The sequence below is a fragment of the Drosophila kikkawai genome, chromosome 3R (genome assembly GCF_030179895.1).
Source record: "Drosophila kikkawai strain 14028-0561.14 chromosome 3R, DkikHiC1v2, whole genome shotgun sequence".
NCBI classification, from domain to species: Eukaryota; Metazoa; Arthropoda; class Insecta; order Diptera; family Drosophilidae; genus Drosophila; species Drosophila kikkawai.
Window position 1 is genome coordinate 7,321 of NC_091731.1, and position 68,396 is coordinate 75,716.

Below are 68,396 nucleotides of genomic sequence, written 5' to 3' on the forward strand. Positions count from 1 at the left end.
AATACCATATAATAACACAACATTTGAATAATTTTTGATAAATTCAAATACAATTCGGAAAGCTGTTCTGAATAGGTTTTTCGAAGCTTAACAAAATTGCAATCAGAGGTGGCCGGTTCCAGTGGAGGCGCCCGGTTCCCGCGGTGGCGATCCAATCCAGGGGATGACTCCTTGGTTACTCCTCCCTCGGAGTACTTGACCGATCGCCGGTCAAAAGCCGAATGGCTTCCCCACTGCTGTGGCCCGTCTTATATAGGGCCGAGGCGAGGCTTGGTGAGACCAAGAGAATATATTTGAGAAATACCAAGTATCGATATTTTCATAGCCAACTAATTTCTGTAATTTGTAATGCATGAAATCCAATTCGGAAAGCTGTTCTGAATAGGTTTTTCTAAGCTTAACAAAATTGCAATCAGAGGTGGCCGGCTCCGGTGGAGCGCCCGGTTCCCGCGGTGGCGTCCGGCTCCGGCGGAGGTGCCCGGCTCTGGTGGAAGCGCTCTGCTCACGCGGTGGCGCCCGGCTCCGGTGGAGGCGCCCGGTTCCCGCGGCGGCATCCGGCTTCGTCGGAGGTTCGCGGCTCCGGTGGAAGCGCTCGTCTCACGCGGTGGCGCCCGGCTCCGGCGGAGGCGCCCGGCTCCGGTGGAGGCGCCCGGCTCCGGTGGAGGCGCCCGGCTGCCGCGGTGGTGCCCGAGGCATGGACGCATTGATCCAGCGATCCAGTCCAGGGGATGACTCCTTGGTTACTCCTCCCTCGGAGTACTTGACCGATCGCCGGTCAAAAGCCGAATGGCTTCCCCACTGCTGTGGCCCGTCTTATATAGGGCCGAGGCGAGGCTTGGTGAGACCAAGAGAATATATTTGAGAAATACCAAGTATCGATATTTTCATAGCCAACTAATTTCTGTAATTTGTAATGCATGAAATCCAATTCGGAAAGCTGTTCTGAATAGGTTTTTCTAAGCTTAACAAAATTGCTATCAGAGGTGGCTAGCTCCGGTGGAGGCGCCCGGTGCCCGGCTCCGGCGGAGCTGCCGGGCCCCGGCTGAGGTGCCCGGCTCCGGCGGAGGTGCCCGGCTCCGGCGGAGGTGCCCGGCTCCGGCGGAGGTGCCCGGCTCCGGCGGAGGTGCCCGGCTCTGGTGGAAGCGCCCGGTTCCCGCGGCGGCATCCGCCTTCGTCGGAGGGTCGCGGCTCCGGTGGAAGCGCTCGTCTCACGCGGTGGCGCCCGGCTCCGGTGGAGGCGCTCGGCTCCGGTGGAGGCGCTCGGCTCCGGTGGAGGCGCTCGGCTCCGGTGGAGGCGCCCGGCTGCCGCGGTGGTGCCCGAGGCATGGACGCATTGATCCGGCGATCCAATCCAGGGGAAGACTCCTTGGTTACTCCTCCCTCGAAGTACTTGACCGATCGCCGGTCAAAAGCCGAATGGCTTCCCCACTGCTGTGGCCCGTCTTATATAGGGCCGAGGCGAGGCTTAGTGTGACCAAGAGAATATATTTGAGAAATACCAAGTATCGATATTTTCATAGCCAACTAATTTCTGGAATTTTTTGCCGATATATATTTCTGACGATCTAGTACTTATATATTTATCAAAAAATGGCGGAAAAAAATCGGCGGAAAATCTCATAGCTCGGCCAAAAATGCATGAAATCCCATTCGGAAAGCTGTTCTGAATAGGTTTTTCTAAGCTAAACAAAATTGCAATCAGAGGTGGCCGGTTCCGGTGGAGGCGCCCGGTTCCCGCGGTGGCGATCCAATCCAGAGGATGACTCCTTGGTTACTCCTCCCTCGGAGTACTTGACCGATCGCCGGTCAAAAGCCGAATGGCTTCCCCACTGCTGTGGCCCGTCTTATATAGGGCCGAGGCGAGGCTTGGTGAGACCAAGAGAATATATTTGAGAAATACCAAGTATCGATATTTTCATAGCCAACTAATTTCTGTAATTTGTAATGCATGAAATCCAATTCGGAAAGCTGTTCTGAATAGGTTTTTCTAAGCTTAACAAAATTGCACCGGCTGCCGCGGTGGTGCCCTAGGCATGGACGCATTGATCCGGCGATCCAATCCAGGGGAAGACTCCTTGGTTACTCCTCCCTCGAAGTACTTGACCGATCGCCGGTCAAAAGCCGAATGGCTTCCCCACTGCTGTGGCCCGTCTTATATAGGGCCGAGGCGAGGCTTAGTGTGACCAAGAGAATATATTTGAGAAATACCAAGTATCGATATTTTCATAGCCAACTAATTTCTGGAATTTTTTGCCGATATATATTTCTGACGATCTGGTTCTTTTCGTCGCTCGGATTTTTACCTATATTTATACAAAAATGGCGGAAAAAAATCGGCGGAAAATCTCATAGCTCAGCCAAAAATGTATGAAATCCAATTCGCGGTGGCGCCCGGCTCCGGCGGAGGTGCCCGGCTCTGGTGGAAGCGCCCGGCTCACGCGGCGGCATCCGGCTTCGTCGGAGGTTCGCGGCTCCGGTGGAAGCGCTCGTCTCACGCGGTGGCACCCAGTTCCCGCGGTGGCGCCCGGCTCCGGTGGAGGCGCCCGGCTCCGGTGGAGGCGCTCGGCTCCGGGGGAGGCGCCCGGCTCCGGTGGAGGCGCTCGGCTCCGGTGGAGGCGCCCGGCTCCGGTGGAGGCGCTCGGCTCCGGTGGAGGCGCTCGGCTCCGGTGGAGGCGTTCGGCACCGGTGGAGGGGCTCGACTCCGGTGGAGGCGCTCGGCTCCGGTGGAGGCGCTCGGCTCCGGTGGAGGCGCTCGGCTCCGGTGGAGGCGCCCGGCTGCCGCGGTGGAGGCGCCCGGCTCCGGTGGAGGCGCTCGGCTCCGGTGGAGGCGCTCGGCTCCGGTGGAGGCGCTCGGCTCCGGTGGAGGCGCTCGGCTCCGGTGGAGGCGCTCGGCTCCGGTGGAGGCGCTCGGCTGCCGCGGTGGAGCCCGAGGCATGGACGCATTGATCCGGCGATCCAATCCAGGGGATGACTCCTTGGTTACTCCTCCCTCGGAGTACTTGACCGATCGCCGGTCAAAAGCCGAATGGCTTCCCCACTGCTGTGGCCCGTCTTATATAGGGCCGAGGCGAGGCTTAGTGTGACCAAGAGAATATATTTGAGAAATACCAAGTATCGATATTTTCATAGCCAACTAATTTCTGGAATTTTTTGCCGATATATATTTCTGACGATCTGGTTCTTTTCGTCGCTCGGATTTTTACCTATATTTATACAAAAATGGCGGAAAAAAATCGGCGGAAAATCTCATAGCTCAGCCAAAAATGTATGAAATCCAATTTGCGGTGGCGCCCGGCTCCGGTGGAGGCGCTCGGCTCCGGTGGAGGCGCCCGGCTGCCGCGGTGGTGCCCGAGGCATGGACGCATTGATCCAGCGATCCAGTCCAGGGGATGACTCCTTGGTTACTCCTCCCTCGGAGTACTTGACCGATCGCCGGTCAAAAGCCGAATGGCTTCCCCACTGCTGTGGCCCGTCTTATATAGGGCCGAGGCGAGGCTTGGTGAGACCAAGAGAATATATTTGAGAAATACCAAGTGTTCAGTTTTGCTGCGTGTCCCACTGTGCGGGAGAGTGGCGATCAGCCGATCGCTCACTCGTCGTTATCTATTGCGAATACACACCCATCTGTACATACATATATATATCTAGTCTAAAGTAAATCAGTGAATAATAATAATTATAACGTTGGAAATTATCCCGACCTGTGTTTACTCTTGCCTGGGAACCCCTCCTACAATGACCTCTTGTTAGTTGCAGACATACAAGGGGACACAACTATACATGGTGGCCCATGAGGGGACCCTTGCAATTGTGAAAATTTAAAGTCGATTATACTGGGTGTAAATAGATTCCGTTAGATCGCGCGGCCGCGTTAAGTTTGCAAGTCGGCTCGGCGAACTGCCTGAAAAGAAGACGGCGATACATAAGCGCATCAACGGCAGGTCAAGGAACGGAGGCGCTCTCTTCTTTTGGTTTCTTTGAGTGGCTTCGGGGTGAAATCTTGTGTGCAAAACGGAGTAAGTGACAAATTGTGTGCGAGACAAGAATTTACCAATATCTTCTTTACATGTTTATTTGGGGTGGTGAGTTGCGCTAAGTTTTGGTTTTACACTCGTCAGCATGGAAACTGTTTCGGATCCTCCAACTTTCGAGCAATTAGTTAACTTACAGGCAAATCGGGCCCAATCCCTTAAATCGACGCTGCTGAATTTTAAAAAGGATTCACAATCGAGGAAAACGAGAATTTATTTAAAGAAGCGGTTGCAACAAGTGGAAGAGCTAAGGAGCGCGTTCCAGGAGACTGATGCCGTGATCGTGAATCTAGAAGGGTTTGCGGAATCGAGCTATGCCGTGAAAAATTTCCAGTCGGAGTTCGAGGAGCGTTATATGGACGCCTATTGTGCCATCGCAGAGGATTTGGATAGACTTGAAGCCGAGACTCCTAAGCTGCAGCCACTGCCAAGTGGAGCCGCTGATCCGGAGGTGCGACTGAACATGCCACAGATGTCAGTTCCCAAGTTTTCCGGTGCGTGTGTGGACTGGCCAGGCTACTATGACGCTTTCACGAGCCTCATACATAACAACAATAATTTGAGTAACGTACAGCGGTTACATTTTCTGAAGGAATCGTTGCCGGTAGGGCGCGATAATGACATCCGTCAAATGCAGCTCACGGAGACGAACTACGCCGTGGCATGGGGAATGATGATTAAAAGGTACAACAATCCTCGTCTAGTGTTTTCCCACCACATGAACGCGATATACGCGTTGCCCAGGCTGCAAAAGGATAATACGGATTCCATACGGTCGATGCTGAGCACGGTCAATGTTTGCCTGGCTGCATTCCGCCGCGTCCAAGCCTTGGACGGGGAACGGCAGCACTGGTTGGCGCATTACATAGCAGCGAAGTTGCCCAAGGAGACCCACAACGCTTGGGAGCACCACCAAGGGAGCGGTGCCACCGTTCCCACTTATAAGGATTTAGAATCGTTTTTGAATGATCGGCTGGTCATAATGGATGCGATCGAGAACCGAAGCTCGTCGTACGACTCCAATAATGGCCCAGGATCTGCCGACCCAGGCAAGAGAGTGCGAGTGCATAATGCACAGGAGCACTCAAGGCGCCCGAATAGCTCCTGTTATCACTGTAGCGGTGACCATATCCTGCGTCGTTGTGCCGCCTTTCTGGCCTTGGACTGCTATAAGAGGAAGGACATAGTCACCAGGGCGAAATTATGTATTAATTGTCTGAGTAAAGCACATGCGCTTTCCCGCTGTACCAGCAATAAGAGCTGCCAAATTTGTGGCCAGCGCCATCATACGCTGTTGCATTTCCCAGCATTGGCTCAGGACCGATCGTCAAGCCATACACCGCTGCATCCAGTTCGGTCTGCCGCGACGCATCCTGATGCAGCTGGGGAGACCGTACCTCAGCAGGGCCTACAGTCAACGTCGGGCCAGAATCCGGACGCATCTTACAGATGCTATTCAGCAACTTCGGCGAATGGGTCCTCCCGAAATGTGCTCCTCGCCACTGCTCGTATTGCCGTACAAAACCCGGTCAACGGGCTACGAGCGGTCATAAATGCTCTCATCGATCAAGGATCTGAGGCAACCATAGTTTCGGAGCACGTCGTACAGTCCCTGCATCTGAGACGGTGCAATACCCGAGCATCGATTTTTGGGGTGGGCCCAGGGGGCGGTCGTCGTTGCAAGTATACAGTTAATTTCGAAGTTAATAGTATTATTAATCCAAATTTTTCTCTAGAGGTTGATTCAGCATATGTTCTCAATTCAGTTACTTCCTGTCTGCCTAGCCTTAGCTTCACGCCGCAGCGTTGGAATCATATTCGAGGGCTCCCTCTGGCGGATCCGAGCTACGCCCGGTCGAAGAGAGTCGATCTCATCTTAGGAGCGGACATGTTGGCGCAAATCATGCTGCCAGACACCAGGATTGGATTGCCCGGCGAGCCTATAGCGCAGAATACACGCTTCGGATGGATTCTATCGGGACGTGCCGAAGGAGTAAGAGAAGCAACACAATTGCGCTGTCATCGAGTGCTGCTGGACACGGAGGCATTGCTGAAGCGTTTCTGTGAAGTCGAGTCAGTTCCTGATCGCCCTATAGCGACAGAGGGGGACCTCTGGTGCGAGTCGTTTTTTCAGGAGACCCACGTGCGTCGACCGGATGGCCGCTATGTGGTCAGGTTGCCTTTTAAAACCTATCTCGATCCGACCATGGTCTTGGGAAAGTCTCATCAGATGGCGCTTAATCGGTTTCTCCAGATGGAAAGGCGTCTGTCCAACAATCCAGACCGTTGGAGCAAATATGTGGATGAGATTGAGGAATACTTCGCGCTCGAGCAAATAGCGCCGGCAATGGGCAGTGAAAGCAGCACAGTAAGGAGTACGGCCGCGAACAGGCATGTAGCCTCTTGTGTACTTCCGCATCACGCTGTCTTTAAGAAGGAAATTCAGTCAACCAAACAGCGAATCGTCTTCGATGCCTCCTCAAGGACTAGCAATGGAAGATCTTTAAATGACATTTTGTGGACTGGGCCTACTCTTCAAAACGACATGTCTGCAGTCATTCTCAACTGGCGGAAATATCGTTTTGTTTTCACGGCGGATATACAGAAAATGTATCGGTGTATCGATGTTCACCCGGAAGACGCCCAATATCAGCGGATTTTATGGCGGGCGGCGGAGGGGTCCATCAACGTTTATGCGTTGGCAACGCTAACCTTCGGAACGGCTTCGGCACCCTTCATGGCGATCAGAGTCATTCAACAATTAGCGAAGGATGAGCGGTGTTCGTTTCCTAAGGCGGAAGAAGTATTAAGGGACGAGATCTACGTGGACGACATTCTTTCCGGTGGGCATACGATAGAAGATGCGGAGGATAAACGGGCCCAGGTATCGGGTGCTATAAAATCCGCTTGCATGGAGTTGCGGAAATGGTCCAGCAACGAAGAGAGCATTTTGCAATCGATTCCGCCAGAGCATCAATGCAGTCGGACACCTCTGAACTGGGACGCTGCGGATCCGATCAAGGCGTTAGGAATGTATTGGCTCCCCAATAAGGACTGCTTCAAATTTCAGGTCAATTTTGAGATACCACCTACTTTCACTAAGAGGACGATCCTGTCGAGCATAGCGAGGCTGTTCGACCCGCTAGGTCTCATCGCGCCAGTCATCATCTCGGGAAAGTTAATATTGAAGGAGGTAACCATGGCTAAGAAAACGCAGGACAACGGCGCTAGGACGGCTCTGGATTGGGACGACGAGGTTCCTAAGGCTCTTGCGGAAAGGTGGCAAGCATTTCGGGACGGCTTGCTGGGGATAGACTGCCTGAGCATACAGCGGTGGATTCATTATTCCCCAGGATCCATAGTATCAGCTCAGCTGCACGCGTTTTGTGACGGATCTTCCACGTCCTATGCAGCTACTACTTATCTAAGGCTCGAGCACGGGAATGGAGCGTGCTACGTCTCGCTGTTGGCCGCAAAATCAAAGGTTACCCCTACTAAACCCCTAACCATACCAAGAACGGAGCTGAGTGGTGCAGTGCTAGCCGTCAAGTTGGTGAAATGGCTTACATCGGCTAGGTGGCTAAATGACCTTCCCATCCAGACCTTTTATTGGACGGATGCCACGATTCTTCTTCATTGGCTGCACGGGGACGTCAATAGATGGAAGACGTTCGTTGCCAACAGGGTCGCCTTCATTCTGGACCACTCGTCGCCATCGCAATGGAGACATGTAGGTACTAGCGAGAATCCAGCGGACTGTGCGACAAGAGGGCTTCCTCCGAGCGAGCTAAAGGATTTTGATTTGTGGTGGCGAGGCCCGGAGTGGCTTACACGCAAGCAAGATGACTGGCCTTCGACGGAGATCGGGCAGGTCGACATACACGATGCCGCGCTGGAGGCAAAGGCGGACAAGGTACGCGTTCACCTGGCAGTTCCGCAACCATCGTTGGTTGAGAGGTTTTCCAGTTTCAGCCAGGCCATAAGAGTCACAGCATTTATAATTCGGTTCAAAAGCAATGCTATTAGCAAAGGAGAGAGGTATACCGGTCCCCTAAGCATTAAGGAGCTCGACTATGCTTTGCTCGCCATCGTGCGCATTGTTCAAAGGGAGTCCTTCTCGTCTGAGCTGGCCGCATTGATGAATTCTAAACGGCTGCCCTCCAAAAGCAAGCTTCAGAGTTTGTCACCGATCGTGGTGGAGGGAATCTTACGAGTGAGGGGGCGATTGCGCCATTCGGGGCTATCATACGAACGTCGGCATCCAATAATCCTCCCAAGTTCTCATATTTTTACAGAGCTAGTAATACGGTACTCGCATACTTTGACTCTGCACGGAGGTGCGCAGCTGACCTTGGCCCACGCTCGCCAGCGGTTCTGGATACTGACAGGGAGGCAAGCAGTTCGAAGGGTGCTGCGGAAGTGCGTGAGGTGCTTTCGCACCCGGCCAACCACCTCGGCTCAGCTCATGGGAGACCTGCCGCTACACAGGGTCAACCCCCCTAATCGACCGTTCCTGGCGACGGGAGTTGACTACACAGGCGCTATAGAGCTGAAGGCAGCGCGCTTGAGAGGAGCCAGCTTCTACAAGGGATACATAGCCGTTTTCATTTGTCTGGCGACGAAGGCTGTACACTTGGAGGCAGTGACGGGTCTCACCACGGAGCATTTCTTGCTGGCTTTAGACCGGTTCACCGGGCGGCGAGGGATGGTTCAGCATTTATACAGTGACAACGGAACCAACTTTATCGGCGCGGATAATCTAATGAAGGCATTATTCGGAAGGCTGCAGGAGGATTACGAGAAGCTCATAGCCCCAAAGCTCGCTGCGCAGCGTGCCACTTGGCATTTCAATCCACCTCAATCGCCCAACTTTGGCGGGCTGTGGGAGGCCAATGTGAAGTCGGTGAAGCACCACCTTAAGAGGGTCATCGCCGATCGACGGCTCACCTATGAGGAGTTATCTACGGTGCTCATAAGCATAGAAGCATGCCTCAACTCGCGGCCGCTGTGCCCTCTCACAGCCGATGCTGACGATCTAGAGGTGCTTACGCCGGCTCATTTTCTAATTGGAGACTCCATGTTGGCGCCTCCGGAGTATAGGCCGCAGTCCAAGTCCTTCGCAGAGCAGTTTCTTATCCAGCAGTCAATGATTCGCCATTTCTGGAAGGCTTGGAGTCGAGACTGGCTGGCTCATCTGCAGGAGAGACCGAAGTGGTGTCATGAGGCTGAAGGTCTGCAGTTGAACGACCTTGTCATCATCAAGGATGACCGATTCCCGCCTTCACAGTGGCTGTTAGGACGGGTCGTCGAGTTACACCCAGGGGCGGATGCGTTAGTCCGGGTGGTAACCCTTAAAACCAAGCAAGGCCAATTAAAGCGGTCAGTGTCGAAGCTGTGTCCACTGCCAATCCGTTCTTAAGCGCTCTCACGTACACCTCAATCATAATAAATTATTTCTTGCGCACACCGTTTGTCTCTTGTCTCCATTCTAGATTCTGCCCCGCCTACTACCCCCAGGATGGACTGGACACGCGGAGATGTCTCATGCTAGGTCTAGCATTGGCGGGCGGCATGTTCAGTTTTGCTGCGTGTCCCACTGTGCGGGAGAGTGGCGATCAGCCGATCGCTCACTCGTCGTTATCTATTGCGAATACACACCCATCTGTACATACATATATATATCTAGTCTAAAGTAAATCAGTGAATAATAATAATTATAACGTTGGAAATTATCCCGACCTGTGTTTACTCTTGCCTGGGAACCCCTCCTACAATGACCTCTTGTTAGTTGCAGACATACAAGGGGACACAGCTATACACCAAGTATCGATATTTTCATAGCCAACTAATTTCTGTAATTTGTAATGCATGAAATCCAATTCGGAAAGCTGTTCTGAATAGGTTTTTCTAAGCTTAACAAAATTGCTATCAGAGGTGGCTAGCTCCGGTGGAGGCGGAAGCGCCCGGTTCCCGCGGCGGCATCCGCCTTCGTCGGAGGTTCGCGGCTCCGGTGGAAGCGCTCGTCTCACGCGGTGGCGCCCGGCTCCGGTGGAGGCGCTCGGCTCCGGTGGAGGCGCCCGGCTGCCGCGGTGGTGCCCGAGGCATGGACGCATTGATCCGGCGATCCAATCCAGGGGAAGACTCCTTGGTTACTCCTCCCTCGAAGTACTTGACCGATCGCCGGTCAAAAGCCGAATGGCTTCCCCACTGCTGTGGCCCGTCTTATATAGGGCCGAGGCGAGGCTTAGTGTGACCAAGAGAATATATTTGAGAAATACCAAGTATCGATATTTTCATAGCCAACTAATTTCTGGAATTTTTTGCCGATATATATTTCTGACGATCTGGTTCTTTTCGTCGCTCGGATTTTTACCTATATTTATACAAAAATGGCGGAAAAAAATCGGCGGAAAATCTCATAGCTCAGCCAAAAATGTATGAAATCCAATTCGCGGTGGCGCCCGGCTCCGGTGGAGGCGCTCGGCTCCGGTGGAGGCGCCCGGCTGCCGCGGTGGTGCCCGAGGCATGGACGCATTGATCCGGCGATCCAATCCAGGGGATAACTCCTTGGTTACTCCTCCCTCGGAGTACTTGACCGATCGCCGGTCAAAAGCCGAATGGCTTCCCCACTGCTGTGGCCCGTCTTATATAGGGCCGAGGCGAGGCTTAGTGTGACCAAGAGAATATATTTGAGAAATACCAAGTATCGATATTTTCATAGCCAACTAATTCCTGGAATTTTTTTGCCGATATATATTTCTGACGATCTGGTACTTTTGGTCGCTCGGATTTTTACCTATTTTTATAAAAAAAATGGCGGAACAACAATCGGCGGAAAATCTCATAGCTCAGCCAAAAATGCATGAAATCCAATTCGGAAAGCTGTTCTGAATAGGTTTTTCTAAGCTTAAGGGGGGGGGGGGGGGGGGGGGGTAAGGTTAATTCGGTGCAAAAAAGGCCTCTTTTCAAAAAATTATTATGGCGAAACGGCTAAAGTTAGCTTAATGAATTAAATACCATATAATAACACAACATTTGAATAATTTTTGATAAATTTTGTATTGATAAATATTTAAAGGTAGAGGAGGTATAGGGAATCTCCCGAGTCGCCTCCAAAAAAAGTTGTTTTGCGGTGTACATCCTAACAGTCCACAGGATCATCCGATCTAATAAAATTATACCTCATTCCTTAAAGGATAAGTGTCCCGAGGTATTCAGGAAGCGTTTTTTTTTTTTAGTTTTTTTGTGACTTTTTAGGAAATTTGAAAGTCAAAAACCCGATTTTTGACTAAAAAAAAACGTTACTTCTTAATTTAACAACATATTTTGACGAAGTCACAAAACAGATGTACATAATGTAAATATATATAATATAATTAATATTAATCCTAGAAGTTAGCATATTTTATAAGTTAGAATTAAGCACACACACCACACACACACAAACCCACACACACACACACACACCTACAACTGTATATTTAGTGGCACGAAGCCAAACGTATTTTGCCCATGGAGGGCCAACTTATAACTAAGCAAAGGCAGAAAACAAGTAGATGTACACGTTTTTAGGGAAGCGACTGTAGGGACCGCGACGCGCTAAGAACATTTCCCCTCTCCGCTGCCGACGCGACAGCGGCAGAGGCAGCGACGTTTCCCCTCCGACGATCATGCGTGTTTACGTTTTGGTCGTGTTTATTTACATGCCGATCAAAACATAAACAATAACAATTACAAAGCCGACGGCCGAAAGCTGCGCTGCCCGGACATTTTTGGCAGAGACGAGGCGACAAGGGCTTTGCAAGCTGCGACCGCGATCACTTCTCTGGCATCTTCGAACGCGATCGTTACGCATCTCTCCCGCCGCGGGCGGCAAGTCCTCAAAGGACACGTGGGAAAGTTCCCCAAACGACTAAGTCCCAAAAAGGACACGCGAGTGCCCTTGCATATCCTGGCTGCAGGACACGTGTCCCAGTCCACCGACAACAGCGGGTGAGCCGGCCGAATGCCATGTCAGGGTAGATTTCTGGAGTGTGGCGTAGGGCCAGGTTAGGGACGGCAGTCGTAGGTTAGGAAAATGTAGACAATAATTAATTAATGTAATAAAGCACACAAAATAAATTCAGAAATTCCATCGTCTTTCTCCCTCGCACCCGCATAAAACTCCGCGTTGTTAAAAATAATTCCTTATCGTGACGCGCGCCAAGGTGTTCCCCTCCCGCTCACTCACTCGCTGAGCGGGTGGCTGGGTTCTCCCGCACCAACTTCGCGTGGCCGCTGGGCAAGCTCCGGGCCAGAGCAGCGGGACGGGAGCGGGATTTGTCGCCGCTGGGTTCTCCCAGGCACAGATCTGGCGTGGGCATCGGGGCTGCTGGGTTTTCCCGAGCTACGAGCTCCTCGCCGCCGGCACGTGCTCAAAGATTCCCCTCTTCCCTCTCCTTTCCCTTTCGATCTGCATTTTGCCCGCCATCGCCGCTGGGTCATCCCGGGCGGCGGAGATCTTGCCGATCGGAAGAGGCGCCGCTGCTGGGCAACCGAGCGGGCGCAGGAAACGGAGGAGCACCTGGCCATCGCCAGGGTGACCATTTTAGATTCCCATTTTTCCCGAAGTAAGATTCGCCTTTAAAAACGAGCCCCTTTTGCCTAGAAAATTCATTAAAATTCGGCGTCCATGTTCTGGCCGTCTCTAAAAATATAAATATTTCTGGAGAGGAATCCTGGGCCGCTGAGGTTTACCCCGGCCTAAGACACATCCTTACAGATGGCGCCCGAGCAGGGACCGGTCAGGACAGCTAGGATAATTTTTCTCAGTGGATTAAAGCCCCACTGGCCGAAAACCAGAATTTTTTAGTGGAAAAATATATAAATAAAAATTTTTCGCGAAGGCAAAAACAGGGAAATTTAGTTTTCTAAACGACGAGGATAGAAAATTTAATGTCAGAAAATATATTTTATAAACATATTTTTCGACCAGCGCGCATTCGTCTTTGCGAGTGTAAGAAATTTTCGTCCCACGTGTCGCGACGGCAAAAATCGGCAAAAGTACAGGAGAAAAGGGAATAGAAAAAACGCATGGTAAATTTCCATTGGTGCACACGGCGCATCGTCGCCAAAACAAGCGGTATAGTTAAGCCAGAAATCGTAGTCAACGTCACTGCCAGCGTCAACGCCGGCAGAGGGACGCTTCGAGCAAGCACACACACACGTGGCCCACACACATCTCCAGTTCTGCTCTGCCCGCGGCAGCAGCGTCGGCTAGTTTAAGCATCAATATATACAGGGGACCCTCGCTAGGGGGGACACTTCGCAAGATCATCTCATTAAATACACATCGCCCGCAGACATCGGAAGATCAGCTCTTAGAATATACGTCGTCGCAGACCTTACACCTCGAAAGACCCTATCATCGAAACTCGTCGTCGTATCCTTGCACACCGGGAAGATTTTCACTATCCTTTAACCAAGTTAAGGACGCCCACGAATCCTCACAGAATCCTGCGAGATCCCGCTGCTTCATTCCCCGCTTCATAAAAAAATAATTAATGCAAATAAATAAACGGAAACAATAAAAATATAATAAATCGAAATAAAATAAATAAAACCAAAAATAATCAAATTAAAATAAATCCAAATAAAATTATCAAATAAATAAAGACCAATCAAACAAAATAAAATAAATGCAAATATAGGGCATAAATCAACAATAAAATTTGAATAAAATAAAAATCACCGCCGAAAATACTAAAATCGAATAAAAATTAATCGAATAAATAATAACCGATCGCTAAACGAATAGAAATATAATAAATCGAAATCGAATAACCAAAAAAATCGATAAAGTAAAATAATAAAATACAAATAATAAGGATAAATAAATACTAACGAATAAACAATAAGAATCGAAGAAAATAATAAACGAACGGAATACAATTCTCGGGACAAAAGCCCAGTGATCCTGCGAGATCCGAATCAAGGGTGCACACAGTGCGGATCCTGCGAGACCCATTCCAAGCAAACTCGTGTCCAGCAATATAGAAGAATCCAGTCGCTGCCACGGTATCCTGCCGTTTTCCACTCACTCGAGCCCCGTGGTTACTTTTAATCCTTGTTCTCTACGTCTCCTGCGAACCATGGGCGTCACGTGGATAAGCTACCGCAAAAAGATGGAATTAGAAGCCATCCTCGGCGAGTTCGGACTCGATCGAAGCAGCGGTAGACGAGCAACGTGCGCGGCTCATAGCATTCTCGCGGCAGCCAGAGCTCTGGCGGCAAATATCTACCTTGGAAGTGAACGAACGCCCACCATTCTCCTCGTGATGTCGGACGCACTGGACGACATACTCCTAGGAATGGGTTTCCTCTGCGGGATCGGAGCAACCCTGCTCTGCGGCGGGCAGACCCTCCGACTGCGACCGAACGACCAGCGAAGACCAACAACAGAGCCACGCTCTGACCAGCGAAGACCAACGACAGAGCCACGCTCTGACCAGCGAAGACCAACAACAGAGCCACGCTCTGACCAGCGAAGCCCAACGACAGAGCCACGCTCTGACCAGCGAAGACCAACGACAGAGCCACGCTCTGACCAGCGAAGACCAACAACAGAGCCACGCTCTGACCAGCGAAGACCAACGACAGAGCCACGCTCTGACCAGCGAAGACCAACAACAGAGCCACGCTCTGACCAGCGAAGACCAACGAAAGAGCCACGCTCTGACCAGCGAAGGGAGCCACGCTCCAACCCACGGGACCAGCTCGCAGAGCCACGCTCTGACCAGCGAAGGGAGCCACGCTCCAACCACGAAGAGCCACCAACGGCACATCAGTCAGAGCCACGCTCTGATCAGCAAAGCACACCGACGGAGTCACACTCCCACCACGAAGAGCCATCCCCGGCACATCACTCAGAGCCACGCTCTGAGCAACGAAGCACATCGACGGAGTCACACTCCAACCCCGACGAAGAGCCACCAAAGGCCCACCATGCAGAGCCACGCTCTGATCAGCGAAGGACGACAACGGAGTCACACCCACGCCGAGAAGTCACAGACGACAGCCCAAGGAGAGCCACGGTCTACCCATCGAAGGCAGCCAAGGGAGCCATGCTCCGATCCCGAAGAAATTCGTACGTTATGTGCTGTCCCTACGAGCTGAACCACTCGTTCACTCACAAAACTCCTACTAGCTCCGGTGTCTATAGTCGCGCTGAACTTCTGTCCCTCGATCTGCACCTGCGCGATGATCCGGCTAGCCTGCACCTGCAATATCTCTCCTAATTCCGGGGATTCCTGAAGGCAGTCTCCGTCCGCTCCCCGAGTGGGCGAAGACTCCTCTCGCTTCCCGGCTGTGTGCGTCTGCAACACTCGACTGTGCGTATTCCCCGGCGCCCACAATCCCAACAGAAAAGGATTCTGGGATTGCGGCACGTTGCCTGCTGATAGCCCTCTTGAGCACAATTCCTACAAGCAAACCTGAAATTTGTGATCGTCGACAGATTCCCTACTCGAGGACCGTGCTGTGGGACCGCAGCTGGGATGGGTGGTCGCCCGGCTGTTCGCTAGAAATTTGGTTGACCTGCTGGTGGCTCATATTCGCTCCTCCTTGGCGCGGGTTGTGGTTCAGCTACCATCCTGGCATGGCTTCCAGTGCTCCGGTCCCGGGTGACCTCGTAGTTTACCGCCAGATTGGTGAGTTGCTCCAACGTAGTAAAATCGTGCCTCCTGGCGTACATCTGGTACTCCGGTTGGAGGTTCTCGTAGATGCGCTCCAACTCTTGTTGCTCGGTGCATCAACAGTCTGATGTTGACGAGATATTGCTTGAACGTCTCCCCTCGGCGCTGATCCCTAGTGCGGATCTCGTCCTCGAGTCGTTGGAAATACCTCGGCGGCAAGAAGAAATCCAAAAACGCCTTTTTGAACTTCGTCCATGATTCTCCTAGCAGCTGGTTCGTCCGGAACCAGTGCTCGGCCGTGTCCGTCAAAAGACCAGGGATGGCCTGCGGCATCTTCTCCACGTCGACTTCGTAGGCAGTTGCTCGCTCCTCGAGATGCTGGATGATGGGATCCGTGGTGCCATCGAAAGTTATCCCCCAGTTCTTGAGTTTCTCCGACAGTGTGGCTGCTGACATCTCCGCCTTCTTCGGAAGAATCTCTCGCCTGGCCGGGAGGGTCTCCACGTCGGCGGTAGCTCTGCCCTCCAGTACTGGTACTTGCAGTTGCGCGGGCCCCGGTGGGTGTGGGTGTGGACTCGGTGAACGCTGTTTCCTATCCGATAGAGTGGCGTTGATTTCCGCCTCACATTCCTGTAGTCGTTCGGTGACTTCCAGCACATGATCATCTCGATTGTTGAAGGCAGCCAGCCGGCTCCGCATTTCCTCCACGGTTCCGGTTGCTTCCAAGGAAAACTCCTTCAAAATCGCCTCCAATTCCCGCTTCCGCAGATACGAAATCCAGCGTGCGCCCATAATGCTGTGAAATAATTAGTCAAATGGCAAGCAACGAGAAAAATTTCGATGGGTCGAGAGAAATATTTCAAGCGAGGGTCAGCGACGTTTGAGTTGATTAAACTTCAGTGAAATATTGGATTTTATTTGCCACACAAAAAAAATCACTAAATGCCCACGTGCAACTAGGTTAAACTCGAATTCGATGTAAAACGGCGATTTAATTCTGCTGCTCTCCTCGACGGGGATTAAATTTATTCGACGACGATGCAAGCTTGTAAAATTTCCACGACGATGAGTTAAATTATTCGACGGCGATGTAAATTTAATTCGACGGTGATTCAAAGTTTTTGTTCCACGATGCTTTAAATTTTAATCGACGGTGATCGAGATTTGGTAAAATTTGTACGACGATGGCTTTTATTTCCGTTGAAAAAACTGCGACTCTACGTGTTGACTCGACGACGGTTGAAAAAGAAGAGACCCACCGATGCGTTTCTGCTGGCTGTACTCGATCGCTGCTGGTGTGAGGGAGACGACGATGAGAGTGAAGGGTGAAAACAAAATGGCTGCGCTGTGGGGAATTTGTATTAGCTTTTCCCTGCCTCGTGCTTTGAAATTCTCGCGACCTGACTTGGCTACCTAGAGGGCTTTTCGCTCTCTCTCTCTCTTTCCCTTTCTCTGCTCGTTTCATTTTCTTGGCTCACGTGTTTCTTCACGTGTGGGTTTTTTCTTAGTCACGTGATCTGATAACCTCTCGTTTTAGGTTATGATCTTTTCGCGGCTGAGACATAAAATTTTCGCTGCGTGTGCCACGAGTTCATTAGAGTGGGTATACTTTTTTGGTTAAGTTCTCCCGATTTTCACCATGTGCCTTGAGAAATTTCAAAGTTTTGTTTTTTTTTTTTAACTTTGAGGTTATATACAATGCTCTGTATATATTCTGATCAAGATATATATATTTCCTGTCGTTTCCTGCCCTAGAAATTTCGGTGTCCCTCGACATCCGACTCTCCATACGTTCCGACTTAAAAAAATTCTCTAAGTGGCGGAACCGAAAAATTTTCGAACTTTACGTATCCGAATGGGTCTTTAGGCCATATTTTCGACGTCTAAAATTTGTAAACCCCATGTCCCTGCTCGGGCGCCATTCTGTAAGGAAGTTCGACGGCTGGGGTAGGTCTCAGTCACGTCCAAAGTCCTCTTTATCAGAAAAATTTATAAAGATATGGGACAAAGTGTTTTGACGGACGGCAAACTGACATGAGATGGTTGTTGTCAGTTACCGGGATACGAAGCCAGAGAAATGGCTTGTCCGGTCTTTGCAATAGAGCGAAATAATCGGTGGAGCGCGTTTTGGGTCGGGCCCATAGCAATCGCTATAAGGAGACCGAGAGAGGGGTCGATTATGGGGACCACCGCTTCCTAGGGCAGAGTTTATGGCCTAAAATCTAGGCATTTTTGAGAAAGTATTCTACGTGAGTCATGGCCGGCGTGATTTTGGGTCGTTCCCCGCGAGCTGGACTCGATTTGAGCCGAAAATTATATTTACGAGAGCTTTTCTTGAATTTATTTAATTTCCCTCATTTTAAATTTCTCTGCGTTTATTTTCCCAGTGTGGGCAGCGTACGGGCTCTCGGAAGTGGCAGTCAGTGGTTAGACTCGCCGCGAGAAAGCAAAATATATTTAATTTAATTCGCTGTAATACATTTGCCGCGAAGATAAGGTCCACCCTTTTCGCCGGACTTCGACTTTGTAATAAAATATTTCCTTATTAAATTTCCAACTGATTTTTACCATGAGAAGAAACGGCGAGGAGCGAAATATTTTAATTTATAGATTTCAATGAAGTTTTAGCGAAGTTTGGGTCCACCCTTTTTTTTCTGCATGTCTCGTTTGACAACCAGTTGGCGTAGGTCAGGGCAAATAACTGGGCGACAGCGAGGGGAGTTTAGTTTTCAATCGAAATGTAAATATCTACGAGTTTATTTAAGGGGGGGGGGGTAAGGTATTTAATTTTTTTTTCGTACATTTTTTTTTATTTTTTATTTTTAAAGTTTAACATGTTATGAATATTGTGTCCAAGTTTTACATCGATCAGAGTGAAATTGGCGAAGTTATGCGGAGTTGAACGAAGGTCGGTTGGTGTTCAATGCATGGGAATCTCAAAGTTTAAAGCGCTCTCCTGAAAAATTCAATTTTTCAAATCGGTGTACACGATTACAGAAAAACTACTGGACCGATCGATTTGAAATTTGGCACACACATTCTTTAACTAATTCCTCAGGTATTCACGTCGGCCTTTTTTAATTTTTAATTTTTATATATTTTTAAATTAAGAAATAACGTTTTTTTTTTAGTCAAAAATCGGGTTTTTGACTTCCAAATTTCCTAAAAAATCACAAAAAAACTAAAAAAAAAACGCTTCGTGAATACCTCGGGACACTTATCCTTTAACGAATGAGGTATAATTTTTTTAGATCGGATGATCCTGTGGACTGTTAGGATGTACACCGCAAAACAATTTTTTTTGGAGGCGACTCTGGAGATTCCCTATAACTTCTCTACCTCTAAATATTTTTCAATACAAAATTTATCAAAAATTATTCAAATGTTGTGTTATTATATGGTATTTAATTCATTTAGCTAACTAAAGACGTTCCGCCACAATAATTTTTTGAAAAGTGGCCTTTTTTGCACCGAATTAACCTTAATTAAATTTTTCCAATCTTCATTTTATTTAACAAGTTTTATTTAATAGATTTTTAGTTTCTCGTTTGTATTTAAATAAATTTTAATTTTCATTATTTATTTGCCAAGTTTTCTTTGCAGGGATTTGAGGTTAAGTTTTGGGGTTTCATAGTTTCTAGCCTACTCTAGTGAATCCGCATCTTGGCCGTCGAGAAATTTCTATGTGCACGTGAGTCTCGCTGGCCAGAATGCGGTTCACCCTAACCACTCACCCGTCTCGGTTATCCGCACACACACTCTCGCCCGTGGCTGATGTTCCGCCACGTCCTCGTCTCCGTCCGCTTCCAAATTTGCCGCAACTCCACTTGCTGACGTCACTAGCACTGGTCACCGCTACTTCGAGCACCACCTTCTGGCTGGTCTCGGGTTATAAAATTGTCACTGTCAATATATTTTCACACGTTTCCGCACGTAAACTCCGCCGCGTCAGAGATCCCGTTTTTACCGCTCTTGAACTTGAACTTGAAAAAAACACCGTCGACCGCTCGCACGTCTGCTCGTTTTCCTCACGTCCGCAAAAGTGTCAGAATTCCATGCGGTTTTGCCAAATTTCGGCCGCGCTGGTAATTTTCCATTGCTCTTGCATTGCGGTGCATCGGCTTCCCTCTCGCTCTCTCTCGTTGGCGCGTGCCAATTTTCGGGGGTTGTTTTGCGCTCGATCATATGCTCGCTCTCCCTTGCTCCTGTACGGCGCTAACTCCGTGGCCCATTGTTCGTGGTGAGTAACTCTCTCTGCTCTCCGAGTGTAGGTGTTTTTTTTTTTTTTTTTTTTTTTATTAAAAAAAGAATATAGAGTTAAGTGTAATATACAAAAAAGGGAAAGAGTGGAAGAGTCCGCACCCGTGGGACTGCCGCAAAGCTATACGTCACGGGGGCGGCTGGCGGTCCTAATGCCGCTCATCGGCCTTCAGTGCGACGGGTCTGCTCCCGGCGCCTCAGCTCTCGCATCACGGATGCTGCCATTTCAGCAACCGCATCCCATTTGGAGGGGGTCTCCATCATGCAGCAGACTAAGTTGTCGGGTGACAGGCGGCAGTTCATTGACGCTTCCAGCGCGGCTCGTTTCGCCGAGAAAAGGGGGCATACGAAGAATGCATGCTCCGCGTCCTCAGTAAAAGCGCTGCCACAGTAGTCGCAGTACGGGTCGACCTCATGCTTAAACCTGTGCAGGTAAGCCTTGAAGCAGCCATGTCCTGTGATGATCTGCGTGGTGTAGTAGTCCAGCTGACCATGTCGTCTCTGCAACCAGGGAACCAGATCGGGGATGAGCCTGTAGGTCCATCGTCCTGTGCTCGCGTTGTTCCATCTATCCTGCCATCGAGCCATGGTGCTGCTTCTCTGGATTCTGCTACCTGAATTCCCAGTCCTGCGCTCCTCTGCCAGTAGGTCTATTGGGATTGCTCCCGATACCACCAATGCAGCTTCTTCTGACACCGTGCAGAAGCAGCTCGAGATGCGCAAAGCACAGCGTCTGTAGACAGACTTACACTGCCGGCTGTAGCTGGCAGTCCTCATGGCTTCCGCCCAAATCGGAGCGGCGTACAAGATGGTCGAGGTCACCACTGTAGCTATTAATCGTCTGCTATGCTGCTTTGGGCCACGGGTGTTGGCCATCATCCTAGAGATAGCGGCCGTGGCCTTGGATGCCTTGGCCGCTGCGTACTCCAGGTGGCTCTTAAAATTCAGCCTATGGTCGATCATGACTCCGAGGTACTTTATCGCCAGACTGGACTCGACGTATGTCGAGCCGACCCGGAAGGTGACCTTTTCTACGGTCTTTCTACTGCTTATGAGCACTGCTTCCGTTTTGTGTTCGGCGAGCGAGAGACCGTTGTCTTTCAGCCAAGACATCATCATGTCGATTGCAAGGATGCACTTAGCAGAGACATCCGACAGGTGCTTCTCCACCGTGACCAGCGCTATATCGTCAGCGAACCCTACTACGGCGCAGCCATCTGGTAGTGGAAGTCTCAGGATCCCGTCATACATGACGTTCCACAGGATGGGCCCAAGAACAGATCCCTGTGGTACACCACCTGTCACGTGGTGCATCTGGTTGCCGTCGTCGGATGTGTACAGAAGGACGCGATCTTTGAAGTAGTCCGCTATCAGGAGGGTGAGGTTCCCTGATATGCCGCCGTGTTGGAGTGCCTGCAGGACTAAGCTCCAATTTGCTGAGTTGAAAGCGTTTTTGACATCTAGGGTGCAGACCAGGCAGTATTGCTTGGTGCCTCCCTGCCATCTTTCGCCTTCAATCGCGTTTGCTGCCATTAGCGTTACCTCTCGTATCGCGTCGATCGTGCTCCGCTTCTTCCTGAAACCGTGCTGCTGATTCGATAGGGCTCCACGCTCTTCGATCTCTCTCTCCAACTTGTTGCAGATTATGCGCTCAAATATCTTCCCCAGTGTGTTGAGCATGCACAGGGGGCGATATGAGGACGGGTCGTCATTCGTTTTGCCTGGTTTAGGGATGAGCACTAGTCTCTGCTGCTTCCATACTCTTGGAAAAGTGCGCTCCGCAATGCACCTGTTGTATACCTGTGCAAATAGGCTTGGGAATGACTTCATTATGGCATGAAGTGCAGCGTTGGGAATGCCATCGGGTCCCGGGGCTTTGGCTGCTTTGCTGCTGGCCACCGCGCACAGTATTTCCTCCTCGCTGGTGAAGATCGCTTCACTCGCAGCTATGTTTGGCAGCACGAGGGGCGGCTGCGACGGGAACAGCGTGGAGATTATAGCTCCAAGTTGTTCCTGGGAGGTTGGAGTCGGCGGTCTGTAGAGCTTGCCCATGACCAGCTTGTAGGCCGAGCCGAAGGGTTCCTGGTCTGCTGCATCGCACAGCTCTTGGAAGCACCTGCTCTTACTCGTCTTAATAGCGATTTTGAGGGCTTTTTTCTTCTCCTTGTAGCGTGTCTCGAACAGCGCTTGCGTGGGACGCCCTCTACTTCGTTGACATCTTCGCCTTGCAGAGAGGCACTCGCTCCTGGCGACGGATATCTCATGATTCCACCAGGGGACTGGTCTCCTTCCATTTCCTCTAGTGGAGCTCACCATGGCGGCATCACAAGCAGCCTTGATTCTCGCAGCTAATATGTCGGCGCAGGTGTTGGCGTCGCCAGTGATGACGTTGCCATCCATACTGCTTAGGAGTGTATCTGCGTTAAGGGTGTGTACCTTGTACGCAGATTGCCGGAGAGACGGGCCCTGCTGGCTGTGCGTCGTCTGGGTGATAATGGCTGCGTGGTCGCTGTATATGAGCAGATCCGTGACCTTCCAGTGGCTGGTCCGGCAGAGCTCCGGGCTGGCGAAAGTCAGGTCAATGATTGACTCTCTGCCTGCCTTGCTATAGGTGCATCTAGCTCCATCGTTCAGGAGACAAACGTCTAGTGTGGCCAGGGCGTCCAGAAGGATGGTTCCCCGCTGGGTCGTTTTCGAGCTCCCCCAGGCGGTGGACCACGCATTGAAGTCCCCAGCGATTAGTACTGGGGATCTTCCGCGGGCGTCTCGGGCGATCTCCTGCAAGATGTCTCTAAAGGCATCTATATGCAAGCTCGGGGCTAGGTAGCAGCTGTAGATGGTGGTTGCTTGGACCTTAGCCCTTGCATAGCCAGGTCTCGACGCCCTCTGCGACAGGTGTCCGGGGGACTGCCCGCAGCTCCATATGGCTGCACCACCATCCGCACTCTGTTGCCATACTCCCTCTGCCTTTGACTTGTACGGTTCACTCAGTACAGCAATGTCAATTTCCTCCTCGAAAACCGTCTGTGACAGCAGATCTTGGGCAGCTCTGCAGTGGTTTAGGTTAAGCTGTAAAAACTTAACCATTCTGCGTGTTGTGGGTGGCCTTCAGGTACTCAGGGCAGATCCTGCTCAAAGTAGCGTGCGCAGCTTCACCCGCGGGTTTGCCTCCTCTGGTGCATAGGATACACCTGGGCTTGGCTTGGCACGTGTAGTGCTTGTGGCCTTCTTCCCCGCATCTGAAGCAGGAGTTTTGTGTGGCCTTGGCTACTGAGTCTGAGGCCCTGCATCTCGTCGAGGTATGCCCATAGCCCATGCATTTGAAGCACCTCCTTAGCTCGGTCTTCTGTCTGATGCGACAGACGACCCATCCGATTCGGATTTTGCCCTTATCGAGCAGTCGCCGTGCATGATCAGGCCTGAGATTGACGGTTGCTGTTTGCGTGCCGCCAAACGCCTTCCGCATCCTAGGTGCAGCGTTGCTTGCGATGTCTGAATCCTCTCCGGCAAACAGAGCCATAGTGACTTCTTCGCCGCTGGTCATCTCGTCCAGGTCGCGAATCTCCACTTGCACAGTTTCCTGCATGACCGCCACCTCTGCTTTATCGGATATGGCCGTCCTGAGTGCTGCCTGCAGCTGCTGTGTGGACGGGTCCTGAGGCTTCTGCATTCTCAATAGGAGTCCGCCATTTGCAGTTCTTCGCAAGCCTTGAACATTATCTTTGAGTCCCTGGAGGGAGGGCTCAGTTTTGACCAGCTTCAACATATCTGCGTACGAGCCTTCGCTACACTTTATTAAAATAGCGTCGGCGCGCTGCTTCTTGGGCATGACAGCGTTTGGTGCTCGAGTCCCTTTGGGTTCGCTGCTCTCCTGTCTCGGTTGGGGGTTCCTGGGTTTAGGCTTGGCCCTGACCTGTTGCCATGCCGAATTTCCTGGCCCGGTGGTACAGGCCGCTTTAAGGATCGTGGCTGTCAGCGTGGGAGTGGTCTGCTGGCTTACGCTCGAGGTAGAGCCCTTGGTGTGGCCATCGGCCAGCGCTGCACTGATGTCGACCTGCAACTTTTTCATCGCCATCATGGAGTCGATTGTCCCCTGGGTGACGTGGCGGACCACCTTTTTGTTGTTTGTCTTGGTATCCGTGAACTTGGCGATCATCTCGTCTAGCATCTTACCCAGCTTTTCGGCTAGTGCTGGTGCGCTAGTGTCCACTCTCTGCTTCTTGTGCGTTCCTGACTGGTTCCCATCGGGGCTCACAGCATCAAAGCTTCTCTTCGGAGTAGCCGTTTCCTCCTCAGTCTCGCCGAAAACAAACACGGGTCCCTGCACATTTGGCGGTGCCGACGCCGGTTGCTTCTCTGGCATGCTCGCGGGAGGCGAGTGTTGCATCCTCTGCTTGTTGCGCTGGAAGTTTCGCAGCAGTTCCTCCTCTGCTCTAGCTACTGCTAATGCCTGGGTCTCGTCGTCCCGGCCTGCAGGCGGTTTCATTTGGCTCATCGCACCTGCTCCTTAGTGGGGTCCCTCGGTGCACAGGGATTTCCCCCAGTGGATGCCTGATGGGAGTTATACCGCTCCTTCTCGGTCCCCAGAGCCCCTTTTGACTGGCGCCGCCTCAGCGGAGGGGTTGGATAGCGGCTAATTCCTTGGCCTTCTGCTCGTTGCCCCACTGGAGCCAGCTGCGGAATATTAACTGGGGCCGTATGGGTGGGCCTTCCAGCTGTACGCACAAATTTAGGATTAAATTAAAGGCCAAAACTTGGTTTAGCCTCTAGTTAAAATTTTTAAATTTGCGCGGGCTGCACTCGTTTTCCAACACTACCTCAAGTGCGAAAGCTCCCTACGCGTGCGTTGCGCAACACTGTGATCAGCTGATCTTGTTGTGCTGCTGAAAACGCGAGGGAAAATGGAAAAAAAGAGTGGCTTGTGGAAACTGTTCCAATTCGTGAGAGTGAGGTGCTCACTGGACGAGAGAGCGGTCCCCCCCCTTGCCCTGGGGGTCTATGGCGATCGCGAGTACCAGGATTCCCAAGATTCGGATATCCTCCCTGGGCCGGTTCTGGTACGTACCCTTGTCCCGAGGTGTCTCACACTGCACTAATACTGCTTTTCAGCTGCTTCCGAGGTGTTTATACTGGCTCCTAGACGGTTCACTTTCGGAGCTCGTCCAACCACTGTGAGTAGAAAACACTTGTCTCCGAGTGTATGTGTTTTTTTTTTTTTTTTTTTTTTATTTAAAGATATAAGTATCATACATAAGTAGTAGAGTAAGAAAGAGAAATGTCCGCTCCCGCGGGACTGCCGCAAAGCTATACTTCGCGGGGCGGCAGGCGGTCAGGTGCCGCTCATCGTTCGCCGTCCATGCGTCGGATCTTCTCCCGGCGCCTCAGCTCTCTCAATACGGTTGCTGCCATGTTCGTAACCGCCTCCCAATTGGACGGCGTCTCCAGCATACACCCGATTATGTTTTCCGGTGTATGACGACAGCTGGTTGCTGCTTCCAGGGCAGCTCTATCCGCGCTGAATAGTGACCATGAGAAGAATGCATGCTCTGCGTCCTCGACGACTCCGCTGCCGCAGTAATCGCAGAAGGGATCAGCCTCGTGTTTGAATCTGTGGAGGTATGCCTTGAAGCATCCATGGCCTGTAATCAGTTGCGTCGTGTAGAAATCCATCTGCCCGTGTCTTCTATATAGCCATGGTTCCAGTTCGGGGATGAGTCGGTACGTCCACCGTCCAGTGCTCGCACTATCCCACCTCGTTTGCCATAGGGAGATGGTTCTGTTCCGCTGAGTTCCACTACCCGAGTTGCCAGTCCTGCGCTCTGCTGCCAGTAGGTCGATTGGGACTGTTCCAGCCACAACCAGTGCGGCCTCTTCCGATACTGTGCAGAAGCAGCTGGAGATGCGAAGTGCGCAGCGTCTATATACCATCTTGCATTGTCGACTGTAGCTCGCGGTCGACATAGCTTCCGCCCATATCGGCGCGGCATATAGGATGGTAGACGTCACCACGGTTGCTATTAGCCTTCGACTGTGCTGCTTTGGGCCTCGTGTGTTGGCCATCATCCTTGAGATGGCGCCAGTGGCCTTGGAAGCCTTGGCCGCTACGTACTCCAGGTGGCTCTTGTAGTTTAGCCTGTGGTCGATCTGGACGCCTAGGTACTTGACCGCTGGGCAGGACTCGATGGTAGTCGACCCGACACGGAAGTTCACTTTCTCTACGGCCTTCCTGCTGCTGATGAGCACTGCTTCCGTCTTGTGTTCGGCAAGCGAGAGTCCGTTGTCCGCTAGCCAGGACATCAGCATGTCGATGGCAAGGCTGCATTTTGTGGAAACATCAGCCAGGTGCTTCTCCACAGTGACCAATGCGATGTCATCTGCGAAGCCCACTACAGCGCAGCCTTCGGGCAGATTCAGCCTCAGTACACCGTCGTACATGACATTCCATAGGATTGGCCCGAGGACTGAGCCTTGGGGTACGCCTCCTGTTACTTGGTGCTCCTGGTTTCCGGCGTCCGATTTGTATTGCAGAACGCGGTCTTTGAAGTAATCGGCTATCAGCTGTACGAGGTATCCGGATATGCCGCCCCGTTGGAGTGCTTTGAGGACTCGGCTCCAGTTTGCAGAATTGAAGGCGTTTTTGACGTCCAGGGTGCACACAAGGCAGTATTTCTTGGTGCCTCCTTGCCATCTTTCGCCTTCAATCGCATTTTCTGCCAGCTGCGTTACCTCGCGGATTGCATCGATAGTGCTGCGTTTCTTACGAAACCCGTGCTGGTGGCTGGATAGGGCTCCGCGCTCTTCGATTTCCGCTTCTAGCCTGCTGCATATAATCCGCTCGAATATTTTTCCGAGGGAGTTCAGCATGCAGAGGGGCCGGTATGAAGATGGATCGTCGTCCAATTTTCCCGGCTTCGGAACGAGTACAAGCCTTTGCTGCTTCCAGCCTGTAGGAAAAGTCCGTTCGGCGATGCAGTTGTTGTACACCTCCGCGAACAACTTTGGGTGGGACTTCGCTATCGCAAGCAGGGCCGCGTTTGGGATGCCGTCTGGTCCAGGGGCCTTGGAGGCTTTGCAGCTGGTTAGCGCGCTTTGGACCTCCTCTTCATCAATAGGGATTGGTTCCCCCACGGTCACGTTGGGAAGCACTAGGGGCGGCTGGGCTGGGAACAGCGTGGTAACTATTGCTCCCAGTTGCTCATGGGAGGTTGGTGTCGGCTGTCTGACCTTGGCGTCCTCTGTTTCGCTGGCATCTCCGCCTTGCTGAGAGGCACTCGCTTCGGGCTGTGGCTATCTCCTGGTTCCACCATGGGACTGGTCGCCTGCCACATCCCCTGCTGGAGCTCTCCATTGCCGCATCGCAGGCAGCCTTGATCCTGGCAGATAACCCATCCGCGCGGCTATTTGCATCCCCAATGATGGCGTTGCAATCCATGCTGGCTAGAAGCACTTCTACGTTTAGGGTGTGTACCCTATACGCAGTTTGCCGGTCAGGAAGTCGCTGCTGGCTGTGCATCGTATTGAAGGATATCGCGGCATGGTCGCTGTATATTAGCAGGTCCGTGACTTCCCATTGGCTGTTCCGGGTGAGTTCCGGGCTGGCAAAGGTCAGGTCGATGACTGACTCTCTGCCTGCCTTGCTGTAGGTGCACCTGTTACCGTCGTTGAGGAGGCAGACATTCAGGGTGGCCAGGGCATCCAGGAGGATGGTTCCCCTCTGCGTTGTCCTCGAGCTCCCCCAGGCGGTGGACCATGCATTAAAGTCCCCAGCGATTAATACCGGCGACCTTCCACGGGCGTCCTGGGCGATCTCCTGCACCACATCTCGGAAGGCGTCTATGTGCATGCTCGGAGCAAGGTAACAGCTGTACACGGTCACCTCATGGATCTTGGCCCTGGTGTAGCCAGGTCTCGACGCTCTCTGCGTCATATGGCCCGCAGGCTGCCCGCAGCTCCAGATGGCTGCCCCGCCGTCGGTGCTCTGCTGCCACACACCGTCAGGTTTTGCCCTATACGGTTCGCTTAGTATAGCGATGTCTGTTTTCAGCTCCGTAGCCGTTTGGGACAGGAGGTCCTGGGCTGCTCTGCAGTGGTTGAGGTTAAGTTGGAGAAACTTAACCATTCTGCATGTGTTTGGCGGCCTTCTGGTACTCTGGGCAGGACCTGCTCAGAGTCGCGTGCTCCGCGTCCCTCGCGGTCTTACCCGCTCGGGTGCATAAAATGCACATAGGCTTGCCATGGCATGTTTTGTGCTTATGGCCAGTGCCTCCGCATTTGAAGCAGGAGTCCTGCGTGGTCTTGGCTGTTGCTTCCGGGGCTCGGCATCTCACAGCATTATGTCCGAAGCCCATGCACTTAAAGCAGCGCTTCGGTTCTGTCTTCTGCCTAATGCGGCAGACGACCCATCCGATCCGGATTTTGCCCTTCTCCAGCAGCCTCCGCGCATGCTCAGGTCTAAGGTTGACCGTAGCGATCTGAGTCCCGCCGAATGCTTTCCGCATCCTGGGTGCAGCGTAGCCTGAAATGTCGCATTCTTCGCCAGCGAACAGGGCCATGGTGACCTCCTCTCCGCTGGTCATGTCGTCCAGATCGCGAATCTCCACCTGGACTGTTTCATGCATGACAGTCACTTCCGCTTTGCCGGAGATGGCTGTCTTTATGGCAGCTTGTAGCTGTTGCGTAGCTGGATCGAGGGGCTTTTGCATCCTAAGCAGGAGCCCGCCATTAGCTGTCCTTCGCACACTTTGCACGCTATTCTTGAGTCCCTGTAGGGAGGGCTCGGTTTTTACAATCTTCAGCATGTCCGCGTAGGATCCTTCGTTGCATTTGATTAGAATAGCGTCAGAGCGCTGTTTCCTTGGCTTCGGAGTGCGTGGTGCGCGATCTTCCTCCCGCACGCTGGTCTCAGCTCTGGTCTGAGGGTTCTTTGGCTTGGGCTTGGCCTTAACAAGTTGCCAAGCTGGATTTCCTGGCCTGCCTGCGGGTGCATCCGCATGCTTCGTGCCACTCAGCGTCGGGGTTGTCTGCTGGCTAGCGCAAAGGGTGGTGCGCTCGGGGTGGGCGTCGGGGATAACTTCTGCAATTTCGAGCTGTAGCTTTTTCATAGCCAGCATCGAGTCTATTGTGCTCTGCGTGACGTGACGGACAACCTTTTTGTTGTTGCTTTTGGTGTCCGTGAACTTCGCGATCATGTCATCCAGCATCGTTCCAAGCTTCTCAACCAGGGCTTGTGCGCTAGCTTCGACCTTCTGCTTTTTGGCTCCGTCGGATTTTCCGCCTGGGCTCACAGCATCGCGGCTTCTTTTTGGGGTGGCCGACTCCTCTTCCTTATCGCCAAATACGAACACCGGGCCATGCACATCTGGTGGTGCTGACATCGGGTGCGTCTCGGTCGTGGTCGCTGGAGGCGAGTGTTGTACCTTCTGCTTTACACGCTGAAAGTTACGCAGCAGCTCCTCCTCTGCTCTCGCTACCGCCAGTGCCTGGGTCTCGTCATCCCGGCCTGCTGGCAGCTTCTCCTTGCTCATCGCACCTGCTCTTGGTGGGGTCCCTCGGTGCGCGGGAATTTCCCCCTGCGGATGCCTGATGGGAGTTATACCGCTCCTTCTCGGTCCCCAGAGCCCCTTTTTAATTGGCGCCGCCGCAGCGGAGGGGTTGGAAAATGGCGAGTTCCTTGGCCTTGTGCTCTTAGCCCCACTAGAGCCAACTGCGGAATGTGTGTGACGCGTGTACGCGCACAATATATCTTGGCGATTAGCGACATAAGAAAAGGAATCAGCGATATAATGGAAATATTTGAATTGAATGCGCGCGCGCGCCACTGATCGCGAGCGGAGGGTCACACTAGATCGAACGACTGGCCACACTATTCGGGCAAATCCCGCACAGGACTCTGGCCACACTGAAGCCTCGCCAGGGCCTATATAAAGCGGACCACGGCCCTGGAGTAGGCACTTAGCAGCCGACTGCGATTGGGTCGAGTTGACCTCCCCAGTAGTTAGCAGCGAAGTCACTTTTTGGGAACTCTGGTTCCTATTTATAAATTGTAGTTAGGATCTCTGCTGACTTGCGAGTCCAATCTGACGACTTTCGAGTCCAAAACACTGCCGACTTGCGAGTCCACTTCTCTCGGCTGACTTTCGAGTCCGAATCTGCCGACTTTCGAGTCCGAAACACTGCCGACTTTCGAGTCCACTTCTCTCGGCTGACTTTCGAGTCCGAATCGGCAGACTTTCGAGTCCAAACGTCTCTGCTGACTTTCGAGTCCGAATCTGCAGACTTTCGAGTCCAAACGTCTTCGAGCTGACTTTCGAGTCCGAACTTCTCCGAGCTGACTTTCGAGTCCAACAAACGGCGCTGAGCTGACTGTCGAGTCCGACAACTACTGGGTTCGGTTGACTTTCGAGTCCGAACGCATTCTCTCGTGGTTGACTTTCGAGTCCGAACGCATTCGCTATTGGGTGGCTTTAAAGGCCCATACCCTGGCGGGACTATCGGCATTCCCCTATCGGACAGGCGTACTCGGGACGAGGACGAATCGGAACTACGGCGTACCCCAGAATCGAGATCCGGCATGAAATTATTGAATTATTATTGTACCTTTGAAGTAAATAAACATTAAGATACATTTACGGCATAATCCTCTAGCGTTCTACTCTGGGACGGGGTCGGAATCTCTTACAGCAACCACGCCTGAACCAAATAAATGTATCTGCACAGACCCTGGACGTCCCGCTGACTACCCGTGGACGACAGGACGTTACAGATTGGCGCCCGAACAGGTTGAAGTGGTTGCAAGAGATCGACACCAAGAGTAATGGCTAGCAGGCAGATTTAAGAGAGAGGCGGCAAGACCGTGAGCCAGAGCAACGACCACACGGAAACGGTCAAGGATTGTAATAGCTGGACGGACGCAAAGCTAAGAGATACAATCATGGAGTGGAAGAGAAACGTGGAGATCCTGGATCAAGTGAGGAGCTGGGAAATACGGTACGATGGGAGGACCAACCCGCTGGAGTTTATCCGGAAGCTGGAAGGTTGGGCGACTGGATACGGCATCGGGCACGACCAGTTGGTGCAAACTATGCCCTTCATCCTGGAAGACGCGGCGAGCGATTGGTGGAACTGCACACCAAACAAGCTGGACAGTTGGGAGAAGGTCTCGGGTGAGCTGGTTGAGTACTTCTTACCGCGGAGGTATCAGGAGCAACTCAAGGAGCAGATCCAGCGTCGGAGACAAGGAGAGACCGAACCAACGAGAGAGTTTGCGATGGAGCTTATGGGGATGATGAGGTTCGCGGATTATACGGCGGAGGAGAAGTTGAACCGCATATACCTGAATTGCCGAAGCCAGATAAAACTATACACGAGGAGGTCGGGGTTCAAAACACTGCCCGAGTTTCTCAAACTGGCCGAGGTAGTCGAGATTATCGAAGCGGAAAGTCTCGAACAACCACAGCACAGACTCGACCAGGAGATCTGCAGAGAGTCCGACTGGGGGCCTGTTAAAAGGGACCCCAAAACCATCGGATGCTGTGAGACGGCATGGAACCGATCAGGGCACACAAGCCAGGCGGTTTCGGACCAAAGGAATGCACCAGGAAGTGGAGAAGCCAAGGTGTACCTTCGGGCAGCCGTTAGGAAAGAGGGCACCGAGGAGCTGGAGGAATCCGACATGGTGATCCAACAAGACCGGGAAGAATCGAGGCAAGAGGAAGGTGGAAGCACCACGGCGCTAGCAGGCGAGATAACGGAGCAAATAGAAGAGCAGCAGCACAAACGGGAAGAGCAGGAGGACCAAATAAAGGCGGAAATAGAGGACACGGAGCAAGCGGAGGAGCCGGTACAGGGGCCGATTAACTGGAAGGAGAAAACGACGCCAGGATGGGCATCGTGGAACAGAGACGGCACGGCTAGAGAAGCAACGGTGATAGCCAGGAGCGCACGGAGATCAACGGGTATGGTGGCATCACGGGAGGAAGAACGAAGCAAGAAACATCGGCACCAAGACAGAACGATGGGCATGACCCCGAACTGGAGAAGCGTCTTCGACCGGGGAAAGGACGTTACGGTGCGGTATCACACCTTCTCCCAAACGGGGGGGGAGTGTGACGCGTGTACGCGCACAATATATCTTGGTAGAATATAATAGGAACAATTAGCGACATAAGAAAAGGAATCAGCGATATAATGGAAATATTTGAATTGAATGCGCGCGCGCGCCACTGATCGCGAGCGGAGGGTCACACTAGATCGAACGACTGGCCACACTATTCGGGCAAATCCCGCACAGGACTCTGGCCACACTGAAGCCTCGCCAGGGCCTATATAAAGCGGACCACGGCCCTGGAGTAGGCACTTAGCAGCCGACTGCGATTGGGTCGAGTTGACCTCCCCAGTAGTTAGCAGCGAAGTCACTTTTTGGGAACTCTGGTTCCTATTTATAAATTGTAGTTAGGATCTCTGCTGACTTGCGAGTCCAATCTGACGACTTTCGAGTCCAAAACACTGCCGACTTGCGAGTCCACTTCTCTCGGCTGACTTTCGAGTCCGAATCTGCCGACTTTCGAGTCCGAAACACTGCCGACTTTCGAGTCCACTTCTCTCGGCTGACTTTCGAGTCCGAATCGGCAGACTTTCGAGTCCAAACGTCTCTGCTGACTTTCGAGTCCGAATCTGCAGACTTTCGAGTCCAAACGTCTTCGAGCTGACTTTCGAGTCCGAACTTCTCCGAGCTGACTTTCGAGTCCAACAAACGGCGCTGAGCTGACTGTCGAGTCCGACAACTACTGGGTTCGGTTGACTTTCGAGTCCGAACGCATTCTCTCGTGGTTGACTTTCGAGTCCGAACGCATTCGCTATTGGGTGGCTTTAAAGGCCCATACCCTGGCGGGACTATCGGCATTCCCCTATCGGACAGGCGTACTCGGGACGAGGACGAATCGGAACTACGGCGTACCCCAGAATCGAGATCCGGCATGAAATTATTGAATTATTATTGTACCTTTGAAGTAAATAAACATTAAGATACATTTACGGCATAATCCTCTAGCGTTCTACTCTGGGACGGGGTCGGAATCTCTTACAGCAACCACGCCTGAACCAAATAAATGTATCTGCACAGACCCTGGACGTCCCGCTGACTACCCGTGGACGACAGGACGTTACATGTGGATGACAATTCCTAAGCCCAATTCAGACACAAATCCAAGCTTGATTTACACCTTGGATCCAAATCAAATCAGGTCTTAAATTTAGATTTGAACCCGAATTCAAATCCAAACCCAAACCCAAACCCAAATTCAGACCTAAACTCAAATTCAAACTTAAAATTCAAAATTCAAACTCGAAATTCAAAATTTAAGATTTATAGTTCAAAACTCAAGATTAGAAATTTAAAGCCCAAAATACAAAATTCAAAATTTAAAATTTAGAGTCCAAAATTTAAAATTTAAAATTTGAAATTTAAAATTTAAAATCCAAAATTCAAAATTTAAAATTTAAAATTCAAAATTCAAAATTTAAAATTCGAAATTAAAAATTTAGAATTCAAAATTTAAAATTCAAAATTCAAAACCCAAAATTCAAAATTCACAATTTAAAATTCAAAATTAAAAATTCCAAACCCAAGACTCAAAATCCAAAATTTAAAATTCAATATTCAAAATTTAAAATCCAAAATTTAGAATTTAGAATTTAAAATTTAAAATTTAAAAATTCAAAATCTAAAGTTCAAAACTCAAAGTTCAAAATTCAAAATTTAAAGTCCAAATTCAAATTCAAGTTCAAATTCAGATCCAAATTCAAATCCAAATCTAAATTTAAGTTCTGGCTATGGCGGGAATTTGTCTGCTCGCGTTTTCCAATACTGCGCGGGTGCGAAAGCTCGCTGCGCATGCGCTGCACAACACTATGATCAGCTGATCGTGTGTTGCGCCTAGAAGGAAAAACGCGAGGGAAAAAGTGGAGTGTGGAAACTATTCCAAGCTGTGAGAGCGTTCGTGGGAAATAGAGCCGCTCGCTGGACAGGAGAGAGTCCCCCCCTTGCCCACGGGTTCCAATGGCGGTTCCAGGTGCCTAGGTTCGAGGAGCCCGGATAGCCAGCCGGGGTCGATTCTGGTACGTACCTTTCCCCAGTTGTCTCACAAGTAGTAATGTCACCTTTTTAGGGTCTTTCGAGCTGTCTACAATATTTTTCTTTTGGAGCTCGGAAAAACACGTCTAATCACTGTGAGTAAACAAAACTGAGTAGTGTAGGTGTATGTGTGTGTGTGCGCGCAATCTAGTGATGTGAGAACGGGGGACCAAAGATAACTACAAACTCTTGTCTACGCTTAAATTCTGTACAACTTATAAGGATGCTATGGCCAGGATAATAACTCAGTCGGCCCAGGAGTCCTCTACAGAAAATATTTATAATTTTACGGAGACAGGCAGGAGAAAGGACGGGCCCGAAGGCCGGTATGTTTATTAGGGTGCGAAAAGGGGCAGGCGATGGTCAGGAAAACTCCCGAAATCCGGGCAACCGGCTCCGCAAGCCGTAGTCCGATTGCCAGATCCGGGACGAGGGCGCATCTTCCGAAGTCGGACCGATCCCGCAAAGCCGGGGTACCGGTGTTCCCTGATCTCCGAATGAGTGGCCCCGAAGTGAGAGCTGCCGGCCACGCATGCCATGTGCCGGCCGCCCTGGGTTCCCGAGAAGGGATGTCGAAACGGCGAGTTGATCCCGCAGGCCGAGTACCGCCCCGCCGCCTCTGGGTGAGATGGGGCCGCCCGGACATCGGAGGAGACCGGTCCCGCAAGCCGAGATCCAGTTTCTCCGATATGTCCGAACAAACGGGGTCCGAATGAGGTGGGGAATCGTCCGGAATCGGAGGAGACCGGTCCCGCAAGCCGAGATCCAGTTTCCCCGATCTGTCCGAACAAACGGATCCGGGTGAGGGCCACCAGCCACGCAAAAACCATGTGCCGGTCGCCCTGGGTGTCGGGGAAAAGGGCTCCAAAACGGGGAGACGGTCCCGCAGGCCGAGTACCGCTTCGCCGCTTTGGGAGAGAAAATGTGGACACCTAACCAGGAAGAAGACCGATCCCGCATGCCGGGGTACCGGCCCCTCCTCTAAGAAAGGAGAAGCGAATGGTTGCCGACCACGCTGGCCATGTGCCGGTGGCCCTTGCTCTCCAGAAATAAGGGGCGCCAAGAGGGTAAATAATATTCCGCCGTTGGGTTCGTTTCTATGTCCAGAGATTTACAGTCTTCTAACTTCCTAACTGTTCCCTATCAATTCCTAGCCTAAACGCACTCGAAGTTCCCCCACCCCGCAGGGGTTGGCCCTTGGCCAGCTCACCAATAGTTTACTCCAACTCCATTTTTGGGCACGTGGCCGGCGGCGTGGTTTTATTCCAATGTAGCTCCGTGGCACGTCTGGTCTGTAGCTGGTATTCCGAGAGAAGAGGCCGGGCTCGGCTTGCCGAGGTCCTTTTATAGGCCGTCGGCGATCGGTGGCGTCGTTTTACTCCCGACTTCGGGAAGCTTCGGGTGAGCTTCGGCTGGTGTCATGGTCGCCGATCTGCTGCTCGGGCCCTGTCGTGTGTGCCGACGCCATGCTTCGGCTGATCGGGCCTTGCCTTCGGGTGTTTTGCCGAAGACGGTTCGGCTGGCCGTCCTTCGGCTCGATCGGCTGCCGGCTTCGGCTGCTCGTGTGTATGTTCGGCCGCTCTCGGCCGCTCGTTGTTTTCTTCGGCTGTTCGTGGTTCTTCGGCCGCTCGTCGTCTCTTCGTTGTTATTCTCTTAAATCTCGAGCGCGTTTTTCTCTTAAACCTAGTCCCTACTACTAAATCCCTAACTAGTGTGCCCTTCGTGGGTCTTGGTTTTCTGGCCGCTTATGCCCTAATGCTTAATACTAAATATAGATGTTCTTACGTACTAGGAAAAATGATATACTAAATGTATATGGTCTTACGTACTAAGAAAATGAGCTTAAATATTACAAAAATGGAAATGATCTTAAATACTACAAAACATGGTTGTGAGGCCTCCTCACACTCCATCCCTACCTCGGGGATGGGGAAGGATGGTGACGCGGTCTCCGCCGCGTGAAATTTGGACGCGGTAATTCAAGTCGCCCACTTCAATCAAGAACCGCAGGTATTTGGTGACCGGCTGCTGGAGGCGCGCCTGTACCTGCGCGATGAGCTCGGCGGGGAGCCATCCGTCCTGCGTTGTCCAGCCTGCTGGAGCGCGCACCCAGTTCTCCGGTTCGGGTTCGGAGTCAGTCGATGCCTCCTCGTCCGAGCTTGGCTCTTCCCCGGGCCAAGGGGCGCGGCGTCGACGGTCTGCATTGCGTAGGATGCCGGGGCGGTCATCGGTGGGCGCGTCCGGGCCGCGATCTGCAGGGGCGCGGCGAAAACGCCAGCGGTACTCGTCCGTGGCGGGCAGTGGCCGTACCCGCTGGATCGGCCGGGGGGTGGCCACGGTGTAGCCAGCGGTGACACTATCAGCGTCCCTCGGCGGAGGTACGCGCGTTGGGGCCGCTTGCAGCAATCTCTCGGCGGCGGCTCGGGCTGTGGCTCGTTGGCTGGCGGCAGCGGATGTCGTGGGCCCCTCGGGCGAGGCCAACAGCTCTGCCAAGAGTGGTCCGAGGGTGGCGCGGGCGTCAGGTGGCCCCGAGCGAGGGGGTGTCCTCTGGCCGGTGGCGATGTCAGGTGCGTTAGCGGCGGTACCGGCGTTGGTGTCGGCGTCAGGTGCATGGCTAGCGATGGCGGCCATACAGTTGTTCTGGCCGGTAGTGACACTGATGCTGTGGTGTCCATGGCTGCTGCCCCCAGGCCTGGCAAGGGTGGTGTCCAGGGTGACGGCAGGCGGTCCGCCGGCAGCGATTCCGGTGACTCTCGCGTCCCCAAGGGGCGTCTCGTTGGTGGTCCCGGTGGCTGCTGCCGCGGCCGGCGATGCGCCCATGAGGCGGGCAATGGTCCCGTTGGGATTGTCCCGTGGGTTGTCCGTGGTCTCCCCGGCGTCCTGCGCTGGGTCCGGCTCCTCGTCTTCGCCGGAGCTTAGCTCTATGATCTCCTCCTCGGAGATGTCTTCGTAGACCGCTCCCAGGGTTCCGGGAACGGCTACGGGCGGATGTCGGGCGACCATCGGCTCGACAGTCGCCGAGGCGGCCGGAGGCTCGTGGCTGGCCAAGGCGGCCGGGGGCTCGTGGCTGGCCAAGGCGGCTGGGGGCTCGTGGTTGGCCAAGGCGGCCGGGGGCTCGTGGTTGGCCAAGGCGGCCATCAACTCCTCGTGGGGAGCGGCGGTCAGGGGCTCAGGGTGAGCCAGAGCGGTGGTATCGGGCTGATCCTCGGCGAGGATAGGGGCCCGGTGGAGACCACCAGCGGCGTTGACTCCAGCAGGACGATAGCGGGCGGCGTCGTACTGATCGTCGTGGCTGGCTGGATCGGCAGATCCACTGCGGTTAGCGGCGGTGTCCCGTCATCGTCGACGGTGATTGGCTGCCGGATTGAGGCCAACGGTGGTGGTGACCCAGCACTGGTCGGCTTTGCAGCCGGGCGGGATCGCTGACCAGTGGCTGCCGGCGGCGGTGGTGCGCTCTGGGCGTCCATCGCTGTGTGAGGTCGCCGTTGGATGGGCGTCAGTGGTGGTGGCGACTCGGGGTGGTCGCGGTCCGACGGAGCCGTTGGCGCAGGCTGGGCTGGAAGCGATCGTTGCTTCGGATGATGGCGGTTTCGTTGCTCCTTGCGTGGCATCTCGGAAACTTCTGTGCGCTTGAAAGCTCCCACGCTACCATTTGTAGCTTAACGGACGGCGGGAGCGGTATCGAATAATCGATATCTCGTGCGACGTGGTTATCGCCCGGCGGTTAGCCCTTTCTGGCGATCTGACAACTCTCTTCGTGTGTAGATGAACTCTGGATGGCTGTGGAGAGTAGAGAAGATGTATTAGTTTCCTTCCCCTGGATCCGGTGATTCCGCCCAGTGGCTTCCTAGGCTATTCTCCTGTCTCAGGTGGTGTCCCGGGCGTAGATGGTCCGAAGGAAAGCGGCCAGGGTACGATTCCCCCTGCGGGGGTGGGGACGTTGGACGAGCGCACCCGTCAGCAAGTGGCCCCCACGATACCCTGGTCCTCATTGGCCGTGGCGCCGTCGTCGTGGGCATCATCCTGCCTGGTGCGTCCATCCGTCTGTGCTGGGTCGTTGCTCTGGCCGTTTTCGTCGTCGTCGTTGTCGCTGTCTTGGTGATATGGTTTCAGGTTCTGAATGCAGGCGGTGCGTCGGCGGCGGCTCCCCGGAATCTGTAGCAGTGATATATTCGGAGAGGGGAACTTGATGACCCGGTATGGCCCCTCGTATTTGGAGGCCAACTTGGCGGCAAAGCCTTCGGCGGCGTTTGACAAAACATGGCGGCGCACGAGGACTAGGGATCCGAGTGGTGGTCTCCACTCGCGTCGGCGCAGGTTATAGTGCCTTCCTTTCTCTGCTGTGGCTCGTTCTGCGTTTTCCCGGGCGACCTGGAAGATGCTGTGGAGCTGCGTACTCCTCTCCGTAGGCGAAAGTTGAGCCGTCCTGGTGTGACTTCGTCGTAAAGGGTGTTCGGCAGGCGTGGTTCCCGGCCCTGTACGAGAAAGGCGGGGCTGAATCCCGTAGTATCCGATACGCTGCTGTTAATTGCCAAGAGATCTCTGGCAGAAGATGGTCCCAGGCACTCTGCGGCGAGTCTCCGAGGTATTGTGCGATCATAGTCTTCACGGTCCGATTTGCCCTCTCCGTGGGAATTTGCCGCGGCGTGTAAGGCGCGGTATGTTGCAATTCCATTCCCAGGGAATTGCAAAAAGCTTGAAAGGCCCGGCTGGTGAATTGCGTTCCATTATCGCAAATGAGAGTCCTTGGGATCCCAAACCGGCTGAGTATCCGCTCCCGAAATGCTCGCTCGAGGTACGGCACCGTTGCGCGGCGTAAGGGGACGAGTTCCACCCATTTACTGAACATATCAAAGAAAACGAGGAGCACCGTGTTCCCTTGCTTGGATCGTGGCAGGGGTCCCACGAAGTCGGCGCACAGCACGTGAAATGGCTCGTTGACTTGCCGTGTAAACATCTTTCCGGCCGGCTTTCCTGGCTTACTTTAAACTTCTGGCAGCTCGGGCATCATCGCACATACTGGGCCACCTCTCGGAACAGGTCTGGCCAGTAATATTTCTGGGCCACCCGCGTACTGGTCTTGCGGATGCCCAGGTGTCCAGCCGTTGGATGGTCGTGGCACTCCTCCAACACCCTTCGTCGGTATGGGGCTCCCACGCAGAGTTTCCACGGCGTATAGTCTTCTTCCTCGGGGCGTAGGTACAGCTGACCGTTCTCCTCCCGGAAATCTGGAAACTTCGCTGGCTCCTGTTGAATTCGTCGTAGCATCTTATGGATCCATTTGCATTCGTTGCCCTGCACCTGCGCCTGTTGAACAGTGGCCAGCGGCTGGCGTGACAATGCGTCGGCGACCAGATTCTGGTTCCCGCGTCGGTAGCTGATATCATACTGGAACTGTTGTAGCTCCAGCGCCCACCGCGCGATCCTGCCCGTGGGGTTGTCGATGGAATTTAACCACTTGAGTGAATGGTGGTCAGTTAGTACCTCGAAGCGGTATCCCTCGATGTAGCAACGCATTTTTCGGATGCGCCACACGATGGCGAGACATTCTTTCTCCGTCACGGAGTAGTTCCGTTCTGCGTTGTTTAGTCGCCGTCTGGCGTATGCGACGACTCGTTCCTGTTCGTCTATGGTTTGGGTTAGCACCGCCCCAATACCATACTCGCTCGCGTCGGTTTGCAGTACGAACTTCGCCTCGAAGTCCGGGCAGGCTAAGATTGGAGCCTCAGTTAGGAGCTTCTTCAGTTCGTTGAAGGCTTGTTCTTGCTTCTCAGCCCACTGCCACTTCCGATCTTTCTTGAGTAGAGCTGTCATCGGTTCGACTACGTCCGCGAAGTTGGGCACGAAACGACGGTACCATGAAGCTATCCCAAGGCATCGGCGAAGTTCCTTGAGATTCGTTGGCGGCGGCAGCTCCCGTATGGCGGCGACCTTCTCTGGATCGGTCTGTATTCCGGCCTCGCTGATAACGTGGCCCAAATACGTTAGGCTGCGCTGGAAAAACTGGCACTTGTCCCGGTTCAGCCGTAGATTTGCCGCTCTGAGTCGGCGGAACACCTCGCGTAGATTCCGGACGTGCTCCTCGAGTGTAGCTCCGATCACGATGATATCGTCAAGATACGCGAAGGCGTGTGGCTCCATATCCGGGCCAATGACGGTATCCAGGGCTCGGCCGGGGCCGAGTGCAGACCAAAAGGCATCACTTTCCAGTGTAACAAACCGCGACCTGGAACGGTGAATGCGGTACACTCACGGCTGGCTGGGGCTACTGGGATCTGCCAGTACCCGTTCTTCAGGTCCAACGTGGATATATATCGAGCGTTCCGAAGCCGCTCCAATATATGATGGATCCTCGGCAAAGGGTAGGCGTCCGGTATGGAGTTCTCATTCAGCTGCCTGTAGTCCACACACATCCTAACGTCTCCATTCTTCTTAGCGGCGATGACTATCGGAGCACTGTGAGGGCTCCTGGAGGGCTCGATGCGCCCGTCGCGTAGTAGCTCGTCAATCTGGCGGTCGATGACGGCTCTCATCGCAGGGTTCCTGAGATGGTACCGTTGTTTAATGGGGCGGTCGTTGCGCATTACGATACTATGCTCGGCGATGTGAGAGACGCCGGCGAGGGTATCGAATCGCGCCAGCTCTCGTTCTAGGAACTTTTCCACCCAGGGTTCTGGGTAGTTCCCGTCCTGGCCGCTGGGGCGTTGTTCCTCCTCGGTGCTGCATCTGGCGTTGGCCATTCCGCAAGATGGTGTGCTCTCGCTCGTGGATGATTCTGGTGCCCGGAACCGAACTCTCTTGCCCGTTTGGCGAAAGGGGTTCCGGCTGACAGCCGATGCGTCGGGGTGTGGCAGGATTCCTGCCCAGCTTGGAGCTGTGCCCGCGTCTGCGTGGGCGTGGCGTTGGGTGCCCTCTGGGCGAGCGTGTGTGGGTGCAGCCATGCGATGTCTCTGGGCGTGGTGTTCTTGTGGAGGGTCTTGCTGCTGTGTATCTGGCGGTAGCCCGGGTGGCGATGTGAGCTGTGGCTCCGAATACGCCCTGGCGGTGGCTCCTGCCGTTTCCTCTGCGTCTGTGGGTCGTGTGCTCGGGGGTGCGTGTGCTCTGGCGACGGTGTCTGTGGGGTGTGTATCCATGTTGTTGCTCCGTGGTAATGTGCTGCGCTGGCCTCCGTGGCTCTGGGTTGAATGGGTGGCTGGAGCTTGAGGGTTTGGCCGCCGCACTGTAGTGTAGCCCCGCTGTAGCATAGAAAGTCCATGCCGAGTAGGAGGCCATCCAGCACATCTGCCATGATGAGAACAGAGATGCGGACGCGGGTCTCTCCCAGCTGGATCGTGGTTCGTAGAGCATGCGTGAGCTCCCTATCGGTTCCGTCTGCTAATTTTACTTGTGTCCGTACCGCGCGGTGGTTCCTCCCTTCGTCCAGCTCTTGTGCCAGGCGCCTGCTTATGAAGCTATGGGAGGCTCCCGTATCCAACGTCGCGGTGAAGGGTCGTCCCTCCATGGTGACTTGGGCGCGAATACGGCTGTGGTCTTGGATGATGGCGTTGTTTACTGGCTCGGGGAGGTCGGTGGGTTCCTCGAGTGACTCCCGGATACTCGAGGCCCTTGCCCGTTTCCCGGCGCTTGGTTTCGACAGCAGTCGATGGTCCTGACACCTGGTCGGCCGCAGTCCCAGCAGAAGATAATCCTAGGGCTCCGGCATTCCGTGGCGTAGTGACCGGCCTGGCCGCAGTTTCGACAGGTGGTTCTCACATCGATTGGTTCCCCTGGTGTTTGGCCTTCCTGGTCCTGGCTTCCCGTTCGGGTTCGGGTAGCAGCGTCGTTGAAGGCATTTCGAGGACGTGGCATCGGCGGCGTGGTGCGTGCGTAGGTCGCGTTCTCTCGGGCTTGCTGGGCCTGGGTACTGAATAGACCCTCTGCGTCCTGTCGATTCGGTGGGTATCTCCGAGTGGTTCGCTCTCCTCGACTCCTGGCGACTTCAAAGTTCACCACCAGGTGGGTGAGCTCGGTTAAGGTCCTGAAGTCCTGGCGGCGCGTAAACATCTGGTATTCTGGCAGCATGTTCTCATATATCCGCTCAAGCTCTTGCTCGGGTGAGAACCCTGCGCGGCGCATCTTCAGACGAAGATCGACGAGGTATTGCTTAAACGGCTCGTTCGGCTTCTGGTAGTGGGCTCGGATTTCGTCGTCAAGGCGTTGATAGTACCTAGGCGGTAGAAAGAAATCCAAGAACTCTCGGCGCACTTGTGCCCAGGTTCCTACCTGCAGGCCACTGGTGCGAAACCAGCTCTCCGCTCTGCCGGATAGAAGCACGACGATGGCGTTGGATAAATACTTCCTATCGATCCGGTACGTGTCTGCCCGTTCCTCGATTAGTTCCACGAAGCTGAGCGGGTCCGAGGTGCCATCGAAGGACAGCCCCCACTTGGTCATCTTGTCCACCAGCATGGAGCTGGGGTTCACGTCGAACTGGGAGGTACCACCGCGTGGAGATCCCTCGGATTTCCCGCGTGATACTGGTGCAGGCGACGTGCTGCGTGGCACTGCTAACGTATGATTCGTGGCCTGAACGGGTGGGGCGAAGGTTCCGGCAAATGCGTCCTGAGCCTGCGGCAATGGTGACTTCGGCTTTATGTCTCCCGTTGGGGAGTTTCCGTAGCGTAGCTCCATCTCGTCGAGTCGAACCTGAACTGCGTCGGGGAGCTCGGGTTGCCTCGCGAAAGCAATGAGTCGCGCCCGCTGCTCTTCAACCGTACCGGCGCGTTCTAAGCCAAACTCGAGTAGGATGGCGTCGAGTTCGTGCTTCTTTCGGTAGGATATCCAGGTGACACCCATTCTACCGGCGGTTGAATCTCCGCGGCGTATGCTACCGGTCGCGAAATCTGTCGTAGCGTAAACGACGATAATCGAACTGGGTTCCGATTCTGGACACGTGGCTGAGGCGGCTCGCCAATTGTTCGCGGCACGGCTGGTGCTAGGATTGTTGTTCGACGCGTGTCCTGGCAGCGATCGCGAAGGAAGACCGGGAAGCCCGTTCGCGTATCGGGATCGACGGCGCGGAAAGGGAAGCGTATCCCTGAAGCGCGGAGATGCCCGGCCGAGGTCCTTTAGTGGCTTGGTTTAGCTTCGTAGCGATGGTTGAGGGTCCTGAACCCTGATCCTGGAGCGTATCCCTGTTGTAGTACCCTGCTGATGCTGCTCGAGGACCCTTGAGGTATCCTTGAAGTCGAGTGGGGGTCCTGGCGAATGTCCTTGAAGGATCCCTGGAGTATCCTTTTGGTATGTCCTTGCAGGCTGCTGGCGTTGTCCTTCGTAGCGTTGATTTAATTTTCTTGATGTTAGCTCTCGTAGCGTTGGTGATCGACTGATCTCGATGGCGTGGCAGCGAAGACTTATATCGTTGAAGGCTGGCTTCGGGCTTCATGCGGGTAAGAGAAACCCTTCGTGCGTCGGGATAGGAAGGCTAGTTTTCTGCTCTCGTGGACGCCGGCTGCGGCGTCGACGACGTGTTGTACTCCGCCTCGGCGGCTCTCTCTCTGGACATGTGTTTGGCTTTTCTCTCGTGTGTACTCGTTTGTCGTCGTGGAATCGTGGTCTCGGCTTTGCGTCGTGTGCTTTGCGTCGTGTGCTTTGGTCGGTTCCTACCGTGTGGTTCGTATTCATGTTCGTCTGGCTTCGTAGAAATTTTCTTCCACGTGGCTTTGCGTCTGACTGTACTTTTACGGCGGCGGCTTTGTCTGCTGTTGCAATACGGTATTTTTTTTTCCCTAAATTCTCGCTCATTTTTTTTCTATGCTTCTCTTCTACTCTTCCCGCTTCGGTCTATGCGGCCTAACAACAGAAATGTTTTTTCCTAAGTTTTCAAACCTAACCTCGACTTTTCGACCTGAATTTTTTTCTGGTGGTGCTTTAAGCCACGTTAGATGGAATTATCCTTGAATTATCCTGCCTAGTCCCTGTTCGGGCGCCATTCTATAAGGATGCTATGGCCAGGATAATAACTCAGTCGGCCCAGGAGTCCTCTACAGAAAATATTTATAATTTTACGGAGACAGGCAGGAGAAAGGACGGGCCCGAAGGCCGGTATGTTTATTAGGGTGCGAAAAGGGGCAGGCGATGGTCAGGAAAACTCCCGAAATCCGGGCAACCGGCTCCGCAAGCCGTAGTCCGATTGCCAGATCCGGGACGAGGGCGCATCTTCCGAAGTCGGACCGATCCCGCAAAGCCGGGGTACCGGTGTTCCCTGATCTCCGAATGAGTGGCCCCGAAGTGAGAGCTGCCGGCCACGCATGCCATGTGCCGGCCGCCCTGGGTTCCCGAGAAGGGATGTCGAAACGGCGAGTCGATCCCGCAGGCCGAGTACCGCCCCGCCGCCTCTGGGTGAGATGGGGCCGCCCGGACATCGGAGGAGACCGGTCCCGCAAGCCGAGATCCAGTTTCTCCGATATGTCCGAATAAACGGGGTCCGAATGAGGTGGGGAATCGTCCGGAATCGGAGGAGACCGGTCCCGCAAGCCGAGATCCAGTTTCCCCGATCTGTCCGAACAAACGGATCCGGGTGAGGGCCACCAGCCACGCAAAAACCATGTGCCGGTCGCCCTGGGTGTCGGGGAAAAGGGCTCCAAAACGGGGAGACGGTCCCGCAGGCCGAGTACCGCTTCGCCGCTTTGGGAGAGAAAATGTGGACACCTAACCAGGAAGAAGACCGATCCCGCATGCCGGGGTACCGGCCCCTCCTCTAAGAAAGGAGAAGCGAAGGGTTGCCGACCACGCTGGCCATGTGCCGGTGGCCCTTGCTCTCCAGAAATAAGGGGCGCCAAGAGGGTAAATAATATTCCGCCGTTGGGTTCGTTTCTATGTCCAGAGTTTATTTACAGTCTTCTAACTTCCTAACTGTTCCCTATCAATTCCTAGCCTAAACGCACTCGAAGTTCCACCACCCCGCAGGGGCTGGCCCTTGGCCAGCTCACCAATAGTTTACTCCAACTCCATTTTTGGGCACGTGGCCGGCGGCGTGGTTTTATTCCAATGTAGCTCCGTGGCACGTCTGGTCTGTAGCTGGTATTCCGAGAGAAGAGGCCGGGCTCGGCTTGCCGAGGTCCTTTTATAGGCCGTCGGCGATCGGTGGCGTCGTTTTACTCCCGACTTCGGGAAGCTTCGGGTGAGCTTCGGCTGGTGTCATGGTCGCCGATCTGCTGCTCGGGCCCTGTCGTGTGTGCCGACGCCATGCTTCGGCTGATCGGGCCTTGCCTTCGGGTGTTTTGCCGAAGACGGTTCGGCTGGCCGTCCTTCGGCTCGATCGGCTGCCGGCTTCGGCTGCTCGTGTGTATGTTCGGCCGCTCTCGGCCGCTCGTTGTTTTCTTCGGCTGTTCGTGGTTCTTCGGCCGCTCGTCGTCTCTTCGTTGTTATTCTCTTAAATCTCGAGCGCGTTTTTCTCTTAAACCTAGTCCCTACTACTAAATCCCTAACTAGTGTGCCCTTCGTGGGTCTTGGTTTTCTGGCCGCTTATGTCCTAATGCTTAATACTAAATATAGATGTTCTTACGTACTAGGAAAAATGATATACTAAATGTATATGGTCTTACGTACTAAGAAAATGAGCTTAAATATTACAAAAATGGAAATGATCTTAAATACTACAAAACATGGTTGTGAGGCCTCCTCACAAACTAGAAGATGATTATGTCGCGAAACTTGGCTGCTTAAATATACAGAAAATGATTATATATACGAAGGTTAAATTACAACGTGAGAACTGATTATTTACAAAGCTTATGTTTACAAAGAAGTGAGAAGTGATTAATTATTATACAAAAATTATTATTATATTATATGATTATTATTTACAAAACTTATTTTACAAAGTGAGAATAATTTGTGGCCGTTTGCCGGTTTGTTTTGGGTTTTTGTTGTTAACGGCTGCGGCTCTCCATGAGCGTTGACGGTAGTTGTTATGCCGTCGGCTATAGCTCTCCATGAGCGTCGGCGGCAGTTGTTATTGCCGTCGGCTATAGCTCTACATGAGCGTTGGCGGCAGTTGTTATTGCCGTCGGCTATAGCTCTCCATGAGCGTTGGCGGCAGTTGTTATTGACGTGGGCTATAGCTCTCCATGAGCGTTGGCGGCAGTTGTGATTTCCGCTGGCTGCTGTTGTTGTTGCTGCCGGCTGCGCTTGTTTTTATTGTTGCTGCTGTTGTTTATGCCCGCCGTTGTTGTTGGCTTTGGGAGCTGCTGGTGCGCGCTGCCGCTGTCGTCGTTGATGACGTAGCTGCGGGAGCGAGCCGTTAACGCGGCTTCGCTATGGTTGTTGTTTTTGGGAGCTGCTGGTGCCGATAGCTGGTGCCGATAGCTGGCGCTGGCTGTCGCTGTTGTTGGCTGCGAGAGCGAGCTGTTGTTGTGGCCGCTGCTCTGGCCGGTGTTGAGGCCGCTGGCCGCTGTTTGATGGTGTCGCTGTTGATGACGTGGCCGTTGTTCTGGCCGGTGTTGTGGCCGTTGTTGTCGCCGTCGTTGCTGATGACGTAGCTGCGGTTGTTGTTGCTGCTGTTCTGGCCGGTGTTGTGGCCGGTGTTGTGGCCGTTCTTACTGGCGCGGGTGGCCGGTGTTAGGCCTGTTGTTGTTGCCGCCGCCAGTATTGGTGGGGAGTCAGACGACTCCTCACAATAGTTAATGGCCGGCGGCCATGCTTACCCTTGACTCGAGGTCCTTGAAGGTCCTGAAGGATAATTATTTCCGACGCGGACACGCGGTTTGTCACTTCTACTTTTCGATTTTTGCGGAGCGGCACGACTTGAAAGCTCGAGAATTTTACCAGAATTAATTGACCTAATTTCTGCAGTGTGGCCGTGACCCACTTCTGCCGGCAGCGCTGCCACGATCGATCTTGGCGTTGCCAGAATCTGTTACTATCACTGACCGCGTTGCCATTTGCGCGCGTAAGCTTAAAGCTTTGTGCTCGTTTTTGGACTTCCCTTCGCGGGGTTTATTCTGGCTTTATGCCGTTGGCTTCATGCCGGGTGATGTGTGCGTGTGTTTTTTTTTTTTTGCCGGGTGTGCGTGTGCGAGTGTGTTTTTTTTTTTTATTAAAAAGAGAATATAGAGCTAAGTATAATATACAAAAAAGGGGAAGTGTGGAAGAGTCCGCACCCGTTGGACTGCCGCAATGCTATACTTCAGAGAATAGGGGGCATACGAAGAAGGCATGCTCCGCGTCCTCAGTAAAAGCGCTGCCACAGTAGTCGCAGTACGGGTCAACCTCATGCTTAAACCTGTGCAAGTAAGCCTTGAAGCAATCATGTCCTGTGATGATCTGCGTGATGTAGTAGTCCAGCTGACCATGTCGTCTCTGCAACCAGGGAACCAGATCGGGGATGAGCCTGTAGGTCCATCGTCCTGTGCTCGCGTTGTTTCATCTATCCTGCCATCGAGCCATGGTGCTGCTTCTCTGGATTCTGCTACTCGAGTTCCCAGTCCTGCGCTCCTCTGCCAGTAGGTCTATTGGGATTGCTCCCGATACCACCGATGCAGCTTCTTCTGACACCGTACAGAAGCAGCTCGAGATGCGCAAAGCACAGCGTCTGTAGACAGACTTACTCTGCCGGCTGTAGCTGACAGTCCTCATGGCTTCCGCCCAGATCGGCGCGGCGTACAAGATGGTCGAGGTCACCACTGTAGCTATTAATCGTCTGCTATGCTGCTTTGGGCCACGGGTGTTGGCCATCATCCTAGAGATAGCGGCAGTGGCCTTGGATGCCTCCAGGTGGCTCTTAAAATTCAGCCTATGGTCGATCATGACTCCGAGGTACTTGATCGCCGGACTGGACTCGACGTATGTCGAGCCGACCCGGAAGGTGGCCTTCTCTACGGTCTTTCTGCTGCTTATGAGCACTGCTTCCGTTTTATGTTTGGCGAGCGAGAGACCGTTGTCTTTCAGCCAAGACATCAGCATATCGATTGCGAGGCTGCATTTAGCAGAGACATCGGACAGGTGCTTCTCCACCGTGACCAGCGCTATATCGTCAGCGAACCCTACTACGGCGCAGCCATCAGGTAGTGGAAGTCTCAGGATCCTGTCATACATGACGTTCCACAGAATTGGCCCAAGAACAGATCCCTGGGGTACACCTCCTGACACGTGGTGTACCTGGTTGCCGTCTTCGGATGTGTACAGAAGGACGCGATCTTTGAAGTAGTCCGCTATCAGGAGGGTGAGGTTCCCTGATATGCCGCCGCGTTGGAGTGCCTGCAGGACTAAGCTCCAATTTGCTGAGTTAAAAGCGTTTTTAACATCTAGCGTCCAGACCAGGCTTGGTGCCTCCCTGCCATCTTTCGCCTTCAATCGCATTTGCTGCCATTAGCGTTACCTCTCGTATCGCGTCGATCGTGCTCCGCTTCTTCCTGAATCCGTGCTGCTGATTCGATACTGCTCCACGCTCTTCGATCTCTCTCTCCAACTTGTTGCAGATTATGCGCTCAAAAATCTTCCCCAGTGTGTTGAGCATGCACAGGGGGCGAAATGAGGACGGGTCGTCGTTCATCTTGCCTGGTTTAGGGATGAGCACTAGTCTCTGCTGCTTCCATACTCTTAAAAAGGTGCGCTCCGCAATGCACCTTTTGTATATCTGTGCAAATAGGCTTGGGTAAGCCTTCATTATGGCATGAAGTGCAGCGTTGGGAATGCCATCGGGTCCTGGGGCTTTGGCTGCCTTGCTGCTGGCCACCGCGCACAGTATTTCCTCCTCGCTGGTAAAGATCGCTTCACTCGCAGCTATGTTTGGCAGCACGAGGGGCGGCTGCAGCGGGAACAGCGTGGAGATTATAGCTCCAAGTTGTTCCTGGGAGGTTGGAGTCGGCGGTCTGTGGAGCTTGCCCATGACCATTTTGTAGGCCGAGCCAAAGGGTTCCTTTTTTCTTCTCCTTATAGCGTGTCTCGAACAGCGCTTGCGTGGGACGCCCTCTGCTTCGTTGACACCTTCGCCTTGCAGAGAGGCACTCGCTCCTGGCGACGGATATCTCGTGATTACACCAGGGGACTGGTCTCCTTCCATTTCCTCTAGTGGAGCTCGCCATGGCGGCATCACAAGCGGCCTTGATTCTCGCAGCTAATATGTCGGCGCAGGTGTTGGCGTCGCCAGTGATGACGTTCCCATCCATACAGCTTAGGAGTGTATCTGCGTTACGGGTGTGTACCTTGTACGCAGATTGCCGGAAAGACGGACCCTGCTCGCTGTGCGTCGTCTGGGTGATAATAGCTGTGTGGTCGCTGTACGTGAGCAAATCCGTGACCTTCCAGTGGCTGGTCCGGCCGAGCTCTGGGCTGGCGAAAGTCAGGTCAATGATTGACTCTCTGCCTGCCTTGCTGTAGGTGCATTTAGCTCCATCGTTCAGGAGACAAACGTCTAATGTGGCCAGGGCGTCCAGAAGGATGGTACCCCGCTGGGTCGTTCTCGTACTCCCCCAGGCTGTGGACCATGTATTGAAGTCTCCAGCGATTATCACCGGTGACTGTCCGCGAGCATCTTGTGCGATCTCCTGCACTATCTCTCTCGTCTGTGAACTCGTCTGTGTGCAAGCTCGGGGCTAGGTAGCAACTGTATATGGTTGTCCCTTGAAACTTAGCCCTGGCGTAGCCAGGCCTTGTCGCCCTCTGCGCTAGGTGGCCCGGGGGCTGCCCGCAGCTCCATATGGCTGCGCCGCCATTGGTGCTTTGCTGCCAGACTCCTTCTGGTTTTGGCCGGTAGGGCCCGCTCATTATAGCGTCGTCGATGTTCTGCTCGCTGACCGTCTGGGACAGTAGATATTGGGCTGATCTACAGTGGTTAAGGTTAAGTTGAAGAACCTTAACCATTGATATTGCTTTTGGCCGCCTTCATGTACTCGGGGCAGATCCTGCCCAGGGTCGCGTGCTCTGCGTCTCTCGCGGTCTTGCCACCTTGCATGCATGGAATGCATCTGGGCTTGCCCTGGCACGTATAGTGCTTGTGGCCGGTGCCTCCACACTTGAAGCATGCTTCCTGTGTGGCTTTGCCCGTAGCTTCAGAAGCGCGGCATCCTACCGAGGTTTGACCGAAGCCCATGCATTTATAGCAGCGCCTCGGCTCCAATTTCTCGCGGATGCTGCATACTACCCATCCAATTCGGATCTTGTCCTTCTCGAGCAGTCTCCGCGCGTGCTCGGGTCTCAGGCTTACCGTCGCAATTTGCGTTCCTCCAAACGCTTTCCACATTCTGGGCGCAGCGTCGCTTTGGATGTCGCAGTTCTCTCCCGCAAATAGTGCCATTGTGACCTCCTCCCCGCTGGTCAAGTCATCAAGATCACGGATCTCCACCTGGACCGTCTCCTGCACGACGGTCACCTCCGCCTTGCCGGAGATGGCCGTTTTGAGGGCCGCTTGCAGTTGCCGTGTGGATGGGTCGAGGGACTTCTGCATCCGTACAAGGAGTCCGCCATTGGCAGTCCTTCGCAGGCCTTGCACGCCTTCCTTGAGTCATTGGAGTGAGGGCTCCGTCTTAACAATCCTTAGCATGTCTGCATAGGATCCTTCGCTGCACTTAATCAGTATAGCATCGGAGCGCTGCTTCCTGGTCTTCATGGTGCGGGGGGCCTGCTCCTCGTTTTGGACTCTGCTCTCCGCCATGGCATGGGGGCCTTTGGGCTTTGGTTTGTGCTTGACCGGCTACCATGCCGTAGATCCACGGCTGCTCGCGGGTGTAGCACTAGGGGCCGTGCCAGACAGCGTGGGGGTGGTCTGCTGGCTTGCGCAAGCGGTGAAGCCCTTGGTATGGCCGCCGGCCAATTACGCGCTGATGTCAAGCTGCAGCTTCTTCATAGCGATCATCGCGTCAATCGTCCCCTGCGTAACGTGGCGGACCACCTTCTTGTTGTTGCCTTTCGTGTCGGTGAACTTGGTCACCATTTCGTCCAGCATTGCACCCAGTCTCTCCACTAGAACGGCCGCGTTTGCTTCGACCCTTTGCTTCTTGTTGGCCCCCGTTTGCTTTCCATCAGGACTCGCTGCATCCCGGCATCTCTTGGGAGTGGCACCTCTTCCTCGTCTTCGCCGAAGGTGAATCGGGTGCGTCTCAATGCTACACGCAGGTGGCGAGTGGTGCACCTTTTGCTTCGTCCGTTGGAAGCTTAACAGGAGCTCCTCCTCGGCTCTCGCTATCGCTAGGGCCTGGGTCTCATTGTCCCGGCCTGTTGGCTTAGCCTTGCTCATCGCACCTGCACCTTTTTTGGGATCCCTCGATGCACAGGGATTTCCTCCAGCGGATGCTTATTGGGAGTTTACCGCTCCTTTTCGGTTCCCGTTAAGCAACACTGTGATCAGCTGATCTTGTGCTGCGTGCGGTGAGGAAGAAAAACGAGTGAAAACGGCAACAGAGTGGCTTGTGGAAACTGTTCCAGTTCGTGAGAGTGTGCGGCGTTTGTGTACGATTGGCGCTCACTGGACGAGAGAGAGGTCCCCCCCCCCCCCTTGCCCTGGAGATATATGGCTATCGCAAGTACCAAGATTCGGATATCTTGCCGGGGCCGGTTCTGGTACGTACCCTTGTGTAAGGATGCTATGGCCAGGATAATAACTCAGTCGGCCCAGGAGTCCTCTACAGAAATATTTATAATTTTACGGAGACAGGCAGGAGAAAGGACGGGCCCGAAGGCCGGTACGTTTATTTGGGTGCGAAAAGGGGCAGGCGAGGGTCAGGAAAAACTCCCGAAATCCGGGCAACCGGCTCCGCAAGCCGTAGTCCGATTGCCAGATCTGGGACGAAGGCGCATCTTCCGAAGTCGGGCCGATCCCGCAAAACCGGGGTACCGGTGTTCCCTGATCTCCGAATGAGTGGCCCGAAGTGAGAGCAGCCGGCCACGCAGGCCATGTGCCGGCCGTCCTGGGTTCCCGAGAAGGGATGTCGAAACGGCGAGTCGGTCCCGCAGGCCGAGTACCGTCCCGCCGCCTCTGGGTGGGATGGGCCGCCCGGAAATCGAAGGAGACCGGTCTCGCAGGCCGAGATCCAGTTTCCCCGATATGTCCGAACAAACGGGGTCCGAGTGAGATGGGGAATCGTCCGGAAATCGGAGGAGACTGGTCCCGCAAGCCGAGATCCAGTTCCCCGATATGCCCGAACGAACGGGATCCGGGTGAGGGCCACCAGCCATGCAAAACCATGTGCCAGTCGCCCTGGGTGTCGGGAAAAGAGCTCCAAAACGGAGAGGCGGTCCCGCAGGCCGAGTACCGCTTCGCCGCCTTGGCAGAGAGAATGTGGATGCCTAATCAGGAAGAAAACCGATCCCGCATGCCGGGGTACCGGCCCCTCCTCTAAGAGAAGGCGAAGCGAAGGGTTGCCGGCCACGCTGGCCATGTGCCGGTGGCCCTTGCTCTCCCGAAGTAATGGGGCGCCGAGAGGGTAAATAATATTCCGCGATTGAGTTCCATTATATGTCCAGAGTTTATTTACAGTCTTCAAATCTTGCTAACTATTCCCTATCAATTCCTAACCTAAACGCACTCGAAGTTCTCCCCCGCAGGGGTTGGCCCTTTGGCCAGCTCACCAATGATTACTCCAACTCCATTTTTCAGGCACGTGGCCGGCGGCGTGGTTTTATTCCGATGTATTCCTGTAGCTCCGTGGCACGTCTGGACTGCTGCTGGTATTCCGAGAGAAGAGACCGGGCTCGGCTTGTCGAGGCCCTTTTATAGGCCGTCGGCGATCGGTGGCGTCGTTTTACTTCGGGGAACTTCGGGTGAGCTTCGGGTGAACTTCGGCTGGCGTCATGGCCGCCGATCTGCTACTCGGCCCCTGTCGTGTCTGCCGACGCCATGCTTCGGCTGATCGGGCTTTGTCGTATGTGCCGACGGCATGCTTCGGCTGATCGGGCCTTGTCGTCGGGTGTTTGCCGAAGACGGTTCGGCTGGCCGCCCTTCGGCTCGGTCGGCTGCCGGCTTCGGCTGCGCGTATATTCGGCCGCTCGTTTCCTTCGGTTGTTCGTGGCCGCTCGTGCGTGTGTTCGGCCGCTCGTCGTCTCTTCGTCGTTTTTCTCTTAGATCTAGTCCCTACTCCTAAATCCCTAACTTAGTGTGCCCTTCGTGGGTCTTAGTATTTAACACTTATGTCCTAATGCTTAATACTAAGGATAGATGTTCTTACGTACTAGGAAAAATGGACTTAAATACTAAGAAAATGAGCTTAAATATTATAAAAATGGAAATGATCTTACATACTACAAAAACATGGTTGTGAGGCTTCCTCACACTCCATCCCTACCTCGGGGGTGAGGAAGGACGGTGACGCGGTCTCCGCCGCGCGAGATCTGGACGCGGTACGTCGTGTCGCCCATCTCTATTAAGTACCGCAGGTACTTGGTAACCGGCTGCTGGAGGCGCGCCTGCACCTGCGCGATGAGCTCGGCGGGGAGCCATCCACCCTGCGTGGTCCAGCCTGCAGGAGCGCGCACCCAGTCCTCTGGTTCGGGTTCGGGTTCGGAGTCCGTCGATGCCTCCTCGTCCGAGTTTGGCTCTTCCTCAGGCCAAGGAGCGCGGCGTCGACGGCCTGCATTGCGCAGGATGCCGGGGCGGTCGTCGGTGGGCGCGTCCGGGTCGCGGTCTGTCGGGGCGCGGTGAAAACGCCAGCGGTATTCGTCCGTGGCGGGCAGTGGCCGTACCCTCTGTATCGGCCGGGGGGTGACCATGGTGCAGCCAGCGGTGACCTTGTCGGCGCTCCTCGGTGGAGGGACGCGCGTAGGTGCCGCTTGTAGCAGCCTCTCGGCGGCGGCTCGGGCTGTGGCTCGTCGGCTGGCGTCAGCGGATGTTGTGGGCCCCTCTGGTGAGGCCAACAGCTCGGCCAAGAGTGGCCCAAGGGTGGCGCGGGCGTCAGGTGGCCCCGAGCGAGGGGGTGTCCTCTGGCCGGTGGCGATGTTGGGCGTGCTAGCGGCGGTACCGGCGTTGGTGTCGGCGTGAGGCAGAGTGGCGGGGGCCGTGTGGTTGCCCTGGCCAGTCGCGACACTGGTGCTGTGGTGTCCCTGGCTGCTGCCCCCAGCCCTGGCAAGGGTGGTGTCCAGGGTGACGGCAGGCGGTCCGCCGGCAGCGATTCCGGAGACTCTCGCGTCCCCGAAGGGCGTCGCGTTGGTGGTCCCGGTGGCTGCTGCCGCGGCCCGTGATGCGCTCATGAGGCGGGCAGTGGTCCCGTTGGGGTGATCCCGTGGGTCGGCCGTGGTCTTCCCGGCGTTGTCTTCCTCGTCGGAGATGAGGATGGCGTCCTGCGCCGGGTCTGGCTCCTCGTCTTCGCCGGAACTTATCTCCATGATCTCCTCCTCGGAGATGTCCTCGTAGACCGCTCCCAGGATTCCGGGAACGGCTACGGGCGGATGCCGGGCGACCATCGGCTCGACAGTCGGCGAGGCGGCCGGCGGCTCGTGGCTGGCCAAGGCGGCCATCAGCTCCTCGAGTGGAGCGGCGGTCAGGGGCTCATTGGGGGCCACGGCGGTGGTCATGGGCTCGTCCTGAGCCAAAACGGAGGTCATGGGCTCGTTGGGAGCCACAGCGGCGGTCACGGGCTCGTCGATAGCCAAAGCGGCGGTCACGGGCTCGTCGGTAGCCAAAGCGGTGGTCATGTCGGAGATCCTCAGTGCGGCCATCGACTCGTCGGGGGCCCCGGTGGCAGGCGGACTTGGGTTTCTGCCCCGTCCAGGTAGCGTCGCTTCTGCCTGGAAATCGCCCAGGCAGAACGGTGTCGGGACCCCGTCCTCGGCCAGGATCGCGGCCATCATGTCCTCGAAGGACAGCCCCTCGCACCAGGTCGGGCTGATCCTCGGCGAGGATGAGGATCGGGTGGCGGCCTCCACCCGCGGCGTGGGCTCCAGCGGGACGTCAGCGGGTGGTTCCGTGCTGGCCGTCGTAGCTGGCAGTGCGGCTAGCAGGGGTGTCCCGTCGACGTTGATTTGCTGCCGGATCGGGGCCAGCGGCGGTGGTGACCCAGCGCTGGTCGGTTTTGCGGCCGGGCGGGATCGCTGACCCGTGGCTGCCGGCGGCGGTGGTGCGCCCTGGGCGTCCATCGCTGTGTGAGGTCGCCGTTGGATGGGCGTCAGTGGTGGTGGCGACTCGGGGTGGTCGCGGTTCGACGGGGCCGTTGGCGCAGGCTGGGCTGGACGCGATCGCGGCTTCGGCTGCTGGCGGTTGCGTTGCTCCTTGCGTGGCATCCTGAAATCGTTTGTGCGCTTGAAAGCTCGCGCGCTACCATTTATAGCTAACGGACGGCGAGGGCGGTATCGAATAATCGATAGGTCGTGCGGCGTGGTTATCGCCCGGTAGCTAACCCTTTCTGGCGATCTGGCAACTCTGTAGATGGACTCCGGATGGCTGTGGAGAGTAGAAAAATAAGGATTAGTTTCCTCCCCTGGAACTGGCGATTTCCCCGTGGTTTCCTGGCTATTCTCCTGTGTTCATGGTGTCTTGAGCGTGGATGATTTGAAGGAGAGCGGCCAGGATATGTTTTCCCCTTGCGGGGGTGGGGACGTTGGACGAGCGCACTCATCAGCAAGTGGCCCCCACGATACCCTGGTCCTCTTTGGCCCTGGCGTCGTCGTCGTGGTCATCATCTTGCCTGGTGCGTCCATCTGTCTGTGCTGGGTCGTTGCTCTGGCCGTTTTCGTCGTCGTCGTTGTCGCTGTCTTGGTGATATGGCTTCAGGTTCTGAATGCAGGCGGTGCGTCGGCGGCGGCTCCCCGGAATCTGTAGCCGTGCTATATTTGGAGAGGGGAACTTGATGACCCGGTATGGCCCCTCGTATTTGGAGGCCAACTTGGCGGCAAAGCCTTCGGCGGCGTTTGACAAAACGTGGCGGCGCACGAGGACTAGGGATCCGAGTGGTGGTCTCCACTCGCGTCGGCGCAGGTTATAGTGCCTTCCTTGCTCTGCTGTGGCTCGTTCTGCGTTTTCCCGGGCGACCTGGAAGATGCTGTGGAGCTGGGTACTCCTCTCCGTTGGCGAAAGTTGAGCCGTTCCTCTTCCTGGAGTTACTTCGTCGTAAAGGGTGTTCGGCAGGCGTGGTTCCCGGCCCTGTACAAGGAAGGCGGGGCTGAATCCCGTAGTGTCCGATACGCTGCTGTTAATTGCCAGAGAGATCTCTGGCAGAAGATGGTCCCAGGCACTCTGCGGCGAGTCTCCAAGGTATTGTGCGATCATAGTCTTCACGGTCCGATTTGCCCTCTCCGTGGGGTTTTGCCGCGGCGTGTAAGGCGCGGTATGTTGTAATTCCATTCCCAGGGAATTGCAAAAAGCTTGAAAGGCCCGGCTGGTGAATTGCGTTCCATTATCGCAAACAAGAGTCCTTGGGATCCCAAACCGGCTGAGTATCCGCTCCCGAAATGCTCGCTCGAGGTACGGCACCGTTGCGCGGCGTAAGGGGACGAGTTCCACCCATTTACTGAAAATATCAAAGAAAACGAGGAGCACTGTGTTCCCTTGCTTGGATCGTGGTAGAGGTCCCACGAAGTCGGCGCACAGCACGTGAAAAGGCTCGTTGACTTGCCGTGTAAACATCTTTCCGGCCGGCTTTTCCTGACTCACTTTAAACTTCTGGCAGCTCGAGCATCGTCGTACATACTGGGCCACCTCTCGGAACAGGCCTGGCCAGTAATATTTCTGGGCCACCCGCGTACTGGTTTTGCGGATGCCCAGATGTCCAGCCGTTGGATGGTCGTGGCACTCCTCCAGTACCCTTCGTCGGTATGGGGCGCCCACGCAGAGTTTCCACGGCGTGTAATCTTCTTCCTCGGGGCGTAGGCCTATGCGTCGGTACAGCTGACCGTTCTCCTCCCGAAAATCTGGAAATTTCGCTGGCTCCTGTTGAATTCGTCGTAGCAGCTTATGGATCCATTTACATTCGTTGCTCTGCACCTGCGCCTGTTGGACTGTAGCTAGTGGCTGGCGTGACAATGCGTCGGCGACCAGATTCTGGTTCCCGCGTCGGTAGCTGATATCATACTGGAACTGTTGTAGCTCCAGCGCCCACCGAGCGATCCTGCCCGTGGGGTTGTCGATGGAATTTAACCACTTGAGTGAATGGTGGTCAGTTAGTACCTCGAAGCGGTATCCCTCGATGTAGCAACGCATTTTTCGGATGCCCCACACGATCGCGAGACATTCTTTCTCCGTCACGGAGTAGTTGCGTTCTGCGTTGTTTAGACGCCGGCTGGCGTATGCGACGACTCGTTCCTGTTCGTCTATGGTCTGGGTCAGCACCGCTCCAATACCATACTCGCTCGCGTCGGTTTGTAGTACGAACTTCGCCTCGAAGTCCGGGCAGGCTAAGATTGGAGCCTCGGTTAGGAGCTTCTTCAGCAGGGTGAAGGCCTGTTCTTGCTTCTCAGCCCACTGCCACTTCCGATCTTTCTTAAGTAGAGATGTCATCGGTTCGACTACGTCCGCGAAGTTGGGCACGAAGCGACGGTACCATGAAGCTATCCCAAGGCATCGGCGAAGTTCCTTGAGATTCGTTGGCGGCGGCAGCTCCCGTATGGCGGCGACCTTCTCTGGATCGGTTTGTATTCCGGCCTCGCTGATGACGTGGCCCAAATATGTTAGGCTGCGCTGGAAAAACTGGCACTTGTCCCGGTTCAGCCGTAGATTTGCCGCTCTGAGTCGGCGGAACACCTCGCGTAGGTTCCTGACGTGCTCCTCGAGTGTAGCTCCGATCACGATGATATCATCAAGATATGCGAAGGCGTGTGGCTCCATATCCGGGCCAATGACGGTATCCAGGGCTCGTTGAAAAGTTGCCGGGGCCGAGTGCAGACCAAAAGGCATCACTTTCCAGTGAAACAAGCCGCGACCTGGAACAGTGAATGCGGTACACTCACGGCTGGCCGGGGCTACTGGGATCTGCCAGTACCCGTTCTTCAGGTCCAACGTGGAGATATATCGGGCGTTCCGAAGCCGCTCCAATATATGATGGATCCTCGGCAAAGGGTAGGCGTCCGGAATGGAGTTCTCGTTCAGTTGCCTGTAGTCTACACACATCCTGACGTCTCCATTCTTCTTAGCGGCGATGACTATCGGAGCACTGTGAGGGCTCCTGGAGGGCTCGATGCGCCCGTCGCGTAGTAGCTCGTCAATCTGGCGGTCGATGACGGCTCTCATTGCAGGGTTCCTGGGATGGTATCGTTGCTTAATGGGGCGGTCGTTGCGCATTACGATGCTATGCTCGGCGATGTGAGAGACGCCGGCAAGGGTATCGAATCGTGCTAGCTCTCGTTCTAGGAATTTTTCCACCCAGGGCTCTGGGTAGTTCCCGTCCTGGCCGCTGGGGCGTTGTTCCTCCTCTGTGCTGCATCTGGCGTTGGCCATTCCGCAGGATGGTGTGCTCTCGCTCGTGGATGATTCTGGTGCCCGGAACCGAACTCTCTTGCCCGTTTGGCGAAAGGGGTTCCGGCGGACAGCAGATGCGTCGGGGAGTGGCAGGATTCCTGCCCAGCTTGGAGCGGTGCCTGCGTCTGCGTGGGCGTGGCGTTGGGTTCCCTCTGGGCGAACGTGTGTGGGTGCAGCCATGCGATGTCTCTGGGCGTGGTGTTCTTGTGGAAGGTCTTCCTGCTGTGTATCTGGCGGTAGCTCGGGTGGCGATGTGGGCTGCGGCTCCGGATTCACCCTGGCGGTGGCTCCTGCCGTTTCCTCTGCGTCTGTAGGTCGCGTGCTCGGGGGTGCGTGTGCTCTGGCGACGGTGTCTGTGGGGTGTGTATCCATGTTTTTGCTCCGTGGTAATGTGGTTGCGCACTCGCTGAGTGCCGAGTCTGCTGCGCTGGTCTCCGTGGCTCTGGGTTGAATGGGTGGCTGGAGCTTGAGGGTTTGGCCGCCGCACTGTAGTGTAGCCCCACTGTAGCATAGAAAGTCCATGCCGAGCAGGAGGCCATCCAGCACATCTGCCATGATGAGAACAGAGATGCGGACGCGGGTCTCTCCCAGCTGGATCGTGGTTCGTAGAGCATGCGTGAGCTCCCTATCGGTCCCATCTGCTAATTTTACTTGTGTCCGTACTGCGCGATGGTTCCTCCCGTCGTCCAGCTCTTGTGCCAGGCGCCTGCTTATGAAGCTGTGAGAGGCTCCCGTATCCAAAGTCGCGGTGAAGGGGCGTCCCTCCATGGTGACTTGGGCGCGAATACGGCTGTGGTCTTGGATGATGGCGTTGTTTATTGGCTCGGGGAGGTCGGTGGGTTCCTCGAGTGACTCCCGGATACTCGAGGCCCTTGCCCGTTTCCCGGCGCTTGGTTCCGACAGCAGTCGATGGTCCTGACACCTGGTCGGCCGCAGTCCCAGCAGAAGATAATCCTAGGGCTCCTGCATTCCGTAGCGTAGTGACCGGCCTGGCCGCAGTTTCGACATGCGGTTCTCACGTCGATTGGTTCCCCTGTCGCTCGGCCTCCCTGGCCCTGGCTTCCCGTTCGGGTTCGGGTGGCAGTGTCGTTGGAGGCATTCCGAGGACGTGGCATCGGCGGCGTGGTACGTGCGTCGGGCGGATTCCCTCGGGTTTGATGAGCCTGGGTACTGAATAGGCCCTCTGCGTCCCGTCGGTTCGGTGGGTATCCCCGAGTGGTTCGCTCTCCTCGGCTCCTGGCGACTTCGAAGTTCACCACCAGGTGGGTGAGCTCGGTCAAGGTCCTGAAGTCCTGGCGGCGTGTAAACATCTGGTATTCTGGCAGCATGTTCTCGTATATCCGTTCAAGCTCTTGCTCGGGTGAGAACCCTGCGCGGCGCATCTTCAGGCGAAGATCGACGAGGTATTGTTTAAACGGCTCGTTCGGCTTCTGGTAGTGGGCTCGGATTTCGTCGTCAAGGCGTTGGTAGTACCTAGGCGGTAGAAAGAAATCCAAGAACTCCCGGCGCACTTGTGCCCAGGTTCCTCCCTGCAGGCCACTGGTACGGAACCAGCTCTCCGCTCTGCCGGATAGAAGTACGACGATGGCGTTGGATAAGTACTTCCTGTCGATCCGGTATGTGTCTGCCCGTTCCTCGATTAGTTCCACGAAGCTGAGCGGGTCCGAGGTGCCATCGAAGGACAGCCCCCATTTGGTCATCTTGTCCACCAGCATGGAGCTGGGGTTCACGTCGAACTGAGAGGTACCACCGCGTGGAGATCCCTCGGATTTCCCGCGTGATATTGGGGCTGGCGACGTGCTGCGAGGTACTGCTAAAGTATGATGCGTGGCCTGAACGGGTGGCGCGAAGGTTCCGGCAAATGCATCCGGGGCTGGCGGCAATGGTGACTTCGGCTTTACGTCTCCCGTCGGGGAGTTTCCGTAGCGTAGCTCCATCTCGTCGAGTCGAACCTGAACTGCGTCGGGGAGCTCGGGTTGCCTCGCGAAAGCAATGAGTCGCGCCCGCTGCTCTTCAACCGTACCGGCGCGTTCTAAGCCAAACTCGAGTAGGATGGCGTCGAGTTCGTGCTTCTTTCGGTAGGATATCCAGGTGACACCCATTCTACCGGCGGTTGAATCTCCGCGGCGTATGCTACCGGTCGCGAAATCTGTCGTAGCGTAAACGACGATAATCGAACTGGGTTCCGATTCTGGACACGTGGCTGAGGCGGCTCGCCAATTGTTCGCGGCACGGCTGGTGCTAGGATTGTTGTTCGACGCGTGTCCTGGCAGCGATCGCGAAGGAAGACCGGGAAGCCCGTTCGCGTATCGGGATCGACGGCGCGGAAAGGGAAGCGTATCCCTGAAGCGCGGAGATGCCCGGCCGAGGTCCTTTAGTGGCTTGGTTTAGCTTCGTAGCGATGGTTGAGGGTCCTGAACCCTGACCCTGGAGCGTATCCTTGTTGTAGTACCCTGCTGGTGCTGCTCAAGGACCCTTGAGGTATCCTTGGAGTCGAGGGGGGGTCCTGGCGTATGTCCTTGAAGGATCCCTGGAGTATCCTGTTCGTATGTCCTGGCAGGATGCTGGCGTTGTCCTTCGCTTTGTCCTTGTAGGATGCTGGCGTTGTCCTTCGTAGCGTTGATTTAATTTTCTTGATGTTAGCTCTCGTAGCGTTGGTGATCGACTGATCTCGATGGCGTGGCAGCGAAGACTTATATAGTTGAAGGTCGGCTGGCTTCGGGCTTCCTGCGGGTAGGAGAAACCCTTCGTGCGTCGGGATAGGAAGGCTAGTTTTCTGCTCTCGTGGACGCCGGCTGCGGCGTCGACGACGTGTTGTACTCCGCCTCGGCGGCTCTCTCTCTGGACATGTGTTTGGCTTTCTCTCGTGTGTACTCGTCTGACGTCGTGGAATCGTGGTCTCGGCTTTGCGTCGTGTGCTTGGCGTCGTGTGCTTTGCGTCGTGTGCTTTGCGTCGTGTGCTTTGCGTCGTGTGCTAGCGTGTCGTTCGTATTCATGTTCGTCAGGCGTCATTAGAATTTTCTTCCACGTGGCTTTGCGTCCGACTGTACTTTATGGCGGCGGCTTTTTGCGGTTGCTATGCGGCATTTTTTTCTAAATTCTCGCTCATTTTTTTTTTTTTTCCTATGCTTCTCTCCTACTCTTCCCGCTTCGGCCTAGCAACAGAAATGCATTTTTCTAAGTTTTCGAACCTAACCTCAACCTTTCGACCTGAATTTTTTTCTGGTGGTGCTTTAAGCCACGTTAGATGGAATTATCCTTGAATTATCCTGCCTAGTCCCTGCTCGGGCGCCATCTGTAAGGATGCTATGGCCAGGATAATAACTCAGTCGGCCCAGGAGTCCTCTACAGAAATATTTATAATTTTACGGAGACAGGCAGGAGAAAGGACGGGCCCGAAGGCCGGTACGTTTATTTGGGTGCGAAAAGGGGCAGGCGAGGGTCAGGAAAAACTCCCGAAATCCGGGCAACCGGCTCCGCAAGCCGTAGTCCGATTGCCAGATCTGGGACGAAGGCGCATCTTCCGAAGTCGGGCCGATCCCGCAAAACCGGGGTACCGGTGTTCCCTGATCTCCGAATGAGTGGCCCGAAGTGAGAGCAGCCGGCCACGCAGGCCATGTGCCGGCCGTCCTGGGTTCCCGAGAAGGGATGTCGAAACGGCGAGTCGGTCCCGCAGGCCGAGTACCGTCCCGCCGCCTCTGGGTGGGATGGGCCGCCCGGAAATCGAAGGAGACCGGTCTCGCAGGCCGAGATCCAGTTTCCCCGATATGTCCGAACAAACGGGGTCCGAGTGAGATGGGGAATCGTCCGGAAATCGGAGGAGACTGGTCCCGCAAGCCGAGATCCAGTTCCCCGATATGCCCGAACGAACGGGATCCGGGTGAGGGCCACCAGCCATGCAAAACCATGTGCCAGTCGCCCTGGGTGTCGGGAAAAGAGCTCCAAAACGGAGAGGCGGTCCCGCAGGCCGAGTACCGCTTCGCCGCCTTGGCAGAGAGAATGTGGATGCCTAATCAGGAAGAAAACCGATCCCGCATGCCGGGGTACCGGCCCCTCCTCTAAGAGAAGGCGAAGCGAAGGGTTGCCGGCCACGCTGGCCATGTGCCGGTGGCCCTTGCTCTCCCGAAGTAATGGGGCGCCGAGAGGGTAAATAATATTCCGCGATTGAGTTCCATTATATGTCCAGAGTTTATTTACAGTCTTCAAATCTTGCTAACTATTCCCTATCAATTCCTAACCTAAACGCACTCGAAGTTCTCCCCCGCAGGGGTTGGCCCTTTGGCCAGCTCACCAATGATTACTCCAACTCCATTTTTCAGGCACGTGGCCGGCGGCGTGGTTTTATTCCGATGTATTCCTGTAGCTCCGTGGCACGTCTGGACTGCTGCTGGTATTCCGAGAGAAGAGACCGGGCTCGGCTTGTCGAGGCCCTTTTATAGGCCGTCGGCGATCGGTGGCGTCGTTTTACTTCGGGGAACTTCGGGTGAGCTTCGGGTGAACTTCGGCTGGCGTCATGGCCGCCGATCTGCTACTCGGCCCCTGTCGTGTCTGCCGACGCCATGCTTCGGCTGATCGGGCTTTGTCGTATGTGCCGACGGCATGCTTCGGCTGATCGGGCCTTGTCGTCGGGTGTTTGCCGAAGACGGTTCGGCTGGCCGCCCTTCGGCTCGGTCGGCTGCCGGCTTCGGCTGCGCGTATATTCGGCCGCTCGTTTCCTTCGGTTGTTCGTGGCCGCTCGTGCGTGTGTTCGGCCGCTCGTCGTCTCTTCGTCGTTTTTCTCTTAGATCTAGTCCCTACTCCTAAATCCCTAACTTAGTGTGCCCTTCGTGGGTCTTAGTATTTAACACTTATGTCCTAATGCTTAATACTAAGGATAGATGTTCTTACGTACTAGGAAAAATGGACTTAAATACTAAGAAAATGAGCTTAAATATTATAAAAATGGAAATGATCTTACATACTACAAAAACATGGTTGTGAGGCTTCCTCACACTTGACCCGAGGTATCTCACTCTGCACTAATACTGTTTTTCAGCGGCGTTCGAGGTGTTTACACTGCTTTATAGACGTGTGAATATGTGGGTGTGTGTGTGTGTACTTAATCTAAGTTTTACCATTAGTTCTAAGCTTTATTTTATGTATTTTACAGGTTTGTGACGACCAGTCGAGTCGTCACAAGTGCTATGAATTCCTTTTTTATTGAATGTGTTCCGTTATACTTATTTGATGCCGCCTTGGTTTACCAAATAGTTGACCCGCCTCAAAAATAAAAAAATCAAATCTGTATGCTAAATATCAACGTACCGGTTTTCCAACTGCCCTATCTATATATTTATCAGCTCGATCCACTTTTACCGTACATAACGCGCAGTGCTACAATAATTATTTGACTCGTTGCAGGTCCCAGTTTTCTGAGGACCCAAAACAGTTTTATAATTTTGTTAAATCTAAACGTAAACCCATTACTCATCCTTCTTCGCTCTCTTTTGATAATACAACAGTAGATAATTATCAGGCAATAGCCGATCTTTTTGCTCAGTTTTTTTAAACCACTTACTCCAACTTAATAGACCCAAATCAGGCTTATTCTTACATCATTCCCAAATCGAATCAAATCTTCAGTCCTACCTTAAACGAAAGCTCTCTTCTTTTAGATCTTCATCATGTTAAGCCAGTTTTTTTTAACCTGGTTCCGACGTTATATTTATGACTCTACTCTCTAAACATGGATGGCTTAAAAATTAACAGAAAGAATACGAATCGGACGCCCAGCGGTACCGCCGCCTGGCATTGCTTCGCGGGCGCTGTGTCCCCTACTCTGTCTGCTCCTTTCGCCTTCGCTCCTGCTCCCTGAGAGACTTCATGACGTCCGCGGCGAATATCGCTGTAGCCTCCCACACACGCTGGTCTGCCAGCATCATCGGCACCAGTGTCTCTGCCAAGAAACTGGACCCTGCTACCGCCTCCAACTCCTGTCGCTCGTGGTCATACCGGTGGCACTCGAACATCACGTGCCGCGCGTCCTCGACGACGCCGGAGCCGCACACTGGGCACCAGTCCTCCGTCTCGTGGCCGAACCGCTTTTGGTAGCTGCGGGAGCAGCCATGACCGCTGATTACCTGGGTGAGGTAAAAATCTACCTGCCCATGCGACCTTTCTACCCAGCTCGTAAGGTTGGGGATGAGCGTGTGCGTCCAGCGTCCTTTTTGCGATGAGTCCCAGCGATTCTGCCAGTTCTCGAGGCTTCTCCTTCTGGCGGTAATCTTCGACTCAGCTCTAGTCTGCTGGGGTGCTTCCCTGACCTGGGCGGCTGCGTAGATCTCCGTCCTCTCCCGAACGAGCTCCGTCAACGGGACTTGTCCGGCGATAACCAGTCCGCGTCTTCCGAAATGGTTCGGAAGGCGCACTCGATTCTGACCGCGCACAGCCTATAGGTTGCCTCCACCCCTCGCACATAGCTTTTCACCTTAGCGGCTTCCGCCCACACTGGCGCTGCATACAGCATCTGCGACGTCACAACCGTCGTGAGCAGCTTCCGGGTTGCTTGCTTCGGCCCTGTAGTGTTTAGCAGCATCCTGGATAAAGCTCCTGCGGTTCCGCTGGCCTTCTTGTGCACAAAGTCCAGGTGCTCCAGGCGCGTGTCTAGAAGAACGCCAAGGTAACGGATTGCCCGCTGGGACCGTATCGTGGTTCCACCGACCCTCACGCTAGCTGTCCCCACCGCTTTTCGACTTGAGACTAGCACCGTCTCCGTCATGTGGGCCACCAGCTGTAACCCTGCGTTAGCCTCCACCGTGGCTAGCTCCTTGGCTACCACCACTATGGCGACGTCATCGGCAAAACCAACCAGGCTGGTGCCCTCTGGCATTGGGAGTCTCAGCACTCCATCGTAGATGGCGTTCCAGAGCAGGGGTCCCAAAACGGAGCCCTGCGGGACTCCGGGTGAGACTTTGTATGCTCTGGAACCCAGGCATGTGTCCGTCGTGAGCACTCTGTTGCTAAAGTAGGTTAGCGCTACATTCAGCATGTAGCTAGGGATGTTGACCATCCTCAGGGACTCCAGTGTCCGCCCCCAGTCAGCCGTGTTGAACGCGTTCCTAATGTCCAGAGTTACCACTAGACAGTAGATTTCGTTCCTCCTTTCCACCTGGAACCAGCGATGGTTTCCCTAGCTGTCTTGATCACCTTCGGGATGGCATCCATGGTAGACCTTCCCTTCCTGAAGCCGTATTGCTCAGGGGATAGGCCGCCCGCTGCTTCGACGGCTTCTGTCATCCTGGTTGCGACCACCCTCTCGAAGACTTTGCCTATTACGTCAAGCAGGCAGATTAGCCTCTAGGAGGAAGCCTCTCCTTGGCCAGCAATAACAGCCGTTGCCGTTTCCACCTCACGGGGAACGTACCTTCCTGGAGGCATGTGTTAAAAAGCCCGGCCACTTGCTCCGGCAGCAACTCTAGAGCCAGCTTTGTCGCTCTGCTTGGAATCCCGTCGGGTCCCGGCGCCTTCTTGGGTTTTATGTTCCTGCCGGCCTGGAGTACCTCGGCTTCCGTGACGCTGCGGAACTCACCTGGCTCAGCTCTTGGGAAGTTTCCGACAGGCTGACCATCTGCGAATAGGGCTCTGACGATCCCCTCTAGTGCCTCCGGGTCGAATGGGGCGTTTCCCCCGCGTTAAGCTTCTTCACCGTCACACCGTTCACAACTGCTGCTCTTTGGAAAAAATTAATGTAGTTGATGATTTAGGTGTCCGTCTGGATTCTAAACTCGACTTTATCGATCATATTTCGTGCATGGCGAATAAAACCAGGGGTGTGCTTGGTTTCATTAAACGGTGGTCGAAGGAATTCAATGACCCCTATGTTACAAAATCATTATATATTTCACTTGTTCGTCCAATCTTAGAATATTGATACTGCGTTTGGAGCCCTCAGTATGGCGTCCACAGTAAACGCATAGAATCAGTTCATAAAAACTTCTTACTTTTCGCTTTACGCGGTTTAAACTGGGACCAGAGGTTACCGTCTTACTCTAGTAGACTCTTACTAATTAACTTACCTTCTTTATCTAATCGTAGAACCATGCTATGTAATACATTCTTATACAACTTAATACGTGGTGACATGGAAAGTACTGACTTGCTCGGTCAGCTAAATTTTCATGTACCAATAAGAAACACTAGATCCTTTTCACCATTAGTTTTTCCCCACTGTAAAAAATCTAATGTTGATAGCCTCCCAAAACTAAAAATTTCAATCTTAACCCACTTAGTACGCATGCAAGCAACCAATCCGGCAGTACGCCAATAGTAGTTTTCCTCGCATTCTTTTCTATTTATTTCCTTCGCGCCTACTAATTGCTAACAGAACAAGAACGTGCTTGGTGTCGCAAGTTCCACTTGATATGTACTGTACATAGTGCATCAACTTCTTGCAATAATAATTTATAATACACTCAAAATTACAACTAGGACAAGACCGAAAAGGTACATGGGAATAGAAGCTCACGCCATGCGGTACCGCCGCCTGGCATTGCTTCGCGGGCGCGGAGGCCCCTACTCCGGCCGCTCCTTCCGCCTTCGCTCCATAGCCCTGAGAGTCTTCATGGTGTGAGCGCAAATGTTTCTGCTGCTTCCCAAACATTTGGGTCTTCCAGCATCCTCGGAACCAAAGTTTCGGCGCTAATCGAGAATCCCGCTGCTTCCTCCAGTTCCTGTCTTTCGAGGCCGAATCTGCGGCACTCGAAGAGAACGTGATGCGCATCCTCCACTATGCCAGAACCGCACTCCGGGAACTGGTCTTTCGCCTCGTGGCCAAAGCACTTCAGGTACCGGCCGAAGCTTTCGTGGCCGCTAAGCACCTAGCTGAGGTAGAAGCTCACCTGACCATGCGCCCTCTCTACCCACCGCGCTAGGTCTGGGATGAGCATGTGCGTCCAACGGCCTTTCAGAGAAGAGTCTCATCGAGCTTGCCAATTCTCCATGCTCCTTCTTCTAGCGGCAAGCTTCACCTCGGCTTTGGACAGCGGTGACCGGCTGTCCTGTAGGGATTCAGAGATCTCCTTCCTCTCCCTAATAAGCTCAATCAGTGGGACTTGCCCTGCGATCACTAGTGCCGCGTCCTCCGAAATTGTCCGGAACGAGCATGCGATACGGATGGCACATACCCGGTAGGTCGCCTCCACTCCTCTCATGTAGCTTTTGACGGCTGCTGCTTTGGCCCAAACTGGTGCCGCGTACAGGATCTGCGCGGTCACTACTGACGATAGCAGTTTCCTCGAACACTGCTTCGGCCCTCTCGTGTTCGGCAGCATTCTGGAGAGCGCTCCTACCGTCTCACTGGCCTTTTTGTGGACGTACTCCAGGTGTTCCTGGAAGGATAGTCGGGTGTCGATAAGGACGCCCAGGTATTTTATCGCCCTGCGACCGGATCCTCGTCCCTCCCACAAGAACGCTAGCCGTCTCCACTGCCTTCCGACTCGAGATGAGGACAGCTTCCATCTTGTGAGCCGCTAACTCCAGCCCCGAACTACGGCTTGGATGGCCGTGTCCGCTCGCGCCTCCACGGAAGCTATCTCCTTCGCTGCCACAACGATAGCGACGTCGTCCGCAAAGCCAACCAGGCTAGTGCTGGCAGGCACCGAAAGCCTTAGTACGCCATCATACATAGCGTTCCAGAGAAGTGGTCCCAGGACGAAGCCCTGTGGAACTGTGATATTATACTCTCTGGAACCCATGCTCGTGTCCAACGTGAGAACCCTGTTGCTGAAGTAACTGAGCGCTACATTCAAAAGGTACCCCGAAATGTTGAAGTTCCTCAGGGACTCTAGCGTTCAGCTCCAGTCCGCAGAAATAAATGCATTCCTGATGTCGAGGGTGACGACCAGACAATAGGATTTGCTTCCACCTTTCCATCTGGTTCCTGCAATGGCAGGAAGCCATATTGCTCA

General features: G+C 54.2%; 7 protein-coding genes across 7 annotated transcripts in view; 3 read left to right on the top strand and 4 right to left on the bottom strand.

Moving 5' to 3' along the window:
* The window catches only part of LOC138928909 (skin secretory protein xP2-like), a gene marked incomplete at its 5' end in the record, with an annotated part of 6,077 nt that extends 5,370 nt beyond the window's left edge, over positions 1–707 (top strand). The window contains one exon of the mRNA XM_070287202.1: positions 417–707. Within this exon, the coding sequence (XP_070143303.1) occupies positions 417–707 (291 nt within the window). The remainder of the gene's footprint in view (positions 1–416) is intronic.
* Positions 708–4,119: 3,412 nt separating this feature from the next.
* On the top strand, positions 4,120–5,584 carry LOC138928910 (uncharacterized). Its single transcript, XM_070287203.1, has 2 exons — positions 4,120–5,236; positions 5,283–5,584. Exons 1-2 carry the CDS (start codon positions 4,120–4,122, stop codon positions 5,582–5,584), a joined length of 1,419 nt encoding a protein of 472 aa, XP_070143304.1.
* A 335-nt stretch (positions 5,585–5,919) lies between these two features.
* On the top strand, positions 5,920–15,307 carry LOC138928912 (uncharacterized). Its single transcript, XM_070287204.1, has 4 exons — positions 5,920–8,209; positions 8,327–9,323; positions 9,524–9,639; positions 14,703–15,307. The coding sequence occupies exons 1-4, from the start codon at positions 5,920–5,922 to the stop codon at positions 15,305–15,307; spliced, it is 4,008 nt and encodes a 1,335-aa protein (XP_070143305.1).
* A 9,996-nt stretch (positions 15,308–25,303) lies between these two features.
* Positions 25,304–29,487, bottom strand: LOC138928918 (uncharacterized). Its single transcript, XM_070287222.1, has 4 exons — positions 28,187–29,487; positions 27,188–28,044; positions 25,716–27,123; positions 25,304–25,571 (listed from the first exon to the last, which is right to left on the bottom strand). Exons 1-4 carry the CDS (start codon positions 29,485–29,487, stop codon positions 25,304–25,306), a joined length of 3,834 nt encoding a protein of 1,277 aa, XP_070143323.1.
* Positions 29,488–37,255: 7,768 nt separating this feature from the next.
* On the bottom strand, positions 37,256–37,705 carry LOC108073230 (uncharacterized). Its single transcript, XM_017164774.1, has one exon. The coding sequence runs from the start codon at positions 37,703–37,705 to the stop codon at positions 37,256–37,258; it is 450 nt and encodes a 149-aa protein (XP_017020263.1).
* An 8,487-nt stretch (positions 37,706–46,192) lies between these two features.
* LOC138928928 (transcription factor kayak-like) lies at positions 46,193–47,017 on the bottom strand. The gene is made up of 2 exons (XM_070287240.1): positions 46,945–47,017; positions 46,193–46,638 (listed from the first exon to the last, which is right to left on the bottom strand). Exons 1-2 carry the CDS (start codon positions 47,015–47,017, stop codon positions 46,193–46,195), a joined length of 519 nt encoding a protein of 172 aa, XP_070143341.1.
* Positions 47,018–53,336: 6,319 nt separating this feature from the next.
* On the bottom strand, positions 53,337–55,283 carry LOC121503262 (nascent polypeptide-associated complex subunit alpha, muscle-specific form-like). Its single transcript, XM_041777528.2, has one exon. The coding sequence runs from the start codon at positions 55,281–55,283 to the stop codon at positions 53,337–53,339; it is 1,947 nt and encodes a 648-aa protein (XP_041633462.1).
* Between the last annotated feature and the right edge of the window lie 13,113 nt (positions 55,284–68,396).

Bases quoted from the DNA above. Each gene is read 5' to 3' on its own strand.
- LOC138928918 (XM_070287222.1), bottom strand. From the start codon at position 29,487: ATGAGCAAGGAGAAGCTGCCAGCAGGCCGGGATGACGAGACCCAGGCA. The intron at 28,045-28,186 runs GTGCATTTTATG...CAACCACTGCAG, and splicing joins ACATGCCATGGCAAGCCTAT to AGCAGCCCAGGACCTCCTGT. The intron at 25,572-25,715 runs GTGGGATAGTGC...ATACCTCCACAG, and splicing joins ATCTCCCTATGGCAAACGAG to ATTCAAACACGAGGCTGATC.
- LOC121503262 (XM_041777528.2), bottom strand. From the start codon at position 55,283: ATGCCACGCAAGGAGCAACGCAACCGCCAGCAGCCGAAGCCGCGATCG.
- LOC138928928 (XM_070287240.1), bottom strand. From the start codon at position 47,017: ATGGCAACGCGGTCAGTGATAGTAACAGATTCTGGCAACGCCAAGATC. The intron at 46,639-46,944 runs GTGGGTCACGGC...AACACCGGCCAG, and splicing joins TGGCAGCGCTGCCGGCAGAA to AACAGCAGCAACAACAACCG.
- LOC108073230 (XM_017164774.1), bottom strand. From the start codon at position 37,705: ATGCCACGCAAGGAGCAACGAAACCGCCATCATCCGAAGCAACGATCG.
- LOC138928912 (XM_070287204.1), top strand. From the start codon at position 5,920: ATGTTGGCGCAAATCATGCTGCCAGACACCAGGATTGGATTGCCCGGC. The intron at 9,324-9,523 runs GTTAGGACGGGT...TCTCCATTCTAG, and splicing joins TTCCCGCCTTCACAGTGGCT to ATTCTGCCCCGCCTACTACC. The intron at 9,640-14,702 runs GTGGCGATCAGC...GACCAACAACAG, and splicing joins GTGTCCCACTGTGCGGGAGA to AGCCACGCTCTGACCAGCGA.
- LOC138928910 (XM_070287203.1), top strand. From the start codon at position 4,120: ATGGAAACTGTTTCGGATCCTCCAACTTTCGAGCAATTAGTTAACTTA. The intron at 5,237-5,282 runs GTATTAATTGTC...CCGCTGTACCAG, and splicing joins AGTCACCAGGGCGAAATTAT to CAATAAGAGCTGCCAAATTT.